At 38.5% G+C, this 56,657-nt stretch overlaps 1 long non-coding RNA gene across 2 annotated transcripts; it reads right to left on the reverse strand.

The window, feature by feature from the left end:
* Positions 1 to 22,745: 22,745 nt before the first annotated feature.
* On the reverse strand, positions 22,746 to 46,480 carry LOC116216339. 2 transcript variants are annotated; one of them, XR_004158918.1, is made up of 8 exons: positions 45,784 to 46,480; positions 45,485 to 45,643; positions 40,792 to 40,859; positions 36,900 to 36,978; positions 35,564 to 35,789; positions 35,071 to 35,146; positions 27,957 to 28,052; positions 22,746 to 27,340 (listed from the first exon to the last, which is right to left on the reverse strand). It is a non-coding gene; the product is annotated as an uncharacterized LOC116216339 (long non-coding RNA). The 2 variants fall into 2 exon arrangements; XR_004158919.1 differs by lacking the exon at positions 45,485 to 45,643 and having other exon boundaries at positions 45,784 to 46,478.
* Positions 46,481 to 56,657: the final 10,177 nt, after the last annotated feature.

The raw sequence follows: 56,657 nt of genomic DNA on the forward strand, positions 1-56,657 counted from the left end.
TAATCAGGACAGTGGGAGATAAACTGCAAAGAAAAAATCTCTGCCAGCAGCAATTTCTTACATACAAACTTCAGAGATCGAAAACATATGTTTTAGAGAAGTAAGGAAGAAAAGCAGCAGAAAAAGAAGCAGAGATTTTCCAAAAAGAAGGCATTTAGACTGCCTTCCAAGCAATGGAAATTCCTATTTTAGAAATTGTACTACAGGCTAGTAATGTAAAACATTGTTGGCTATGGCACATGGAAAAAAAATAAAAAGAGGAGAAAAAAAAGCTTTTGTAATTCTATCCCTCTTGCCAGAGGAATGACGTGAAGTCAGTCAAGCACATCATGGGGAAATGCTTATTTTTCACAGATACAGCATAAGAACATTCAGCTAATATCTATCATGCATAACTATATCTTGTGCCAGTGCTGCAGAGGTGTACCATTATTTGGTAAAACACAAACTTGCAAGACTTCTATCAGTGACAACACTGCAAGCCACAGTTGGCATCCCTACAGTCAGCATGTAGGGAGCCTGGCAAACTGAGGACTGAAGTTCATGGCATAGTTCTCCTAAAATAACATTGTTATTTTGTGTAGCATATGCTGTAACTCCATGACAACCCAACCAGAGAAGCTGATGGCTGAATAATGACAATGATGCTAAGTTATCTCCTGATAACCTCACTCGCCCTGTTTCTGGACAAAGTGTCATGTTAGTCAGCTGCTGATGGCATGTTGCCACCAGCCTCCACCAGACAGAGGGAGAGAGGTTTTGGAGGAACTGCTGACAAATAAGGCCAAGTGCCTGGACTAAGTGGTTACCTCAAGGGCAAATTTGGCCTCTGGCTATATTTAACCCACTTTCTCGAGGATGCTCTGCTGTTTTTGTAAAGGCGGGCCAGTGATACTTGTAACACACGGACACAGTATTCAGTGCAAATATATCCTCTGTGGCTCCTGGAATATACCATGTGGTCATGGAGAAAGAATTCCATACTATTAACAACTGAAATGATGGCAGTGAGGTATCACTAGCAAAGGAAAAAGAAATTATTACAAATGCATGGCACAGAGAAATTCAAGGTGTACCTGAACAAACTCCCCAGTTCACTTAAAAGTCTGATCTACAAATATTTGGCACAGTTATTGCAAGAGAAAAGAACAAATCTGTAATTGCATTCCCTTGTTACAGACCAGTTTGTGGCAAGTACTTCCAAATTCATGTCAGAAAAGTCTGAAGAGTGCCAATGATTATCATTTCATTGGCCATGAAACCAGTGTCAGTTCAACTGAGTTTTGACAGGCAACTCTGGACATAACAATTGGTGTCTGGGTATATCTTGAAATAGCCATATAAATAAAACAACATCCAACTGTAAACATTTCTCTGCGTAGGAAAGAGTCAGAGTAGTGAGAATGAGCCATCACTACTATTTGCACATATTGTTGTATAATGTTAATATTTTATTTTATAATCCATTACAGAGCCATAGATAAGAGATGGACTTCAGCTTTTAAGTGAGTAAGTACGAATGAAAAAGGGTGTAAATCCTTTACTTGTTACAAGGGCAAGATGTTTAGATGTGTTTGGGTACCCTTGGAAGCAGAGAAAATATTGCATGGATAGAAAAAAACAACAAGGGACAAAACCAGGGAAAAGCTTACAATATCACCGTACTTAGCCAGATGTCTGCTAATTTATAGTCATCTGGCCATGTTACATCTCTGGACTGAGCTGTGGGAAGGTCAAGAGAAGATATCAATAAGAACAAATATCTTCAACTTGTCAGCTGAGCATTTGTCTTCTAACCTGGGGAATTTTGCTGCTCAGTCCTGTAGGTAGTAGCAGACTGGAGCATTTGACTTATGACTTGTACTTAAGCACTCCAAAATAGGGGTTAAGTAGAAGTCAAATATCTAAACTTTGCACTCCCAGCACTGCTTAACTCCTACTGATCTGTGAGCTGCACCATGATGTGCTTTGGAGGTACTCAGTTTGTGTCTGTCTATAAATTCAGGCCTCAGACTGCACTGACACAATCATCTGATCTGAGTGGCCAGCTTTAGCCTTTGTGCCAAATATGATAATAAAGGCAAATAGGAGCTATTAAAATATTCTAAATTTGCAAGCAGTTTCAGGAAGGGAACTCCTTGTTTAAGTACAGTAAAAAGCTCTTCTGGAATAAACGCATCCATATAGGCCCCCTGGAATTATCATTAGGAGAAATTAGCTGCTCACTTTGGACCTACTGACAATGAAGGAATGACAGTTGTGTTGCAAATAACAAAGAGCTCCTTTGGGAGCAGTATAACTCTTCAGTCAGATGGTGATAAATATGGGTAGATTCTGGACAAAGCTAGAGGGTTGCCAGGAATAGTGACTTGCTGAGAAGATTTATGTACTTCTGTCTCTGTTTCCAGTGTGCAAGTTTAAAGTGACTTCAAGGCAATTTTAGACTAGGAAGATTCACAGAGCTGACAAGAGAAGAAGACAGAGATGGTAAAAGAACTTAGTAAAATTTGGAAAAAAATGCTGAGAATCACTTGCTAAATGAACATGTTAGTTACAAATTTCTTGACTGTGTATCCCTTTTCTTCCTCACCCAATGGCACTCTGATGACATGAATATTTCTTACAGCTTCCTCATTCAACATTCCTGTTATTAAGCAGTTAAAAAGGTACTTTTGTCTGTTGCCTTTTTTTTGTCTCTTCCATTTGTTTTGAAGATGTACATTCTGAAGAGATGGCAGCTGTGATACTGCATGGATTGTCCTTTTCTAGTTGCCATTTGGGAATACAGTCAGCTGACATCTACTTGTAAGGGTTATTTATACTGCTTGAGCATTAAAAACATCTGCATTTTTAATGAGATGCATAGGATCTAGGGGATAAACTAAGGTGGTGTTCCCTTCCAACAGATGCCATCCATTCTTGCCTGTAGGCCACTTCATATTGTTTCTGGGCAGTTCGTGTTGCCAGGGAGAAAATATAGAAGAACAGCTTACCATTGCTGTTCCCTTAGGATAAATCCAGATTAAAGAGTGTAGGAGACCAGCTTACATAAATCTATTTGGCACAACAAAGAAAGGGAACTTCTGGCTACTTTTGGATACTGATGTCCCTCAGTTTGCTCTAATTCATGACACGGAGGGAGGACTATCTCGACCATGCACAGTGGAGAAGTCAGAACCTGTTGGTACAGATGTGGCCTGGCACATATTCATTCTTCTCATCGAATCAATAAATCTCTCACCAGCTTTATTTGCTCAGCTTTGTTCCATGCTGACTTGCTACAATCATAGCACTGTAATTTACTTTTGGAGCAAACACTACACCTTGTTCCTAGAATTTCTGAGGGAGAGAATCACAGAATCACAGAATCGTAGGGGTTGGAAGGGACCTCCAGAAATCATCGAATCCAACCCCCCTGCCAAAGCAGGTTCCCTACACCAGGTCATACAAGTATGTGTCCAGACGAGTCATGAATATCTCCAGAGAAGGAGACTCCACAACCTCCCTGTTCCAGTGCTCCATCACCCTCACCGTAAAGAAGTTCTTACACACATTCATGTGAAACTTCCTGTGCTCCCGTTTCTGGTTGTTTCCCCTTGTCCTGTGTCCACACACTGCAGAAAAGAGTCTGGCCTCGCCACTCTGCCCCCCACACCTTAGATATTTATAGACCTGGATCAGGTCCCCTCTCAGTTGTCTTTTCTCAAGGCTAAACAGACACAGTTCACTTAGCCTTTCTTCATAGGGGAGATGCTCCAGGCCCTTCACCATCTTTGTGGCCCTCCACTGGACTCTTTCCAAGAGATCCCTGTCTTTTTTGTACTGGGGAGCCCAGAACTGGACACAGTACTGCAGATGAGGCCTTACCAGGGTAGAGGGGGAGGATACTCTTCTGGCCACGCTCTTTTTAATGCACCCCAGAATGCCGTTGGATTTTTTGTCCACAAGGGCACACTGCTGGCTCATGGCCAACCTGTCGTCCACGAGGACGCACAGGTCCTCTCTGCAGAGCTCTTCTCCAGCAGGTCACCTCCCAATCTGTACCAGTACATGCAATTATTCCTCCCTAGATACAAAACTCTACACTTGCTTTTGTTAAACCTCATCTAGTTTAACAGAAGACTGTTGTTTTCTATGTGGACAGTCAAGGCTTTCTATGGTATTTTTAGAATATCACAGTAGAAAAAAGTCCACTAGTCTCAGCGACTACAAGCAACCTAAGATTAGTGAGTACAAAAAAACAAAACAAAACAAAACAAAACAAAACAAAACAAAAAAAACAAAAAAAACACCTGACACTTTACAACAACAACTATATATAGCTTTGCAGGAGATAAGGCTAAATCAGCCTGTTACGTGAAGGCATAAAGTCATCAGCAATGAGATCTAGGAAGAAATGCCTCATGTGTAGCAATACCTAATTGGGTAAGGAACAGCACATTTTTGTCTGAAATTCCATTTTATCACCACTTGCTGCTTGTTACTACCCAGGCTGAATACTAGATGGGATTGAGTAATAGCTTCACTCCAGCGGGCCAAATCTATGTTCTGAAACGATGGCTATTTTTAGGAGTGCAAATTAATACAAAGACCCAGTGAATAAAATTCAGACTTCTTGTCTTTACCTCAGGAAACCTTCTCAACTTTTTATTTCTGTGAAGGAATTATCTTATTTTCTGTCTTCTATGTCAAGACTTGATTTTGTCACCTTCTACTTACATGGCACAATTTTGTTGTTTCTTGAACAATGATCAGAACACAATGAGAACTGCATATTACACTGTGATTTCAAAGTGGAGTCTATTTGCCTATTACTGAATTGCAAATTAAAAGAAGTGGTTCTTAGCTCAGAGCTTGCCAAATGTCTTTCATACATGCAGCTCTGTTCTAGTGCTTCTACTGTAGACTGGCTCCATTCATTCTTTGTAGCAGTTGATCCTGGGTCTCTTTATGTCCTACAGAGAACTTACTGGGTTTTAAGACATAATGATTATCCTTTCTGTGGTGTTTTTTTTCTTTTTTTCAGTTCAAATTCACTGAAATAATGACAGGATCACTTTGCAGCCCATCCAACTGGTCTTTTTCTGTCCCCAGACTGAGGACACACATTGAACGCTGTGGCTTGAGGCTAGAGGCCATGTGGGTTCATTGCAGGAAGCAATGCATATCAAAGGACTATGTAAGGCAGTGGGAGCCAACTCTAGAATATCCATAAAATCCTTGAAGAGTAGTGTTTTGAGTGACTTGTCACTCAAACTGTACTGGGAAATCACATCCAAGAAAGCTAGCTGCAGTAATCCTCACCAAAGCAAGGTAACACTTAAGCAATATAAACACCTGTATGTGTGGCACTCAGCTGGCCTTCTTCCATTTATCAATATATCTCTCACAGACACTGGTGTGAAGGTCATCAAAAGCTAAAAGCAAAGGCTTGTAACAGGAAGCTCTCCAGGCTTACAATCACAATGAACTATCAGAGAAAAAACTCTGTAATATCTGCTTCCCTTTCAGGTATACCTCTGTCTGGAGGACCAAGTTCCAGTCAGTGCCAAACTGCTTCTGCAACAGTTTTGGACTGGCATTCAAAAATTAAATTGAGAGTAGTTCTTGCTACTTCTGCAGTTGCCTTCCTCTTTTTCCTCCCTGCCTACTTGGTCTTTACCTCAGTTTCTTTTAACATCAGTAGAGAGGGAGTCAAATGTAAGCTCAGTTAGGTACATGAGTCCTCGCAGCCTGACAGTAAAGCATCCATCCCAGCTAACATACAGCTGAGGAAGATGTGCTGTTCTCTCCTTGGTGATTTCTGTTTTGTTTTCTGTTAGTTACTCTGAAGACTTTTCAAATGAGTCTGGGGACCAGACACGTAAGGAGCAGAGCGTCGCACATCAAGTTTCCTTTGTCTCTGATCCTGCCACTGAGATCCAACACAGCCATATACTCGTACTGATTTATGAGTATATCAACAGCAAATATTCACACCACCCCTTTGGACCTCCTCCACTTCCCCAGTTATCCCCACAGAGACACTGGGTATATTAATTCCAGCTGGGCAGACAAGTTCAGAGCCCTTCTGGAAGAAAAGTGATGAAACAGAAGGAAGAGAGATACTTTTTTGGCGCTGCTTTTTTTTTTGCTGCAGGAAATGAAGAGACAGCAGTCCAGACAGCAGAGATGACAGGTCATGGAGCGGGCGCTTCCTATGAGACAGGAAGCCGTGCTGGCCCTCATATGGAGCCCTGGCTGTCTGCAAACCTCCGTTTCCCCTTTTGCACTTGGATTGTTGATCTTTACACCATGATGGCTCCAAAGATATGCTGTAACCAGCCAGGCAACCTGCTGTGGGAGAGACTGCTCAGACAGATCGGCCTCTAGTGTTGGGTGCTGCCATCCAGTAGTAGCCCAGCAGGGTTATGAAGAGGCTGGTGGTGCCAACTGGAGGAGCTGGGGTCTTGGGTAGCAGAGATGCACAGCTGAATTGGTGTGGGTTGTGAATGATGGACCTACAATAGCTTTACAAGGAAAGAAGAATAGCAGACAGACAGACAGACTACTTAAATCTCTCTTTATTTTTACAGTTTCATGCCTTAAAAGCCTAGGAATATTATAAATGTGATTTGTTAAAGTTTATATGAGGAGAATGTAACATTTTTTTAAAATGAAATCAATTTTGAAAGAAATTACAACTCTGTCTTCCAGCATTATACATTTGCAATATAAACTTTTAAAATTGCTCTTATTGTAGTTGCTCTTCATATTTCACAAGTGTTCAAGCTCCACGTGTGGACTGTAGTGGTCAGCCATGTCCAAGCGCAATGAGCTTAAGACTCTTCCAAGTATTCATGAATTATGGTCTAAGGACGGTGTGTGTGAGAATGTATTAATAGATCAGAGGGGAAATTCTGGGCTCCTGGAAATAAATGTTTACAAGTATAAACATATACATATATGTTTGTACTCAGGTTTTCAGTTCCTACCAGTTTAGTTGAAAGTACCAGAGGGTCAGCCCTGACTCCAATCTGGGAATTCCAGCACTGAAACAGACTGCCTTTCCTGCTCTGTGTTGGCCAGCAATGGCCCCTTGACACCTTTGCATTGCTCCAGAACATTCTAACTTTTGAGACTTCTACAGTAGGCAGGACACTGTATCTACCAGCCCTTTAGAGCCTGAACTACTGCTGGTACAATCACCAGGGAGGGGTCTCTGTCAGGGTTTTTATTCTCATGAAAGTGCAAGATGGCAATTTGGCCTCGTATACCACAAGTAATTTTGATTTCAGTGATGCTGTCATCTGCACTATCATGATTTATGCTATCTGTATAAATATATTAACTAATGCCTTTAATATTCAGAGGTAATTTTCTTCAGCACAATTATTCAGCTTTCTTGAACTCAGGAACAAGATGTGACATAGCATTTTCAAGTTTAGGTTTTTGAATGGTCTCCGAGACAAAACATGCTAACATCTTAAATAACTGAAAGTATGAAGATAAAACATGCAAGCAGTTATAGTAACATAAAAAGCAAGCTATGTAAAGATCCCAACTTATTCTGTCCTTCTGAAAAATTAAGTGTAATATGGCAAAAAGGAGAGACCAGTGAAGATCAGAAAGCCTTTAGGTTTTCAAATTGTTCCAAAAGTTAAGTAGTGGTGGAGCAGATAGAAGTCTGCTTTGCATTTGTGGTTTGTGCTGGAAAGTATGTAACTGTCAGAAGAGGAAATGTGACTTAGTGAAATGCTGAGATACTTATACACTGTTAAGAACCAGCTACTAAATCGAACAGACATTGTTTTCAGGATTATGGGAAGAAGATGAAAACAGCATAAAAGTTATGTGGTGAAATTACTGGAAACTGGTTAACTGCAGAAGTTGTGGAAGGTGATTCCTCATATATGAGTAACCACATATTCTTTCATTTACTAAACTGTGTGCTTTCAAATGGATGAATCTTTTAAAGTACCTTGCCTTTATTTCATTTAAGCTGAGAGTACTGTAACTGCTTTTCTTATATTATATTTCATGTAAGTTCAACCATTCTGGACTACTACATTACACAGTGAACATACATAGAGATTGCTTAAAATATTTTTTAAATCGATCTAAATTTGTTTCAAGATTGAATTAGCTCACTTAAAAAATAAAATAAAGCAGAGAATAGAGTTTTAGGAATTATTAAGGAGTGGTTCCTGCCAAAAAGATTATATTTTTAAGATGTTAATAAGATTTCAAATTGTAAAGAATTCTAGTAATTTCTGAATTATCAGAATTTTTTAAGATCTTTGTTCCTTAATTAAGCAAAGCAAAGCAAAACAGAACAAAACACAACACTAAGTTCTTGTATTTGGAAAAGACCACAGAAGTACACAACCTTGATTCCATTTTGCACATAAGCACTCTGTTTCCATAGCAGTTTTGCCTTTTGTAGTGTTGTAAAATAGCCAGGGAAGTCCAAATGAATTATTTCATCTTCTACAGAACAGGAAACATACTGGAAAAATTCCTGTGACAAATGCAAGCTGTTCTCTGCTGCCCAGTCCCTGCTCTTACTGTTGCACATAGCAGGAGGGTTACCAGTGAGAAAGTAAAGCTTTATAAGTCTGACTCGACCTTAAAATGATCGTGCTGAGTAGTACATGCTACTCTGCCTATTCTCTTTTGTAACCATGTGTACCCGAGCCAAGTATGTTTAAAGCGATCCCCTGAATTCACAAGTGCTTTGTGTTGCTGGACTGCCACAGAGCTGTAGGAGTAGATGGATGAATTTGATTCCAGTCTGTTGGATTCAAAGGAAAGTTGGACAGAGTCCATCCACATGATGTTGCGTTTTAAGTGGAGTATCTGCTTCAATAAGCAATGTTTGCTGCATAGGTTGAATTTCAGCTCAGGTGTCCCAGCTGAAGCATGATCTGAATTCAGCCCAGTCTGGGAGAAAAGGGCTTGAGCACAGAGGCTGGGTTTTAGGTCAAAAAAATAGTTTCTGCATGAGATGAGAACTCTACATTTCATCACAACAGTGATGGTTCTCATCCAAAGGAAGACTCCAGACGAATTCAGTAGCTTTGGAATAGGCTAATGATCATAATTTATGCTTCTCCAATCTCCCCTTCATTTTCTTTCAAGTGTTAGATATCCATTTTCCTGTAGATAGCCACACCTTTCCTACCTGTTATTTTTTGTTTGCATTTGACAAATACTTTAGAACCGTTTGCAGACAGGAGAAGAGTCAGACAGAGAGAGTGACCGGAGTTATTAGTCAGCTTTGGGATGTTTTTCAAGTCCTACTGAGAAAAAAATCCAATTCATGTTTGTTGTTCCATAATTCTGACCTATGGTCATCAAGTTAAGTATTTGCTTTATACTCCTGAACAAAAGGAGTCTTACGAATCTTTGCTAAGTACATTTGTTAGTCACTGTTTGGTGAGTGCTCTGAATACAATAAATGCTAGCTTCTATTTGCTTGTATTAAGAGAGCAGAATATTTTATTTCCAAAGAAGTTAAACATGTTGACTAAACTGATGTTCAGATGTTAGTGTTAAATCGTTCCATGTTTGTCTTTCTTACTTCTCCTCACCAGATAGAATCTCTCACCTTGGACAAACCTAAAAGTTTTCCACAGCCTTTTTAGTCTGTAAATGTGCATTTTCCATGCCTGACAGCTTTCCTTTTGTTATAAAAATTAATCAAAAGAAAACCAAAGAAAATAAGCAGCATCTTATTAAAATATTGCTGCTATTGTGCTCTATATCAATCAATTGTAGGAAGAATTTATGAAATATTAAACGAAATGTCAAAAAGTTGGTTCAGAGAAAGCATACACATACAAAATTCAAAAAAATCTATCTCACTGCACAAATCAATTATTTCCTATAGTTTAAGGAAGTGACCATTCTGAAATCAATTTTTACTTTGCGCTCTTTGAATGAGCACATTGACACTATCTTACAGAGACATCTGAGAATATATTCAGCTTTATCTAAGGATAAGGAAAACTGTCAAATGAGGAAATGGGCAGATTTAAAATTCAGCAGCATGTTATATTTCCTTTTTTGACTACCCTGTCACCATATTTGGAGCTGGTCACACAACAAATCCTACATGTGGAAACATTTGTTGCTATCACTTACACTGTCCACATGCAGATCCACCATGATGGCTCTTTCACTGTGTTTCAGGGTTTGGTTTGTTTCAGTGAATTTTTTCTTGTACTGCCCTGTACTTTAATGCAGTTTTGTTTTGATGCACTATTCTGCCCGCACTTTCGAGTGGAGAATTCTGATCATGGAGGACCCTGACCATGCAGGACCATCCCTCATACTTCATACGATCTGGAAATTTTGCCATATTCTTTTCATTCATTAGACTTGGTGTTTTGCTGAGAGAATATTTTGCTACTTCTATTTTCCTCAGTTTTTGGAGACTATATTTTGCTGAGTAAGTGAGGAAACAAAGGTCTGAGACTCTTCTCATCCCTTCTTATTTATAATGTTTGAAGTGATGGTCAAAGTTCATGAGATCTGTGGGTAGTCTATTGTGGAGTGTAGGGAAGATGGGAAGGACAGGAGAGAAAAGCTTTCAGATTCAGATATTTCTTGTTTGCTCCAGGCTAACAACTGTTTCCAACAGAGAAATAGTGAAACTCAGCATACGTAAGATGGAGCGTGTTCTTAGTTTCTTTGATTCCTCCTAACCGAAGAGATCTTAATCATATGATAAGGAGAAAAAGCCTGCTGTTTTGAAGGGGAGATGCTCCCTATTTATGATGAAAAAAGTAGAACTTGACAAAATGAAGGCTTTTATTTCAGTTCCTGAAACAACTGTTTCTTTGTGGTGGCTGAAGAGATTTGTTGCCAGAAAAATGTTTTCCTTTATACATTTAAAAAAATCTTCCAGCAAATAGGTAACCTGATGCTTGAATAACAAACAAATAAATAAACAAACAGATTTGGCTTCCATTAAAGCAGATTTTCTTCTGACTACACTAAAATTTGAGTAAGAAAATTACTCCTATTTGCACAGCTCTTGAAAAAAGGAAGGAAATCAAAGTACTTTTCTAACATAACAAATTGGTTTTTTAGGGAAAGAGCAATCCTGATATGAGTTTTCCTTTTAAGATGATTTCCTCAAACATTTGAGAGAAATTAGCACTTTGAATACCTTCAGTTCTTTTCTTGTATCACACATATGTACATTTTGGTTACTTGGAAATAAAATGGTGACAATAGGAAGTAAGTGGTAAATATGTAAAATATTTGTGGCTGTTTAATGGATATCACAGTCTCTAACAACATTCTTGTTTAAGTACCACTCAGAGTGAATGCACAGAAGTATTCCTTTCATAGGATGAGCTGCAGTCATTCATCAACAGTTCTTTAATGAGGAGGGAATAAAGCTTTTCCGAGTGTTGCTGCTATTTCATTTGTAAACTTTTTTTTTTTTTTTGTCCCCAATCAAATGAAAATACATTTCAAACTCTAAGTCTGTTTTCTTGTTATTCCCACTAGCAGGCATAGTGATGAATAATTCAGCAGATTGAGTAGCCTACGCCAAGCATATAACCCCAAATCCCCAGTCTTACAAAACTCAATTTCAAGTTTCTCACCTTAAGCAATACATTTAATAAATTATGTATTTTCCCCCTCTAGTACGCATTTTCCAATGGATTGCAAATAGCCAAGACACTATCCCTTGATACTATTCATTTTCATATTAAAGGAAGAAAAAAAGCTGAATATGGTATAAATATTCCCTAACCAGAAGTCTTACTGTTTTGTTTTGGTGGTTTTTTTTTTCCACTGAATCTAACCCTGGGAAAATGTAGCTATATAGGAAAATTATTCTGAGTTCCTGTAATCTGTACCAGTTACTATTACAAGAAGAAAAGAGAGGTAAACATTCAATTAAATGTATAATCATCTCTTTGTGTGATTTGCCAAAGATATAATTTATTCTAAATTTACTGGGAAAAGTACAGAAGAAGTAATAATCAGAACAGCCTGGTAATTAGGTATGTATCCTCTGGCACGTGGCCTGGCTTATTTCAGACCAGAAGTGGATCTGAGCTGCACATTTTTGATGCAGATCTTGACTGATTATGAACTCTTCAAGTCAGGGTGTTTGGCTTAGAGTCCTGGCAGAGCCCAGCTGCAGCCTGCATCCCGCTCATATTCCTGCATCTGTTGACACTCAATGAGATTTTGGATTGAATTTCAGGCTCTCTCTCTCATGCACATCACCAAAAGCAATTAAGAAGTTAGGCAATTTAAGACATTGTGAAGCTTCAGGGTTTGTTAAAATTACTTCTTATTCTCCACAGGAGAGATGGAGAAAAAATAAAAAACTTCGATGACTTCTTCTGACCTCTTATCTTTTGCCTCTGAAAGCAGAGAAAGAAGAAACATACAAGTACCTGTATTAGTAATAGGCACGCGTCCTTGCAGCGAGATCAGTTCATTTCCATTAGAGTTACAAGTGGAAGTGGAGCAGTGATCTAAAATACAGGGCCTTTCATCAAAGATCTTTCCTTATTCTTCACTGAGATTTCTGATTAAGTTCCTTGCCAAATTAACCTTGAAGGTATAACAAGGCCTTCTAGATCCCATCTTTTGACTGCAAAAATGCTTTTCATTTTTAAATGTTCTATGGCAGGAGTTAAGGACAATGTTTTGACATCATTAAATAAGCAATATTATTATTCTTTATAATCTTTGCATAAGGCAAGGGCCTGATCACTGTTCTTTGTAGCCACATATACAGAATGATTGGAAATGTTAATATCCATCTTCACATTTCTGTAGTCACCCTAAAAGAGGGAGATTCTCTCACTTATTCTGAGCACTATTTACCTATTGGACAGAGCAAGACTATTTTGCTGAGGCAAAATACTATCCTGCATGTGCTCACTTCCCTATCCTATATATGAGAAATGACCCTCACTGGTCCCCCTCATTTTGTAAAATGAGTAGGACCAGTTGCACAGGAGAACCTCTTGAAGATGCCAGAGCTCACAGCCTTGCAAAGTGGAAACAAGGGTTTTTAATCTGTGTGTTAATGGAATATGACTGGAAAGGTACTTTTGGCACTGGGCTTAAAGAAAACTAGAAACATAGAAACAATAGAAGCAATTAGAAGGTATGTAATGGGGAAAAATTCTTCAGTAAGACCAAGAGCAAATCTTGCATTATATCTATCTTCTATTTGACAGATCTGACATTTCAGAAGTTTGTGCAAAAACTTTATTTTTCCTTGAAAGGCATTTTTATATTTGACAGGACTTTCAGTTTCTTGCACGGTGCTAAAAAACTGCAGCTTAATCCCATCTGAAGAAAATAAAAAGAAAATTCTCCTTTGCCCTTTGAAAAAATTTCAGATACGTTTTAGAAATAGGAATAGGAATAGCAATAGGAATAAGTGGCCATTTATCTTTCTCTGGTAAGACCCATTTGAGTTGACTAAGCTGATTCAGTCCCATGGAGAGTAATGAAATATGAAAAATAAATATAAAAAAAAGTATCTTATAAATATAAACAATATATATATATACATAAATATATATATATAATTCAAATCTTTCCATCCAACACATACAATCATTATAATTAGGAAATATATAATTTGGCAGCTTGTTCAGTAATAGCCTAAACTAGTTTTGTAGTATCATAAGCCCACCCTTGCTGTCTTGAGAAATGTTTCTTAAGAGCAAATAAACTGCAAAATGAAAGGCTTACATACGAGCACTTCACTGGGAGAAGAAACTCTATGACTGAAATAGCAAAGGTTTTCATGTCCTCAGGGTAGTTGGTATTAGAAGAACATGAACATGAGAAGAAATCCATTGAAAAAATGGATCAGAAAAACATAGTGCAGAAGTCATAAAAGCTTTTCCATGTTGTTGGAAAAGCTGTAGTTTTCTGTTCCATGAGCTGGAACCTCTCTATTCTCATACTCTGACAACTGCTTAAGTTCAAACAACCACTGAAGCAAGCCCAGCCTCAGCCAGAAGAGCTGGCTGGTACCCAGTAAACATTATAATTTGAGTCTCTCACTTCCACAGCTTGAGGGGAGAAAGGAAACATGGGAGAAGGCAGAGGGCTGGTGAGAAAGAGGATGAGAAGACCTTTACCTCTGTAAGTGCCACAAAGTGTGAAAAGTGGCCTAGAAGATACAGGGTCTTCTTCCAGAAAAGTTTTGTTTTTAATTCATAAGTTGGAAGAAATAACTAAAAAGGCTGAGAAGGATAAGGACCAGTAGGAGGAACTCAGGAGGTATGAAATGGGAAGATTTTGTCAAGCTACACGAGAAATGTACACAACACGTGTGGGGATGGGGCACGTGTAGGGATGGGTTATAGGTACTGTGAAGGGGAAAAGCACTCCCTGGGCCAAGTGCTGGCAGTGTGAATGAGCATGTTGATAGGCAATTGAAGAGGTGCCAGCACTTATTTTCCCTGTTAAGATGACTGTGACATCGTCTGTTGTGCACTGATTTTGCTTTCTAATTTTTTTGTTTCTGTTTGTTTTCTCTTTATGCATGCCAAGTGTATAGTGACATTTTTCACGGTGCTGCTTTATATTGCTCTCCAGGTTGGAGAAGGGCCTGGTGCAGAGCTTGAGTGCAGCCAGGTCTTACCCAAAGGGGCAGGAGGCCCACTGGCTCCAGACTTCTCAGCCCAGCGGAGCCACCGGGCACAACAAAAGCATAGTAAATCCAGGTTCCACAGTGTCATGAGAAGGGTAACCCAGGTATTTCATGAGCTGCTTGAAATATTTGGAGATTGAATAGAATGACTGAATAAAAACCAAACTGCAAGACCAGCGGGTTCACTGAAGGTTGCTACTTTTACTCATTCCACTAACTCAGTGGGTGAAAAAAAGACTGGAAATTGTAGTCATTTTTCAAAATGACTACAAGTAACTCATCTGGCTGTACCAAGAACAGGAAATTGCACTGGAACCATTTCTGCAAAGGCGAGCTGTATGAAACATAACTTATCAGTATGGTCTTTCTAATTAAACAATGAAGTAATAGCTGAAAGCAACCAAAATACAGAGAGAACATCAGCGTCTTCTTTCTCAGCTTAGCATACAACTAAATTTGATTTCACATGGAAGGAATTGTCTTCTACACTAAGTCTGCTTCTACACAGTGATCTGCAGCAATCATGTTCTGAAACCTCACCTTAATGTACTGTCAAGCCTGACTAAGCTGGGAACAGCCAAAAACTGGGGGCAATGGAGAAAGATGTCTCTAATGTGTAACATTCTGCTTTGTTAGATGTAAAAATACAAAATTCACAACCACAAAAGAACAAAATACAAAATCTGCTTTGTACCTTCTGGAGGAGAAGAAAGGCATATTCTCAGTTCTCTTTCTCCTCACTGAGAATGTACAAGAAGAATGGGCTATGTTTCCCCTGTCCTGCTTCCTTCACTTTCTCCAGCACTAACCCACTAACATTCCTGTTCCAGCCTTCCTGGATCAGGAATCACTTGAGATAAAAGGTTTATCTGGTGGTACTAATTTGTGTGGGTATGTCATTTTGCTATAGATAGGATCTGTCTGTTTTTCTCTACAGATTATTATTGCAATGGATAACTTAAAGCCAGTAAATACTAAGAATATGACTAAAGAAGGGATTTATGTTGCATTCAAATACATACTATTAAAGGATGTTATTGGGTAAATATTAAAGTAAAACCGAGAACTCCTTCTCATTTCCTGTCAAATTCCAAAAGTATCTAACTCATTGTCACTCTCTTTATTCTAGTTTTCCAAGGAAATAAGTTCGTAAGATTGCACTATCTGCCTTCTCATGATGGCTTTTGAATCCTTGGACCAGTTCACATCATATTTGTAAGATGGTTGAAGTTGCAAAGATAATTCTGCTCATATAGGTTTCATAAAAAGTTATAGATGGTATGACTATCAAGCCTAAGTGAAAGTCAGAAGCAGTGGACCTAAATAGCCAGAACATCAGCAGCAGTTTGCTGGTTATCAGCAGGTTATGGTTATGTATACCCAGCAGGTATGGGAGTCCCACTTGCAACTTGAAATTCTAGGAAACTCTAGGAAATTGCCTTGAATTCTGTTTTGAAGTATCCTCATCTCTGTACAGTCTAGTGAGTCTAGGAATCTAACATTGAACTCTGCACTGCAAGGCAGCATCAAAAAATTATGCACTGCAACACATGAAAGACATGTCTATATGACTCTGGTCTGAACAAATGTAACTTCTTTCATCTGCTGGAGGAAACCCTCAGTTGTAAAGCTGGAGTAACTAAGAGATGACGAGAAGGTAGTGCCTTATCTGTTCAAGGTTGTTATAGTCTTACTCTTTTCATAATAGAGTTTAGACAGTCTCTTAATTTTAGCTCAAAATATAATCCTGTTTCTTGATTGATGGCATGTATCTTCATATTCAGAGTCAGAGCTCTTGAACACTGGCTTTGAAATTTTTACCAGTCTCTTTTGGAAGAAAAAGAGACAATTTTATTGTTAAGAAACATTGCTTTATTAATAATTGCACACATAGTGCTATATATGTATGTGTTTTTTTATATAAATGTACAAATACGCATAAAATACAGTATATATCTGTGCATATATTTAGCATACAAACAGACAGCTTTAGATATAAACTTACTTTTGTTTGTTGTTTTTTGTTTGCTTGTTTTTAATTAGGTAAATCTATTAATCACATACTTCCAGACTTTGCATGATGTTGTGATATTAAGGTTGGAGACAGCTTCAAAAATGTGCAAAGTGAATTATGAATTTTCCCAGACAGATTAGGTACGTACTTAAGTTCTATAAACCTATTCTTAACCCTCTTTTTCAAATCTCCTTTTCTAGAATCTCCATTAAAGCACGAAGAACAATAGTTTGATTATAACTGCTGTAAAACAAAGAGCTGAGTGAAGTCTTGGAGTGCTGTTGCTCTGGGCAAGTTCTGGAGCAGAGAACAATTTAATGCAGAAGCTTATGGCCAAATTTTGACTGGGAGATAGAAAGATGCCTAAATACATTCAGTTAAAGGCCACAAAGCTGACTGTATATGACATGATTAACAAAAAAGATGCATCCTCACTCTGACATGCTGTGTGCTCTGAGAGAACTGAAACCTGTAAGGGAGACATGCATGGAAAAGCAGAGGTTTATGTTTAGGTTTGTCAGTGGCAAGAGTGACTTTTCCATATCATCTCCTTTAGGGCAAAACTCTGAAGATATAATTTTCTAAGGCCCTCTGTAAGAGTAAGTGTGGCCATGCTGATATTAACATTTTGGCTTGGAGCAGAAGTGTATTGCTACACAGATCTCCTGGTTGCTCCTTTCTTGTACTTGGATTAGGTTTGCAATGTCTTAAACTAGGAACAAGGGGAAGCTCTGATTTATTGATCTCTTCCTATTGCACAAAATTACCTACCAATATAGATACAATCTGTGAGGCCCTAGAAAGGCACTCCTGCACACACTGATGTTACATGGATCTAGTCACCATAGCCACACTAGACATGAATGAAACTTTGCAAAAGGTGTGGGTAACTTTGTGATAACTTCTGTTTGAAAACAACTGCAACCTGTCAAGCATGACAATATATTTGTGATTTTCATACTCTATTGCTGTTCCTATACTTCTGAATTCTCTGACCTTGTAAGCTATGTCTGCACATTTGGAGATATACAAACATGCTATAGATGCATGGCTAGTCTGCTTAGGAGTCTGATAAACTAGCCTGTGTGAACTCTGTACTACCTTGACTGCTTTTTGGTTGTTTTGTAGGATAAAGAACCTTAATGCAAAGCTCATTCCAGAGACTTGTGATTAGTCCACTGTCTCTGTTGTCAGCACGGTCCCATTGGAATGCTCTCAGGTTTTGGTCCTAAACAGAGCAGAACTGATACTCTGAGGAAACGATTAAAAAATGAAAGCAGACATGATATTGCAGCAATACTTGGAGATTTCATTATCTGTGCAATTAAGTGGTAGAAATATTTACCACAGGGGGAAAAAAAAATTGCATGTTCTGTAGCTCCACATCCAGTGCCATATACCTGAATTTAGGATGTACTTTCCTAAAGGACTTTCATGGATAAGTGGTGCAAAGCTCTCCACACCTTCAAATCAGATTTATCATCTGTATGCACTATATAAATACCACATAGAAATTTGGACACAACTGTCTTGTGATCATTTGATCCAGCCATGCCTATGATCTGGAATAGTACAAACAAATGAAGACAAAAAATTAGTTGTGGTCACACCACAGTTTGAGCACAGGCTAGTAACAATAACTCCACTGAATTGTTCTGGATTCAGAGCAACAACATTATACAGCTTACCTTACATTCTCATGAATACCTTATATTTTGATGATCTGTTTATGCTAATATTCATGGTATTTTGTTTTCATAATATTTGTAGTCAGTTGCTTGGCTATATGATCTTGGGGATTGTCTATACAGTTGACGAGGAGATACAGTTCTTGGTTTATTCTAAGAATCTGAGCCACTCTTCAGTGTCACTCCATCTCTGGGTACATCTTTTCCAGAGACTCCAATGAAAGCGTAGAGTAGTAGTGACTGCTAAGAAGCACAATCTATCTTTTTGTTAGAGGAGTTTCCAAAGGATCCAGACCATTCTATGAAAAATGTAAACATTTCAAATTTTCTTTTTGGTCCCACTTGGGCAAAACAACACTTCGGAGTGGCCCACAAAAATATCAGAAAAGCCTTATAAAACTCATGTGCCAGTAAGTGCCATTTTAATTCCTGCTATCTACAGAAATCCATCAGGTGCTTTGCATGTATATTTATGGCTTTTTAGAGAAAGAATCAAATGGTTATTTACATTCATGTGAAATGTTTTCATTTTCCTGAATCATCACGTTCTAACAGAATAGTTTTCTAACAGAAAATTCTCAACAATTTTTACTCTTTGTTCCCAAACACTCCTTATCAGTGTTTATTGAACATTCTTGTTCTATACACCTTTGGAAATCCTATTATTTTTCTTGGTCTGGTGCTTGGTTATGATTTAGGATGTTTTTTCTAGCTCACACAGCTTACCAATTTAAACACTGTGAAAAATATGTTGTTTGAACCAGTCTGAATCTCTGGATTTCTAATCCTGTTGGTTGAGTACTGCACTTTCTTTCTCTAAGCCTTTCTCACACATTATTTAGAAGGAAGGCAATAGTGCTCCTTTTTAAGCAATTAGAAATTTATCACATTTTATCAATTTTTACTGTCAGTTAATTATCTGTTGATGTTGCACAAGCGAGAAAAGGGCTGGTTCTGTTAATATTCTCCAAAGTTATGCTGAGCAGTTAACTCAACAAGACACAAGAAAAACTACTACTTCTGTTCTGTGGTCTTGGTCCAATATTTGCTGTCAAGTATTTTCCAATACAAAGTCTCTGTTATTAGGTTGGAAAACAGACTTTGCTGTTGCTTTTTTTTCTTTCCCCTTTTCTACCCCACCCTGCACTATAATTTTAAATGAACTGAAGGATGGCTTGCCAGACAAAGGTCAAGTGAAGAAGATTTGAATACTACAAGCTGATTTTTTTTTTGTGTTTGGGAGGATCCTAAAGTGGTTGTTGAACTGTCTATGCAAGTATGGCCTTCTGCCCAGCAGTGACTAAAAGAACTAAAATTTACACTGCTATAATAACAGATTGTGGCATTCAGTGCATTTCTTTCTACCCTCTGCCTTTTTTTCCTTGCAAGTGAAAAATTTCAAATAAGTTTTTAGCTCTGACACGGTGTGTTGTTGTTCCCCCACACAACCTCATGCACAGAAGAAAGGGCATAGAATTGCTGGAAAGTACTGAGGAGGTGGTGGAACACAGCACAGCTTTCCACTGCTCATCCCCAGCTCTTGCAAGGCCAAGCCTTCCTTGTGTCATTCTGCACCAGCTGTATGGGACCAAAGAGAGCCATCAAGAAGCTTCCAGTGTTGTGTTGTCAACACTGAGTTTCCTCAGCTCCAGCAGGAATTCTGAAGAGAAGAACTGGAGTCTTTGTGGTGTCAGCAAGGAAGCACAACAGGTTTTCTCAGTGCGTCACTTCTGGGCAGAAAGCCAGCCAGGCAGAACCTGGGAGGAAAGGCCTGTCTCAGGCCTCACAGAAATCACTCCCTGCCTGACTAGAGGGCACATAAGATGCACCTTTCCAAAACTTTCTTGTATGAATGAATCTAAAAGGAAACTAGTTCAAGATCCCCTACCTCTTCCACATCTTTATGCCCCTTTGTTCCTTGCTTGCCTGCAGCTACCATTTATGATGCACTCTCATGTATATTGCATTTGAGAGCAGAGATATTTAAAGAATGGGGCCAACAGAGCTGTATGGAAAAACTTTGCCAAAAAGTGCACTCGGGGACAGTGGAAACTATTAATGAAATTTTGTGAAATTGGATCTAAATCAGTAAATGGTTTCAAGCAAACAGGCAGTTTGCATTTGAATTCTTCATATGAAGCTAAAGGCTTGAGTTACCAAAATAATAAAATAAAATAAAATAAAATAAAATAATAATAATAATAATAAACATATTCAGTTACATTTTCTAAGAATTACCACTTCTCAATCTGAAACAACTGATTTTACTGGGTAAAGTATCTCCTAAAAGAAATATTTCATAATCAACTGATTGCATTGTTTCAACTTAGCAGCAAATGAGGTTAGTCAGATATTTAATTAAAACAAAGAAATACAAAAAACAAACATGAGAACAAAATCTGTTGTGAGCAGCCAAAAAAACTTGGAATTTTTTTAACTTAATCTTTCTACCTCCAGAAATTCAAGCTTACATGCCTGCTGTGCAGAACACTTCTCCTAATCCTCACTGACGTTTATTGTGATCATTCTCTGACTTGAAGCTAAGCAGAAGTACATATTTTGTAAATACTGGGAATCAAGAAAAAGACCTAGGACCATCGCAGTTGAAGATAGGCCATAAACAAAGAAGAGGCATCATGATTTCATGAATGAAGCCAACCTAAGGCAGTCATGAAGATTTAATAAGGCAGATGAAGATGACAGCTGTAAAAGCATCCACTCATCATGAGCTACACTGCTACTGCCACAGTGTAGCATTCTGTACAATGTCCACACCATCTGCTACTGTTGCAGATTCTTCACCTTCTTTGGTACAAGGTACCAAATGAAGCTCTTCATTTCTTCCAGCGCAGTATGCAAATAGAACTCCATGGATTATTCTAATTTATGACGATAGCAAACTTGCCAAGAAGAACAGGAACTGAGATCTTTATCATTGACATAGATGATGGGTTCTAGTGCACCCTCAGCAACTCTGCTGATGACACCAAGTTGAGTAGTGCAGTTGATACAATAGCAGGAAGGGATGACACCCACAGGGACCTGGACAGGCTTGGAAAGGCGTTCCATGTGAACCAAGTGAGGTTCAACAAGGCCAAGTGCAAGGTGTTGCACATGTGTCAAGGAAATCCCAGATATGTGTGCAGACTGGGAGAAAAACTCCTTGAGAGAAGACTTGAAAGGACTTGAGGTCCTGCTGAGCAAAAAAACTGGACATGAGCCAGTATTGCACACTTGCAGCTTGGAAGACTAACAGTATCCTGGGCTGCATCAAAAGAACAGTGGCCAGCTGGGAGAGAGAACTGATTGTCCCTTGTTCTCTGCCCTTGTGAGGCACCTTCTGCAGTACTGCACCGAGGCATGAGGCCCCCACCACAAAAAAGATTCAGAGCATTTGGAGCAGATAAACAAACTGGTCACGAAAGGCCACAAAGATTATTAGAGAGCTGGAGCACCTCCTATAAAAAAAGGTTGATAGAGCTGGGTTTGTTTAGCTTGGAGAAGTCCCTGGGGAGACCTCATCATAGCTTCCAGGGCTTGAAGGGAGCTTACAAAAGGAGGAAGACCAACATTTTACATGAGCAGATAGAACAAGGGAGAGTGGTTTAAAACTAAAAGAGAATAGATTTCGATTAGATATTAGAGGGGAATTTTTTACTCAGAGGGTAGTGAGGTGTTGGCACAAGCTGCCCAGAGAAGCTGTGGATTCCCCATCCCTGGAGGTGCTCAAGGCTAGGGTGGATGGGTTCCTGGGCAGCCTGGTCTAGAATCCATGGCAGGGGATTGGAACAAGATGATCTTTAAGGTCCCTTCCAATCCAAACCGTTATATGATTCTGTGATGGATCCATTGCCCCTTTACTGACAATTCCTTACCCAAGTCTTGGCCAGATTTTGTTAATTCAGGACAATCTGATTCAGCTATTAGGAGGAAAATAAGATTTCCTAGTATATGTTTGTGAGAAGACAGAAAAGAAAATAGTATATTAAAATGTCAGACATTTGCAAGGCAAACATCCAGAGGAAAATAAACAAATTTTTATGGCTTTTCCAAAAAAAGCAGTCTTAACACAGTCCTCAAGTTTATACTGTACATTAAAAAAATCTCCACTGCAAGCAAGCAAGAGTTGAGAATATTTTTTTGCCTACAGAAAAAGGAAAAGCATTGCACTCTGTACCTGCATGGAAATGTGGACGCATGTACACTTTCGTTATGGAAAACTGCTTACCTAATTGTCATGACCATTTTCATCATGAAAGCATTGTGTTGTTTTCCATTCAACAGAATCAAGTCAAACTGACTCTATATTAACAGCTTAAAGACCAGCAGAAACAATGAAGAGAATCACCCTTACGTAATTCTCAGCTGATGCTTGAGTTTGAAGTCTTGCCCAGCATTTCCATGCCAACTTTAGTAAAACAAGTTTTTTCAGGAGACTATACTTGCGTTCACTTTCCAGACGTAGAGCTGGGACAGGTGAAAACAACTTGGGAAGTGGGACAAGGAAGAGGCATTAGAATCTTTACTGATCTTTGTTGGATTAAGCATAGTTTTATTATTATCCTATTTTTTCCATGGTTTAAATAAAGGGCAAAAGATACACCACTTTTAATTCAGTTACTGTTAAGATGAGAATAATAATTATTTAAACAATATTGAGTGGAACTGCTTTCACTGGAACTGCTTTCACAAATACTCTGCACTCTCTATCTTTGAGCTTTCACAACACTTCAAAGTGTTTGCTGGCATGGATTAACCAGTTGAAATGTATCCATAACCTCTTCCGTAAGAGTAGGCAGATTTATCTTATCCAATATACAAGCATCTTCACTAAAGATTTGCAGCTCAGCTTTGTTTGTTAAATACAATTATGTCTATATTCCTAAGCAGTACCAAGCATTCTGTGGAAGAGTGGGTTTTGAGCAGTGTTCTATGTAGTAAAGAGGAAAAAATCCAGAGGAAAAAAAATCTGCAACCATGTGCAGATTGACTGCCACTAGAACTAATTTGATTAATGGCAGAGCTAGAAGAAGATTTCTGATCAGGAAAGAAAAACTTCTCAGCTTAAGGTGAACCATTTACTTTTTTTTTTATTTTACTTTCCCACTAACAATCTGTAACACATCTAAACTCTTACTTGGATTCAATAGTCACTATTTAGATTGCTGTTAATGTATCTAATGCACTTTTGCAAACCTGGACATCCACTGCACTTGTTGCTGCACGAACCCAATTAAAATATAATGCATTTACCAGCAGAGTACAAAGAAAAGTAGGAAAAAAGGACAAGAGAGTGGAGTTTGCTGACCATGCCAATGCCAGTGATTGACCTGAGATGTGGCATGCAACAGAACATCTCTGTTCCCCCATCATGGCCACTCTGCTTCCTGTAGCAGAAAACTGAAACTCTTGCGAGCTCTGTACACTCTTGATATTTTCAGCAAAAGGTTGTATTTCACTAGGAACATTGAAATGAAGTAGTCATCTAATTCCTTTATTTTAAAGAGGAGAAAATATTCTTCGCACAGCATTCACAAGCTGTGAAATGTCTCTGTTAAACAAGAACAGAAGGTACGACATGCAAAACACTTAAACATGTATGTCCCTATTACTAATTAATTATTAAAGGATTGCAGTAAGAGTAAATTTTCACTCATTGTTGATGATTCATAAAAGGACACCTACAGTAAACAATTATTCTCCTGTTTGGAAATAATGCAAATCTAAAGAAACAGATTAAAAATTAGAACATCAGTGTAAATATCTAGCTGTTGTTGTCAGACTGTTGTTACACTGAAGGTTGTTCACCTGTAGTATTGCATTAATTGTGATTCAGATTAAGTTCTACTACTGGGTTGCCCCTCTCCCTCCACAGAATGTCTTCTCAAGGTCATTCATTCCCATCTTAACCCCAAAGATCCGCAAGATACTTCTTGTGTCTTATAGCTTGGATATAAATTTAGTATGGATAATATTTTGAAAAACGTTACTGCCGCATGGTTCGTGAGTACTTTGGGAGGCAATGTAGCAGACAGGCAAGGAGGCAGGGTGTTTGCAGTGCACAGATGGTCCAAAGTAGAAAAACTTGGCTCAGCAAGGAATTTCAGAAGGATCAGCTGAACCTGGTATGTAGAGTTCTGCAGAACTGGTACGGAGAAGTGACTTTTGCTCCAGGCCAGCACTCTATCCTATTCCCTTGTGCAAACGGTGTATTAGGAGATAGAGTGAACATGTGAACATTTGTAGGGCAGTAGTTCATCGCTACTTTCCCCTGTGAAGAATATACCCTTATCACAGACAAAGCATGCATTATGAGCCCCTCCTCAATTCTGTCCCTTGCTTAGGAATGCTTCAAGGTGTCAGCAGCCATAAGCTCAGATGGAGATTTTCAGCAGAAGAGAATCTGGTCACATTTTTTTTTTTTTTTTCTGTCTGAGAACCAACATTTTAATCCCAATTTTAAGACTGAAGAGACTATTATAAAAATATATCTTGCTTACTAAGTAAAAGGGGCTTTACAATGAGCAGGAAAATAATTTATTAGTTTAATTCCATGGAAAAGCAAAGGCATAGACAAGAAGACAAAGAGTACTTACCATATTTTTTTTTCCTACTTAGAGCAATGGAAATTATTCTGCCTAAGTTTGCTTTGACTTTTGTAAGTACATGTGTCTCTATACATATATTCCTATATATGATATCTTACATGATAGCAGATTCTTCATGTAAGACCTGCTTCATAGACAAGAATATCCAAAAATACGCCTATCATTCATTAACTGTTTTTCTCCTTACATACAAAACCATACAGCTTGCTTACTCCAAGTATTCAGAGATTTCAACTTTAATATTAACAAAAGTAGTTTTAAAAATCCAGTATGTTCTCCTTCGTCTAGTTCGTATTTCACTTCACATACAAGTAGATAGGCTCATGGATAACCAATTGAAACAGGCTAGATAGCACTTGAATAATGCCAGTAGTCATTTTCCAATTTTCCACTTTGATAAATATCAACTCTAGGTCCTTTTGGGAAAAAAAAAAAAAGATTTATTTATTTCAGTATCTACCACAATTTAATTTCACTGTGATTTATGCCCATTATCGTCTTTTTTCGGTGGAAGCAATCATTACTCCGGCAATTGAAATTAGAACTAAAACCAATGGAAAATGTGAGTAAGGTGAAATTTTAAATCTTTACAAATTCATTTGAAAAAAAAAAAAGTTTTTTATAGATTTCCAGTGGAATCTATGAGAGTCGTCAATAAAAAATTCTTATAAACATACTGTATTTTGTATTTTCTATTTATTTGATGGCTTTGATTTTTAAATCAAAATGGCTAATTATCTCAGGTATGGATATTTCTGTGCCTCCTATGACCAACCAAAATAACACATCCAATAAAATATCAGAAAATTATTTATCTGAAATATATGATGGTGTATTTATTTGTGAAACCTGTTTACTTTGGAGGAATTGTTGTGGGAATTAATCTTCTTCTATTCATTAAATCTGAGCGTAACTAAAAGCAGTGTCCATATATCATGTGGAAGTCTGTCTATTGTTTGGAAATATGAAGTATATGTGATTATTGTGCTTTTACTACGAGTAAGATTAACAAGTCCTTTCACCATGCTGACAGAGGCTAGACTATTAACACATTTGTAAGAAATTAAAATGTATCATAGCTACCATAGGGGCTGTAACATGCAGCCCCTTTTTACCACGTGTCTCAAATTTTCTTACATCCTAAATGAGGAGCCCCAAAGTTTACTTGCCCTAGAACTACAGAGCAGAATATTTGTTAATATACTTGCTGATGTCATGATGAAACTCAGACTATAATCTGCTAAGAACAGAGGTTGCCAGGTCAATCTTCTGATAAGTATAGCTGATTTGCTTCGATAGAGCAATGGAAAATATGCAAATTCACAGGGTTACTAATTATCTTGGGAAAACTTAAAGAAACTGGTCTGAACTATCCTATAATTAAAACCATCCAGATAATGTAAATAATTGTCTTATAAACATTACACATAGGAAAATTTCTGCTGCTATCTATTCTGTGACCTGTCTTTGTATTTGCCAAAATCTTCAATACATTTTAAGCTCATTAAGGTTTAGCTCCTGCCAAGGACTTTCTGTCCCAAGGCACCCTGCCCTCACAGGTAGCATTCACATTCCTGGCTGAAGTCTAGAACTATAACAGTGTTAACTATTCACAGCTGAGGTGGCACCACACCACGTGTCTGTGCTCCCTGGCATCGCTAATACTGGGGGTGGGGCCTGCACTGAGTTTTCAGAAGTACTCAGAACTTTGAGTGAAAACATTGAGACCTGGAAATGTAATAATGGAGTGGAGTAGTGGCTTGAGATGCATAAATACAAAAATCAAGGGTACTATATGTAATTTAATATCAGCTCCTTGTTACTTTGTTTTGTAAAGCTTGTGCATATTTTCTTAGCTCATTTTTTATCCAAGCACCTTTCCAAAAATGCGGTGAATCAGAAGAACCTTAGCTCCAATTAGACTTCTAACGAACTGTATGTTTGTAAAGCATTGTAAATAAGTACTTTCATCACTTAAAATGACAGAGTTCTTTGTACAGTGGGCTCAATGATGCTGGGTAAATTACGTTTAGTAAACATTTCCTATGGACATGCTTTGAATACATGTTCTAGACATCTGTAACTGGGCATCCAACCATGAAATTTCAGGTTTCTTCTGACTTTCCCAGCACTCTCTCTCGCAGTATGAGAATAGACTCACTAGTGTCTGTAGAGGCTCTCAGATCTCCTGGTGATGACTTGCAGAGGAAAGCTCGTGAGCTAATAAATAATACTAACGTTGGAAGGAGATTTGGCCTGTGCAGAACAAAAGCTGCTAGATAGATTGAATATAGTGTATCTGCTCATCAAAGGAGTGTCGCATATTTCGGTCTCTTGAGTGAAGCCAGGTCCAGTGTAATCTATAGATTTAATCCAAAAGTCTTTGCCAGGATAGCTGAAATAAAAGACAGAAAACAGCAATGCTGAAATTTGTTGGTTCTGGAACATTTGAGTTTGCAGCCCTAAGGATGTTGTTAGCACAGATTCTGTAGGCCTGCATGCATTTAATGTGTTTTATAGTTGGGTCTGGTCACAAGAGAGTAGTGAATCAAAATTCCAATTACGTGAGCATTCAACCAGATCTATATTCAAAAATCAACCAGAATTTTTAAAACAGCTAGATTGAAAGACATCACATTATGTGGATCTTCAGATTTTGGTTGTGAACTTGAATGCAGATGAACTGCAGAGCTCCATTTTTCCTGACATATGGAGTGAATGCAGTTTCAGGAAATTATTGGTTGATGGTCAAGAAGGTCAGTCATTTATTACCACAGAAAAGGTGAAGGAGAAGCAAGCATACTGATTTCAGCATGCAGGGTGCTGAGGCATTGCATTCTCCAAGACTACTAAGTAGTTTGACTAGTTAGACTTCTAGAAAAAAGAAGGTTGGGTAAGATCAGTTTCAAATGTTTTTGGCTGGGAGATGTTCTTTTGCTGGGGCTTAATAGGTAAAATGAATTGCTGCAAGTATTCCCTTTGATAATACCAAAATATTTGTCAGAACTCACCACAGTTGCAAAATGGGGCAGAAGAGCAGCACAAGGATTTTTTTTCTGTCAACAATTCATATTGATGTTTCTTCCACCTCAGGAATAGTTTACAGTCTGTAGTCAACATAAGATAAAGTAGCATCTTATCACAACCCCAGATGGAACAAAGTCCCACATTCTTCACCAAAAGAACATCATTGCCTGACTCTAAAGGGACCTTAGACTAACTGATTAAAGAATTGATAGTTTATAAGAGCTGAATTTAATTTTGGCTGTGAGACGTTTCTATAGACCTTCAGCAGGGTCTTTAATAGCACTAGCATGAGGATATACGGTGAACCCTAAAATACCCTTCTGGGGGACTGATTTGAAAGTGTCTCTGCAGGCTTAGGTTGTTCTGGTATCACTTATGAGAACATAGCCTCAGAGGTGGACGTTAGAAGTCCAGCTCCATTTCTTTTGTTATCTATAACTTTTTATGCGTTGAATATTAAGCTTTTGTCTCTCTTTATATATTACTCTTACAGTACTCTTATTTTATTATATATTACTCTTATTTTATATAATACCCTTTTGTCTCTCTGTCTCTCCCTCAGAAATTTTCATTTATAAATACTTTTCTTGAACATAACATCTCTAGAGCAATATTTATACATTTTCTCTTCAAAATGGTAAAAGCTAAGGGGATTTGTTTGCAGAATTTATGAACCAGAAGTCGGACTAGTACTGAGTCAAACAACTGAACACAGCAACCAAAGCAACTTACAGTGCCAGATGGTGCAGGAACCTGTATCCCTGCAGTCTTTCTTAAAATAAATGGGGGACTCTGAGGTCCTTTCATTTCCACCTTTAGGTCTGCATTTGGCTAAAATCAGAAACAGTAGAAGGAAAGCAGGAGAAACGGTTGCAATTTAGGCTACCAGAAGTGTATATAAAGGACTTCTCTTAGCATTAGATACTTTTCCAGTCCAAAGCACAGAGGAAAAGTGTAAATACCTCAGAAGAAACTCAGTTTCTGTTCCTCTCTCTCTCCCGCTGGTTGCAAAATGTTGTGGAAGTCTGCCTGAGGCTCTGTAATATTCACACAGTCATTATCTATCTAAATCTAGGGCAGCTGAAGTTTCAATCACAGGTTCATCAGAGTTATTTTAGCAATAGAAAATGAAAGATTTTGAGATTTGATTGCATCAAAAAAGAGTCCTTTTACATTCTCAGAATGCTGCTAAGCTCATATCAACACTGCAGGTTACTTGCCCTCATGTTGAATTAAACCAGAGAAAGCTGCATGATATGATGATCAAATACTGTCCCTCCCAATCCCTCCTTGTCCTCTCTGCTTCACCTAAAGCTATCCAGCTAATCTGCTCTGCACTTCCCGCCTGTGGAAGTCCTTGAGACAGAAAAAGGCAGACTGGATGCACTGCAGAAATTCTCCTGGATTGCTGGCTATCACTTAGAAAGCTGAACAAAGAGCCTGTTACAACTCATCTAATCTCTTTTCTTTTTTTTTTTTTTTTTTTTTCCTGGTTGAGGGAGGCCACACAAGTCCTGCAGGAAGAGTTAAATCATTCTTAAGCATAAAACAGAATCATTCTTCAAAGCAATTCCTCATGTATCCAGAAAGCTATACTTTTTTTCTCTCAGATTTTCCCAGATGAAAAGGAATCATGATTCTGAATATATGCAATGTAAAGTTTATCCTTTTTCTTCTTCCTTCATTTTCTGTGTCATAAATCTGTCCATCCTATTTTGAAATTATATTCTTTGTCATTTTCTCTGCCATGAAGTTTAGAAATCCAGGAAAAAGATCAAGTCTCCTCAGCATCAGTCATTCTAACACAGAGCAAACTAAAGGTGGGAAGAATAGCTGGTAAAAATCTCTAATGTAACTGCAAATAGAGGCAAACATTAGATACATAGAGGCTAGTATTTCTGATACCAAACAGTGTCTAGGACAGTTGTCTCAGAATACCAACATCTTAGCCATTGCCACGACTTATGCCAAAAACATTTAAGTGGGAATCTGAAGAGCAGTTTATTGTGATTATTTACAGATAATTTCCTAGTCTTAACTCCCTAATGCAAAGATTAACATGAAGAAAAGAATAAAAGTTCTTGTTTCCATAAAAATACAAATCAAAACGGAATGACTTGGGTAGACAATGAGTGACAGAACTATCATGGAGGGAAGATAAGGAGTAAGATGGAATGGGGAGGGGGAAAAATATAAGACGGTAGAAATCTAAGAGGAGAAGCTGATTATTACAGATTGGGGAGTGTGAGAGAAGAAATGAGCAGCAGAAAGACTGTCAGGTGGGTCCAGGTGTTCAGCACAGTCATCAGCTGAAGGGAGCAGGTCACAATGAGTTCAAAGGTTCCAGATCATGGCTGAAATGAAGCTGGCTCTCAAGAAACAATTCAAGATAGCAATAAACGTGAAGGTGATGAATGTGATGCAGGTGTAAAGGAGATCAGATAAGAGGTGAAGAGTGGAAGGCTGGAGAAAAGCCAAGGTTGATGACGAGGAGAAGATAGGTCTGGCCGAGAGAGCAGAATAACTGTGGCATAGGATCTGCATTTGATTTGATGGGAGAGGAAATACTGCAATGGAAAGGGCAAAATAAAATACAGTTAAAACCATAGAGATATGATCCTGAAAGGGAAAAAAGACAGAGGAAGAGGAGAAATGAGAGCAGGAAAGTAAAGAAATTGTGAAAGCTGATGGCAAATGGCGGTCAGACAGGGAAAGAGAGTGTGCTAGAAATCTTTCAGTAGGCACATCTGATAAAGTTGTAAAGAGGTAAATTCAGCAACACTAACTCTTTCTTGGGTTCCTTTTTATAGGTATCTTTATTGAATGACCCACGTAAAATTGCAACATTCTCCATTACTAGTAAAATGTTGGAATTTATTTTGTGTTTATAAAGAAGATATGCGTCTAAGAAAATATATTTTCAAGAAGGAAGTGACATTAATTGCATTTAGCCCTTGCTTTTTGTCTAGAGGCTTAGTATTTGAAAAATTGTGTCTATTGAAAACAACAGACTTTTGTTTGGTGCAGGGATATCATATTGAATGGCGCTTGGAAAATGTTTTCCTTCATAAACACAGCAGAAACTTGCACAATAATTTCTAAGGATTTCATATTTTTAGGAGGGAGTTATTTTTTAGGGGGAATTTTTTTCTTAGGAGGAAGTTTTTCACATGGAGGGTGGTGATGCACTGGAACAGGTTGCCCAAGGAAGTTGTGGATGCCCCATCCCTGGAGGCATTCAAGGCCAGGCTGGATGTGGCTCTGGGCAGCCTGGTCTGCTGGTTGGTGACCTTGCATATAGCAGGGGGGGTTGAAACTCGATGATCATTGTGGTCCTTTTCATCCCAGGCCATTCTATGATTCTATGATATTTGCAAATGAGTCAAACCACTGGCCCTGACTCACCCACTATACTGCTTCAGATTTCTACTGTATAGAATCTACTGCACAAACAGGCATGCACTGGCATAATAGTAGAGTAATGCAGATGAGACACCTATCTTCTAGTTTTGTTTATGGACCATTTTGTATTGTAAAAGTTTTTGCCATTTGGAGCTTTTAAGGAGCATCTAGGAAGAGTAAGTTTATACGTGGCCTCTGCATTTCAAAGCAAGAAAACAAACAAAAAAACCCCAAACTTTTCAGTGGTTAGAAAGAAAACCAACTAAAGAGCAGAAAAAATGGAATGTGCAGATTTAGATTCAAATTTTCCAAAAGTATTTGGGTTTGGCTCATTATAGGAAAAAATGTAGCATAAGAACTGAATGCAAATTATCACCATTAATGAGCATATCCTAGAATCTCAGCCGCTGGCCAGAAATGACATTCTGCAGAAGAATAATAAAATCCTTGGGAGATCTCTAAAGACACTGTTCACTCTTTTCTTTCAAATGACAAATTTAGTCATCAAGAACACTGTCAGCTCAAGCACACCCAAAACTGCTGTGCTACTTGAATCCAGAAAAAGAGGTATGATAGTATGGCAGGACTGCAGCTATTATCAACATCTCACAAACTTCACTAGAGAGGACCACTTTGAGAAGCAATAGACAAACGGCTCTTTCATTTCTACTATTTAGCCTGGCATGCCTTGTCTATGACTGAGAAGGAGGATGACAGTTTTCTGAGATAAACCCTGCCCTTTGACCAGCCGCTCTTTTAGGAAGTAATTTGTTAAAACAAACTCTCTCTGTACATCACAGGACTGGTCTTTCACCACCTTGCTCCATTGCAGATCATTACATAAGCTTCCTGAAATAACATCTGTCATTCAGGTGTGCTAGGATAGAAGAACACTGTTAAGGAGAGGGGTTGTTATGCTATTGTGTTTGTAACTGCTGCTGTGATTTTTTTCTGGCTTATTACTACATCTGAATATATGGTTAATGATGGGCAAAGAGGAATACAGAGCACATCAGTGCCAAACCAAGAACTGAAACCTCAGCCACAGAGCCCACCAAGTTATATGATCTAAAATCACATGATATTAGAGGATAACCATGCTGAATGGTTGTGGGTTTTTTGTTGTTGGTGGTGGTGGTGGTATGAAAAGTGAACTTTTCAGCCTGAAACCTCCTGGCTTTCTCTTAAATGAAAACTGAGCTGAAAACTTCTGAGGAACCCTTTAGGAATAATGAAGCATAAAGCCAACTCTAAAGTCAGCAGAACTAGTTACAACACAGCCATACCCTAAAGAACTCCAATCTAATTTAGAGACAAATTCTGCTCCAAGCCATAATGGTATGAGTGTCGAATAGCAGACATGCAAATTTATTTCACAAAAATTGCAAGCATATACATACTGAAACTATAAGATCCAGACACATTTGTATGATTTTTTAATGTGCCGACTTAATTTAAAAAAAAAAAGAAAAAGAAAAAAGAAAAAAGGACACTCTGAAATAATGCTTTTTTACAAAAACATTGGATTAGATATTAACCATTGATGCTGTCTAGACAAACATTAGAAGGTTGAATGTATCCTTGACACAATACTTGTTAATTCAGTCTACTCAGGACTTACTTATACTCTGAAATTCAGTGTACTAAAGAGATCCAATCCAGTAAATTCTATGCATTATGCACCCCAGCCTAATAGGACTCATTAGTTAGAGTATGTCCTGTGCCAACACTTGGCTGAAACAACTTTTCAGCTTGTTTTCTGCATAGTGAAAGATCTGACATGTCTGGTTATGGATCTGGTGTAAAGGGTACGAGCTTGGATGTGAATGCATCATATCTTCAATGTCTGGATCACATTTCATGCAGCTAAGCCAAATTTTATAGTGTCTCCTTGCTGTCCTTCACTTCTATTCAGCGAGATATGCAAGCCTTGACTGCATAGCTCTCTTTATCCTCTTTGGGAAAATGAAAGGTAGTGGGAAACAACATTTCCAATACTTACAAGCAGATGCTGTGGCTAGCCTCTTTGCAAAGGATTCAGAAAGCAAACAAAGCATCTAGTATCTTTTATTACAACGTACATAATACCAACCTTAAATTTAACTGAAAATGTTCTCAATATATAGGCTGACTTTTTTACTGCTGTCAATGGATTTAAAATTGGATATATTTATATAATATGAGTTATATACTGCCTCTTTCTACATGAAAAACATCACTGCCCGCCATAACCTAATAATATAATTCTGATTTGCAGTAGACATGCTGTAGTTTGTTAACCATGACACCTCTCCAGAACAAGACAGATAGAGCATGGAAAGAAGCACTGAAATGAGGTTATGAGTGAGTAACAAAAGAAATGCCCAGACGTGGAAGATGAACATTCATTAAAGAGTAAGTGAAGCTGTAAGTGGTTGTTTAGAAACCTGAAGGATTGCAGGCTGTCAGTTGTCAGTGCTGAAAACATGTATTGGACGGGACGTGCAGAGTCAGCTAATGCTGTGCCAGCATTCCACAAACAAGCACCAGTAGGTATGCACCTGGAGCACTGATGAAGTCCATTTGTATTCCATGGGCTGCACATTAGATTGATATTCTTTCCCCCATACTTATCACTTAATCTCCATCTGCAGAGGTGCTTCCTTTCCATGTGATCCTGTATTTATATACCTATGATTATAGCAAGCAAAATATCTGTCCTTTGGTCTCTCTCTGTCACTTTAGGGAAAGAGCAGGATTGGGCACTCACCCCTTGCAGAGGGGCTGCTGGGTGCAGCCTCAAATGCATACTTGAAACAGCCTGCATGAACCAGATAGCCTCTTACTTACTGTTCAGCTTAGACCTGAGCTTGTTTTTCCATTTTTATTTACTGAAAGATGCAAGTGGTCATGCTAGCTAGCCGAAATGATAAAGTCTTTACCTCATTCCTTTAGACTTTTTTTCATTTGCTGAGAAACAGCCAGATACTTCTAGCTTTGTCACTGCAGGTAAATTACCGAGGCAGCTCATTTTCTTCCTTCCTTCTTCTCCTTTCCTATCTCCAAAAATGAGAAATGAAATGATACCTATTAAGGTAATGACAGATAAAACAGATCCAATTGCGTTACAGCACTGGCTCAAAACACAGTGCTTTGTGGTTCTCTGCACAGAAATCACCTGTTTCATAATGGTTTGCCTCACGTTGAAAGAGAGGAGGAAGATCTTTAGAACAATGTCTTATAAAACCACAGACTCTATGGCAGAGCTGAGCTGCAAGCTGTCTTCTGAAAGTCATATATAAATGAGTCCCATGACAGTTCACATTACTGTTATAAATACTAAAGGGATAAAAGAGACCTGACCTGGCACCCTGACTGTATTTTCCAAACATTACTTTGCATTCCTACAAGCCAAGTGAAAATCCCCAAGAACTGTTGGAGTTCCAGTGCTATTTCCCTGTGCTCTGCTGCCCATGTCCTCTGTTGGGGATTGCTGGTTTTTCTGAGACCATCTTGCCAGCTTATAAAGCCAAGAAGCACAGCCAGGAAGAGCAAACCCAGGTCTCCTGTACCTGCTACACATCACAGCCAGCCAGACACAGCCCAGGCAAATTCCACAGTGAGGAAAAGGTGTCACATAAGCAGGTGTCATCTCACTTATGTGACAAAGAGTAATTGGGCAGGGCTAAGAGTGCCTGAAATGCCAGGGCTCTTCACCTGCTCTGGGAGAGGTTTGCCTCTTGTTTCAATACAACCTTCTGTACCTGCTTCCAAGTTGTTTGCAGCACAGCATCTAAAAAACAGAATGCAGAGAAATGAGTTAGGACTACAGAAATGAGAGGAAGGAAGCACACGTAATAGTAAAAGTATAGGGCAGGGAGATGAGGTCATTTGTAGTTGTATGTACCTAATATTTCTGACACCCTCTGCCTGTCTGAGTTTCTCACTGGTGGGACTTCCACAGACCTTGGGGGGTATGTTCATCTTGTGAGTTCCTTGGAAAACTCCTTAGGGTGCCACTGTGCAAGGCTGTCCTTGGAATATTCTGAGCATCACCCTACTGTGGTCACATTCAGAGCAGCACAGACCTACATAGTGTACATGACACCACTGCAACCCAGAGAGGAAAACTAGGCCACAGACCGATGTCTGAAGTCCTTCAGCAATCTCTCAACCTCCTTCCTCCCACCACAGTTTTTGGTTTACTTACAGCCCTTTCTCTCAGGCAAACACTGGATCTTTCAATTAATTTCAAGATGTTGCAAAAATCCCAGGTGTCAGGTCTTATCTCATTCTCCTGAGCCTTGTGGACACAAGCTGCAGTGTGGTATTTTCAGTAACTCATGTTTCGCAGCCTCAGTGGAAGAGGTATCAAAGCACGTTATTTTTTTGTGATCTTGTTTATGAACTGTAAGATTCCTTCTCCAGATCTGGCCCTGAAGATAAGAAATGCTGTCAGCGTTAGGTAGGAAAAGATTTTCCCTGTGAATATTTACTGAGAAATAAGTCCCAGGGGATGGGGGAACTACACCTGTCTATGCAGGTGATGGAGCACTGGCACAGATTACCCAGAGAGGCTATGGAATCTCCTTCTTGAAGAACTTCAAAAACTGCGTGGACTTTGTCGTGGGCACCCTGCTCTGCGTGTCCCTGTGTGGGCAGGGATTAAGTCAGAGGGACCCAGAGGGCTCTGCCAACCTCAGCATTCTATGACTGTGTGTGTAATTCAGCACTGTCTGGGTTTTTCTAGGAAACTTCTGCTACCGCAGCAGCGAGACTTCTTGAGAAAATTTTTCTGTGCCACAAGAAGAAAGAGTCCAACAGTTTGTAATTAAAGTCATGTTAAGTATTCAGGCCAAAAGTTCCTGGTTTATGATTAAGAAAATAAGGAGAAAATAATCATTTGTAGGGAGGAGAGGAGAGCAGAAGAGAGGAGAGAAAAAAGAAAAATAGAAAAAGGGAAGAGAGAAAAGGGAAAAGAAAAGAAATAAAAAGAGAAAGAAAAAAAAAGAAAAGAGAAAAAAGAAAAGAATAAGGAAAAAATAATAAAAGGGTTTTTTGTTCTTTACATCTCTTTTTCAGGCAGGATATTCTAGGAGGTACAGTGTACCTGTAGCCCGTGAGTGACAGAATTAAGATAACTTGATTAAACCTTCGTCACAGATGCAAGATGAAGGGGAAGAGGAATAGATAGGATAGAAAGGATATTTTGATAGACATGGGACAAGTGTGTTCTCTGTCTCTGCTCAGGAACTATTTTAGTTTGCCAATGAAGCAAACAAGGTAGTTTATCTCTGAGATGAAAGTTTCTTTTCCTCTTCCTTCAAAATCTAAAGTATGAAACGTTTTGGAAAAGAGAGGAAAACAATATCAATGTGTGCATAGGTGAGACATTCTTTTTTGATAGACAATAATAAAGAGCTGTTGGTTTTAGGAGTCAAAGTACATATGAGCTGGCATATGGAATGTTTCTGAGAATACCTGAGCTGGAAAGAAGTCTATGAGTTTTCACAACAGAGCAGAGAGCATCCAGCTCCCTGCCTTACCTGCAGGTCATCCCCACAGCAGTCTTGCACTTTCCACTGATGGCAGCAATACTCCAAGTGCAATCATTCACCAGGCAGCCTGCCAAAATATATCTTGACTTGGTCATTTTCCACATACAGTTAATTCAGCTGCAACCTCCAATGCACTCAAATACTTTGGTTTAGCTCTTAGGAAGACACTACCTTGTTATTTTAACCACGCATATTTTTTTTTCATTGGTATTTCTCCAGGGACTTCCTGTGCAGACTCTTCTCAGCAGACCTGTTAGTGACCTGGCAGTGGCACCTCTAAGACACCACTGAGGTTTGCTGGCAGGTGATGGTATCTGCAGCAGTTCAAAATGCAACACTGTCATGAGCCATAATCACTGCTTCCCAGCTACTCACTTAACACTCATATCCAAAAGTGCCCCATGTCAGCACAGACACTGTGGGTTCAGAGTGGCTACAAAGAGCACCCAGCTGTTGTCCTCAGGCCACATGAGTGTGGTAAGCAAGCCTCAGCATGAGTCAGGTCAGCACTTCTGCAGGCAGATGTGACTCTGGGAAAAAGAGCAAGCTTCCTCACATCAGGATGCTTCAACACACTGTACTTACGTCCATTTTCTCTAATCCTTTCTCTCTTTTCAGGAAACAGCTGTTTACTTGTTCTACTCGTCAGCTGGTAAGCTGACCATGTCAACGTGTTCGAAATCAGAGGCATCACTAGTTACACTCTGACAGAGACATGCTCTCACTAACCTCCTAATGTATTCTCAGTATAAGGGTCATACGAGACTGCAAACTAAAGAGCCAGTCCAGAATGGCGCTCTCATTTCATATGAATCCACACTCACTTGGCATTTGTTTTCATTCTGTGATTAGAAGTAAACACACAGAAAATTACCATGTCACTTAAATTCTCAGTGTTCACTGAGAAGGAAAGGATTTTTTTCTGTGGTTCTGCAGTTTTTGCTGAGATAATAGTATTTTCCTTCAATAATACTTGAATGTTGCAGGATAGAATCAGGTAAAATTTATGAAACTCAATTTAGCAATTCATTTAGATATATTGACTTAATGAAAAGCAAAAACATATCTAAATAAGGAATCAAAAAATTTTTGAGCATTTCAAAGATGATTTGGAAAATAGGGCCTATTTTTGTCTGACTCTTTAAATGTAGCTGAATTTAACATATTTTTGCAGTGGCATGTTTCTGAAAAAGACAGCCCTGTGGCTGCTTCTAACAATCAGTTTTAGGCTCTCCTTGGCTATTTGTTCCTCAACCTGTGGCTTTCTTGGACTATGTCTGAGTGTGGGGTGGTTTTCAACAGTCTTTTGCAAGACCCCCAGTTAAGCTCTGTAAGGGATCTTCACAGTTCCCTGGTACAATATGCTGTAAAATATGCATTAAGAAAGGGCTCCCAAATTACCTGAGTACTGGTTATTTCAGAGAGACATGTGAGCACTGTCTCATGGCTCAGTGATTCATCCTGCTGCCCTGGACTCACCTGGGAGCAGTTTTCATGCTTTTCCTTTTCCAGCTGTTGGTGATGCTGTTATTTCAAGGAAAGCTGTGGGAGCTCCTGTGGCAATAAACTTGTTGGAACAATTCAGGAACTCTAATTAGTGTGGAATTCATCTGACTTCAGTAATTTTCTTCAGGAAAAGAAAACATACTAGGTCAGCATTCAGCACTAACCTGCACTGATTTCTAAATAGTTTCTGTTCTGGGCCTAAAATGCTGTCTACTAATACAATGACATTGAATAGTGTGGGTCTCTGTCACTCCAGAGATTGTTTTCCTTTCCTTGGGACATTGTAGCTGGCTGCAGAGAAAAAGCTTAGGTAAGATTTTTCTGGGCTAAAGGCTGTGGCAGGAGATGAAAATGGCATGGTTAAAGAGGATCATCTTGCAAAGAGATTATAGGATATTGGCACTGCATGCATTACTGTGTAAACTGAATCTTGTGAAAGGAAGATGCATTTCATAGAAGTTAACGTTAAAAAGAGATTAAGAAATGATTCAGATATGTGGGCTTCCATTCCTTCAGCAGTGGGGTGCCAGATTGATGAGGTGTTTCGTGTATGGCTTTTCACAATGAATCTATTACTGTTTGTGCCTTCTTGCTTGCCAAGTTGTTTAAAAGATAGGATGTAGATGATTGGTCCTCTTTTTCCATGGAGGTAATACTTTTTGGTGTTAAGAAATGGAATATTATTGGAAGAATGTGTGAGATCACCACACTGATGCCAGCAATATCCAAAAGAAGGAAGAGCTGACACTAAGGTTGTGGAAGACATTAGAGAGAAATTTACCCAAGTACAAAAGGGAGCATGTTCACATCTGCTTGATACTTAAACTCTTACAAATGTATTAGTATATTTTGCATTAAAATTTCATTGAATAAAAGCCATAAATGTAGAGATCTCTCTCTTTCAAAATATCTCAACATGATAGTTATACTTCTCTGGCTTGTTCTCTCTATCCAGTCTTGTGAGCTGGCTCATGCCCTGACAGTGCCTAGCCTTGAATGAGAGCCACCTACTTTTCTTGCCATGGATCATCTCTGAGGATGCAGAAGTTGACCCTGTTCCCCTCTGCCTCAAAAGACTTGCACACAGACCTCTACCTCCCAAATTGAGTGCTTTAACCAGTAGTACTTTGCAAAAGTAGCAGTGATGACATTTCCTCAACCAAGCTCTGGTGTTGTGTGTCCGATCTTTCCACCTGCAAACTCCCTGCTTGCTGTGCTGCCACAGACAAAGCTATGAATTGCACTCCTATAGCCAGAATTTTTGAAATTAAATGGTAACCATGCTTGGTATCATTACAGCCATGTCCTTGTAGTTCTGAGAAGTAGAAGAATAACCTTCAGACACAAATTTTTTTGTAAAGCAGGTGTGGAAATGATAACTAAATTTTTCCCTGCTGACCAGTGTATCTCAAACTGTCAGTTCCATTAAGAAAAAATACTGCAAATTCTTGTGCATAATGATAAATGGAAGGCACTTAAAACACATCAAAACTTGAAAAAGAATGGTGAGCCCCCATATCCAAACTAGCTACTCCTGTGCAGCAGTTTCTCACCCAGAATTTGGAAGAAAATAAATTCAAAGGAATGAAACCATCCTTTGTTTCTTTGCATCTTTTATACGGTAAACTTTTTCTGACGTAGATTATCTCTTTGATACTTTGGTACAAAGCAAACAGAACAGAATCTCTAGAGCAGAACTTTAAAAGGTACAGCTTTAACTTCATATAAATGTTTACTACTTCTCAAGATAAATTCTGTGTGTGGGAGCGGCCATTTACTGGACACCAAGTTCCTTATCATCTAGCATCACTAGACAAACTGAAGTACTTTCCTGCAGGGCTCTGTTTTCACCCCCTATTCAATCTTCCTCTCCCTTTGAAATGCTCTACTTTGCACGTTTCTCTTTGCTGAGCTTTCTTAAAATGCTTCTGGCAGAAGCATTTTTACAAGAGAGGAGGATGCCTTGGGCTTCTTCCTGGAAGCTAGGAGACACTCTGTATGGGGAGGCTGACGCCAGCCATGCAAAGTGGGTAGGTCTGCAAATTTTTTTTGACTTTGAATAAACAGTGGAAATCCATTATTTACTGAGCGTATTGTAAACATGTGTTGCAGAGATGTCTTCTTATTGTATCCCTGTAAAAAGTAGGGCAAACCCCACGCAGGAAGAAGGAAGGGCCAAAACATATAGCAGAATGAGACTTCTTTGAATTCATTTTAAAGCCACCAACAAATGCCTGGCGTATTAACTTATACAAGAAACAAATAAAAAACATTCAGGATATCTAATAACATCAAAATGAGTGGGAGATTTGATAATGACATTCCGGAATCAACTCTGATTTTTTATTTTTTTTTTCCTTAGAAAAAAACTTACTTAGTTTAGATTGTAAAACAAGTGTTATTTTGCTAGTTGATTGCTTGAGGAATATCCACGATACGTAGCTGTGGAAAAAGCAAAAATACTGTGTTAACTCTAAAAAGAAAGGAAATATTGCAATAACTTTAAGAACCTTGTCAAAGCTTGCATCCATGGTGCTACTGGCTGGCTGCATTTCCTAAGGAAAACTCTTCAATGCAACATGACAGAGATTGCTGGAAAATCTTTCCTACATATTTTTTTAACAAAGTGTAATAGTAAGGCCATAACAACAATTAAAGTGAAAAGTACTAATCACTGGTTGAAAGAACTGATTACTCAAGTCAAGAATTCAGCCTCAGCAAGATGTAGTTCATCCCAGTTGTGACACCAAGCCTCCAAGCAAATGTTTGCAGTCATTTTTTTGACAGAAAACTGAATTTGAAAAAAAAAAGCAACAGAAAATATTTTTGAAAATACTGTATTTCTCCAAGAAAAGCAGATTTTCAATAAAGAAAAAACCCACAACTTCTTCTGTGGAAAATAGCCAGAATTAGAGCTAAGGTTTGGTTTTCTATCATTATAAATTCTATTTTCTTGCAATTATCAGATGCAGCAATCTGTTTTAACACACTTGTCTATCTTCAAACCTTTACCCCATTTTATATTTGTAGCAAATATCTTTGCAGACAAGGTAGTGTGTATCTCCTCTGCCATAAACTTCTCTTGTTTGCTCACACTGATGTTCCCTCACTCTTAAGGCTGGCATGAACCAAAAGAAACTTTTCATGGACTATAGAAACTTTTCATGGGCTTTAGACATTAGACACCTTGGTGTATTTGGAGTGGCTGATCACAGATCTCGGCAGAAGATGGAAAAATCTGAATATGGCCCTGTAGAATTCAATCCTAAACTAGTGCTTTCACTGTGACAGCGTAATATTACAGTTGAAACTACTGATGAAAAGCTTACCACTCCCAGTGCTCAAGAGAAACAAATTGCAGAATGCAGAATAAATGAACTGTTGTACTCAAATCTCACATATCAGGAGAAAGGTTGTAGGAAGCAGTGGAAGGTTAGCTTTCAAGAAGAGTATATTGCAAACTACTCAGCTTTACCTTGGAAAAAATGCTTATAATACCTTCTATATCAGTTGGTAGATAACAGATAGTGTAGAATCACTGGCTAAAGTTTTTGTTTTAAAGAATTGCATATAAAGATACTGAGCCAGGGGTTTTCCCTGTTCTAACTGCCTAAAATGCAATTCAGAAGAGAAAAAACATCTTGAAATATATAACACCATAATCAAATCTCTCTATCATTAATACTAATAAAATAGCCCTTCTTCTAATGATTTCTGTACGATAGCATTATACTTCTGTAAATATTTTCCGTGAAAATACAATGATGCAAATTATGTTTCTTTCTTTCCTAACATTGAACATAGGAACTTACAGTTTTTCATTCAAAATAGATGAAAATTTATTCAATTTTAACATTTTTGTCTTTGGTGGTGGAGGCAACCCTTGGAATCACAAATATAATTTTTCTGCTTCCCTATCTTTCTTTTTCACGAGAAGACTGGAGGGTAAACTTGAGAGGAAAAAACTGAAAAGCTCCATGTTACTTTCATTTTGATCTGTACTTAATAGAATTGTGTCATGGTTTTATGATTTTTTGTTAGTGGTATTCCATATCATAACATCACGTTGTGCACTGGGAATCAAAGAGTTAATGCTTCAGTTTTGTGGATTACCGATATTTCCAGGTACATGGTTTTCAGAAGAGCAGAGGAACTACAAATCCCCAAAGACTTCACTGTTCTGTTTTTATTTTCTGTTTAGAAGGAAAGATAAACTGCTTGGGAGTCATGAGATTGTCCCTTCTTTTACTTTCCATGCCTGCAGTGTGTGCTCCTGAGCTGTCTCACATTCAGCACTGGTGTAAGGCCTTTGTTTTTGGACACTCTCTCTCTCATTTACTTGATTTATTAGCTTCAATTCCAATTATATTGTGTTATCTCACATTCTGCTATATTTAGTAAATTAGTTTTCTCCCTTAGCTTGTTGTTTTTAGGCTCATCTCCCTACCTTTTCCCTATCCCTCTTCCCTTATCTTGGGGCAGAAGTCTGTGGGTCCCTCCACTTCATTAGTCATGGAATTAGGCCAAACTGAAACCTGAACCATTTTTTTTTTGTTTAAAGATCACCACTTAGAAACTTCATTGAATACCTCTGTATAAGATTCAGTTTTACGTACAATTTTTTTATCCTCACTCTTTCATCCAATTAGGGGTAGATCTCTGTGATATCCACCAGGATATCACAAAAAGGCTTGACTTCAAGAGAAAAAATGATATGGTTAAAGAGCACAGATTTTCTACGAACGTAAGCTGTACCACATCTTACACAGAATTCCTCTGTACAACAGTCCAAATGTGGGAACAACGGGAGAATTTGAGATTTATTTGCCCAACTTCTATTTTGTTATTTCTCCTTCCTTTTTGTTTTTGTTTTGGTTTTTTTTAGTAAAGATCATCCTTATATATTGAGCAGAGAGGCTGGATTTACAAAGTAGTTTATTACCACATATATGACCATATGCTGTACAGAGAACTTGCTCTCTCCATTAATCTTTGGAGTAATACTTTTACTGTAGGACCCAATCCTTCTGGGAGTAGTTGGCAAAGAGCAGACTAGCAAAAGGGACTTTCTAGTGACTTTCCTAACAGACAAAGCAATAATTCTGATTGTACAAACTGAAAAAACTGGTCAAATCATGAACTCAGAATCTGGAGATGGTTTGTTCATTTAGTTCCTTCCTATAACAATGCAAGATTGTTCTCAACACAGTGTTTAATGCAATGTGTGCTGACTTTAAACAAACTAACCTTACAGTTTTCCATCTATTTAGCTGTGCATTTCTATTCACAGTTTGACAGGCTGCAGGGAATTATTGCTGTTATTCAATCTATAATTCACTTGTCAAGTTAATTGTCACAACTCATACTGCACTCTAGAAATGCTAACTCTTCTCAGCTATCTCATCAACTTTAGGACAACATCATTCATGCCTATAGCATTCCTGTTAGCCAGGATATCTGCATTTATTGATTCCAGGCAAACCAAGTCGATGTCATCAAATATGAAGAAAGAGACAAAAAGATATAGAGAATTAATAAAAAGAATTCAACCTAACTAAATATTCTTAAACATGTTAAAATGTTGCCTCTACTGCCTAGTGTAGCATTTACATGTCTGTTGGCTCAGTTCTGGTTATAGTCAGACAGATGTTGACTGACCTACAGCTTTATAGGTATCAGAGAAAAGGTCCAACTTTTATCCATGGCAATATCAGCTCTTGCTTTCATTTGCAGATTTGCAGCTGGTGACCCTTGTTCTGTGTCTAATCCCAAAGGTCCAATTTCCCTAAGCATTTATTTTTAAAATATTGACTTTAAGGGAAGGGACAAAAAAAAAAAAAGGAATAAGTCCTGAACAGCCATAGGAAAGGAAATGGTTTAGAGAATGACATCGCTGGCAGCAGATTTGGAGCACTGGACTTGAAATGCTTGTTAATAGAAACACCAGTACAGATCTCTGGCTGTGACCAAAAAGATAACATGCTTTGGCATGGACAGTAACTCTGCCATCCAAAAGAGTCGAAGCATAATGGTGGTAGAGTGTGAAGTAAAGAGCAGAGAAAGGCACATCTTATGACTTCCCCAGTTCTGAAGAACAAATTCTTTGAAGGTGAAGTCACCCCAAACTCCAGCAATAGCTTGGCAGCCATGATTACAGACTGAACAGTGAAGAGTGGACTTCAACTTACTCATCAGGCTTCTAAAAGAGGAGAAGTTGTTTCCCATTTTGGCAAATGAGAAAGGCGAAACACAGAAAATTCACTGAGCAATGCATTTATTCCTCATTTATTTCCTCAGAGTATTTTCTAAAAGTACAAAAAATAGCCAGACAGTGTTCATATTAATGATGAGGTGTTTAAGGTCCTGTGGCAAATCATATCTAATTGGCTTAATGAAAAGAAAACAGGACAAGTTCTAACTTTTACAAAAATATGTTTTTTTCACCATTGTAGCAGGAACCACTAACATGCTAATTCTACATAAATTATGTAAGCGTCCTTCAAATATTAATATCAATGTATAATATCCCAAACTTTATGTAAAAACCAAGGAAAGTGATGGTCTCTTTTCATTCTATAAATGTACATTTCTCATCTTAAAATACAAACCACTGCTGATGATCATTTTAGCTTAGTTTTATCCCATGCAACCTAGTGACCATGGCTTTGAAGGGAGTCAAGCACTGGTACTTAGCCACATTAAGCATAGCAGTCATGAAAAGGGAATCAGTGTAAAACCAACTAACAGGAAATATTTGATTCACGCTAAGGTTGTTAGGGAAGAAAAGGATGATCTCAGGTCTGCAATGAAGGAAGGAATGGTGAACTCTACTTTGAATGTTTTGATATAGCTCCCTCAGTAAAAACAGGAAGCAAGGCCTAAAGTATAAAAACTCTGAGAGTGGAGAAGAAATTGGAGTTTGTCTGTGTTCAAGTAAAAGAAATTGATTGCATGGACTCCTATAGCAACCATAAATCTAAGCTACTCTGTGGCTTATAAATGCTAGTGATTAGCAGAGAGGAAACTGAGGTAACAAGGGGGGCAAAAGAACGAACTGCTGAACTCACTGTTGTAACATGAAGCTCTGTTCTCAGGTTGCAAATGTTTTGATTAGATTTGTGAAAAGCTTGATCATACTGTCATTGAGTTCAAGGAAACTTTGACACAGAGTTTATCTGGCAGGTGCACCGCAGAATCAAACAGGACAAAATCTTCTTCACTTGGAGCTGAAAATTTGGATGACAAGTTCATATTTAATACTGAAAACCAGTTTATCAAAACAAAAATCAGTCTGAATGTGAAATCTAATAAGGGAGATATAAGAAATCTATATCTCAAGAAGACAGAGAGCAATGGAATTGCTTACCTGTATGATCTTGCACAAAGCTCAGAGCTGATGGAAGATGTCATTCTTCTGATTTTCATTATTGCCTAAGTGCAGACATTTTTCACGACCTGCAGCTGACTTCCATCCTAGCTGCTTGGCTTTGATCCTTAATGTCAGATTCATAATAGCATTATTAATAACATTAATTGATTGTCTTATAGAAATACTTTTTAATCAAGTGCAAGTATCATTGCAAAGCATATGGCAAGTAGCCTGCAGCAAACTAGTCTAACACTGACACAACTCCTCCTAACTCTAAATGCTTTAACTTTGCCAATGCTTTTGGTTTTATCCTGTACTTTAGCACATCATTTGCATTGCACGTATTTAGGCCAGGATTAACTTCTGTTGGAATACTTTCTCTGAAATTAAATCCCACTGCTTTCATTCTGGGAGTGAAAATCCTTTCCAGAAATTCTTTCCAGCCTCTCAGTCTTCTTTATAAGTATCCCATGGCTGAAAGGACTTCATAATGCAGATCTCATGCATTTGCACTCAGCTGTCCAAATACACGGATGACCTGGACAGTTACAATCACTCAGTGCTTTAGTCTGTCTTGCTTTAGCTTTTTGGAAACAACTCTTCATTTTCTCCAGTGTAAGCTCAAATCAGCAGCTCATTATCACTGAGCAGTACCTCTAGGAAATTCACCAGCAATTGTTAAAATTAAGGGAATGAGGCAAGTAAGTAAGCATATGTTGACAGGTGCACATAATCCAACAGTTTATTGCTACCATGCTGGAACGTAACTGCCTGGAAGAAGGAGGAAAAAGCAGATTTTTTTTCATTAAGTTGTTCCAGTCTTAGAATTTCCCAAGGGTCCAAGTTGCTTTAGAACAGATATATTTCTGTTTGGATATGGAGCCTGTCTGCAAATGACTCAGAATGTGTTTCAAAATTTGAAATCTTCAAAGATTTCTTCATCTTTTGACTGCAAAATATAAACAATGATTCAAAGATAATCTATTGAAAAAATATGTCATTTTGCAGTAGACCTCGCAAACTGATCATTCATTTCACTAAATATTCCAAAAGCAGACACGGATGAAATGAGAAATACCACACTAAGATTAACAGAACAATTGAAACCGAACTTGCTCAGAAATTAAATTTTGTACAGGAGAAACAAGAAAAAAAAGAATGCAAAAAGTTTTTAATGACCTTATCAAGTCAAAATGCCAACATGGGTAAGTAATTTAGATTTCAAAAATAATGTAGGTCATACTTTCCACCTCGCTTTGTACCCTTTGCTGTGTTGTTACTATATCATCTGTTGCCCAGAGCTTCATGAACTGGAAAGACATGCTATCATAATATAACTTTGCTATCTACTGTTAATTGCAGTCACATTTTTCCCCATGTGTGGTTGCTTTTCTGTGGTTGGTAAAAGATACTCCTGCACACAGAGTTTAAAACTACACACAAGTTTCTGCCAAAAAGCACTATATAAGGCCAAGCTATTCATAATATTTGTGTTATTAGAAGTGTGATGTCAGTTTTTCCAGTCAGATGGTGCCTGATAAAATGTCCATCCAAGCTGATGGAAAGATTCCCATTAATTCAGTGGATACTGAATCAGCTCAAAACTCACAACGAAAGGAATAAAAGGAAGGACACAGCATGCCAAGTCTTCAGTGAGAGGATTTTACTCTCAGTGCTTCATAGAGTTAGAGATATCAAGGGCTTTCTGGTGTTGCTGTTTTTTCCTTAGCTGTCAAGGATCTAATATATATGATGAGGGACCATTTTGCAGTGGTGCCCTGTCTGCCAGGTGTATATAACCATTGTGCAGGGGAAAGGCATGTCACTCAGGCCCTGAGATATTGCACTCCTGTTGCCATAGCTTAGCTTCAGGAGGAAGGTGAGGAGATAAAACTTCCTGAACTTCTTGAAATCTTCTGGCTAAAACACCTCCTCAGGTTGTAGGAAAAGGGAGTTTCAGCTATAGCCCAAGGCCTTGCATTTCCTTGGCAGGAAAACAGAAAAGGTGAACTGAGAAAATACCATGACTAATTTAGAAGGACGTGGAGTTTTTGGACACAGTTCACCAGCTCTTTCCTATATCAGGCCTTGGAGCATGTGTAAGAGCCTGAAGATTTGTTCCTAAGGATACATCAGGCTAGAGAGAAAACTAATAAAAACAGGTACCTACAACAGTACAAGATGACCAATGGCTAGTTATGTGCTAGGTTTGAAAATCTGGGTTTTGGTAGATAGAGTCTCATCCTAGATGTCACCTTCTTCTAAATGCAGTGTTCTTCTAAATGCAGTGTTCTTGTAAGAGTTGTCCAAACTAATAAGACTGTCCCTGTAGTTTGGTGTTACTGATCAAAATTCTGAATGATTCTCAAAAAGCAGACTGTAGATAAATCCTATACGATGTGAACTTAGTGTGTTCAAGAACATCTCCAGCCCCTAAAAAGCTTCAAGTTTACCCTTGGTGATCCATTTGTTTGTTAGATAGTTTCTCTCTTAAGAGCTCACAGATGTGTTTGCATGAAATTGGGTATCTTGGGCTACCAGGAGACTATATTTAATGATAGAAGAGGTCTTTCTCTCTCAAACTTCATATTAAACATTTATATATTCACAAATGTTATTTCCATCTACGTAGGTAAACTCTGTGTACCTATTTCCAGTGATGGTGATCACTCAGTCAGGAACTTTCCCAAAACCTTTACTTCCATGTATTGCTCACAGGTTGCTACAGCCAGGAAAATGACTGAATAAAAAAAGTTACCTTTTTTTTTTTTTTTCTCTTATCAGATTAACCATATTAGTAGTTAGTTTGTGATGCTACGAATGGGAAAAATGAAAAGATGTGAAAAAGAGCTACATTACCATAGCTAAGTAGGCTTGAGACATTGATGTCTCTCACTTCATCTTACAAAAAATACAAAACTTTCTGAAAAGATTCCTAAGTAGAGTCTTTCTTGTGAAAGCTGCTGTGAACATTGTCCAAGATGCACTTGAAAATGCAATCTGAGTATGGTAATGCCTGCCACATTCCCAGGAACAATGACAAAGTTTTAAGATGACAAATTTGCATACAAGTATGTGAGGGCAGAATCTGGTTCGAAATATCTTGATCACAGGAGACATTAAAGAGAAAGCATCAACAAAACCTCAGTTGTCCATTGTGAATTTGTGTACCTGTAGCCTCACCCTTTCACCTGTCACCAAAAGTTATTTGATATGGAAATAAGGCTGGAATTCCAGGGTGCCATTGTCATAGTTATTCACTTTGACTTAAATAGCTATCATAATGATAGACATCACCTAAACACCACGTATCTGGTACTGATGGATTGCTTCATTAATCTGTATCTGCCTGGTACTACTGGCTTGACCCTATACAGTGTGAATGCTGTGTCACTGAAAGTGAATTTGAAGTAATTACCTGTTCACCATCACTATTATTTATAAAACTCATAAATTCAGTTACTTCTTAAAACATACATTTTTTAATTGGTTAAAAAAATCTTTCAGTTTTAAAAGAAAGTGCTCAGAATCAGATCCTCACTTACTATGATCTCCTTTCAGACTTCTGGGGTGATAAGTTACTTGGTGTAACATATAAAATACTTCAGTATCATGTGAAGGTTTTGCCAATGGACCAACACAAAGTTGATTCAGTGGAAATGGAAAGCATACCCTGTGCATCTAAGAAAAAAGAAAAGTTCCTTTAAAAACACCCATGAGCATTTAATACAATTAGAATTGTTCTTGTAATTGCATCAGTGCTTTGGTCTCACAACAACAAAAAATCTCCCCACGATTTCAATCATTATAGTGAAGTTTGCAATTCTTGCAGAGCTGAGTGGTTTAAAACCAGCATATGTAAGAAAGCAAGTTAGTTCACAGGTGTTACCTGGATATTCCAAATTCTCCTGGCTGACATACATGCAGTTCCTGTCCAAGTTTCAGAGAATAAATCAGCAATTACTATCCCAAAGCAAAATCAGGACACAACACAGCACACGTTGTTCTTCTTTAGTTTCCTCAGTTCCCTGTACAGTCCCAGCCTGTCTCAGCTCTTCCTCTTCCTGATTCACACAGCTCTTCTGAGTTTCTGAGTCCCAAACAAAGGATGCTCAGTGCAAATAAAAAATTGGAGATAATTAAATCTTCTAAATACTTGGTATGGGTGGGGTTTTCCCCACTAGCTGGTACGAGTAAAAAACAGATAAGGCATGTTGCCTAAATCAAATGTCCCTAGCAGCCAGTTTGGAAATGTATGCCAGTCAGCAGAAATCCTTGGATTAAAGTACCAGAATACAATAAAAGTAGTTAGAAGGTGGATGAGTAAAGAGAAACTTTTGCCAGTAGTCACTGGTTTTTTACTCAGATCATGTATCCCAGATCTATTTTCTCTGTTGCAACAGCTCCAAGAAATGCTTTAAGTGTCATCTAAGTGGCATGTGTTTGCTAAGAGGACCCAGAAGGGAAGGGGCTGAAAGAAGGGGGGAGAAATACGAAAGGAGAAATATGTGGAAGGCCCAAATACTTATTTTGATATACACATATGTAAACACAGATAGCATGAACTACCTGACCTCTAGAATTGCTCACAATTGCTAGATGCTAAATCCCTCTGGAAGCTCTGGAGTACAGTGTTGGTTTTGTTTTGCATAATTAAAGGAAGTTTGCATTCTCATGTGTTCATCTGAGATGGTGTCACAAACCACGGAAACTCTAGGAGCAAATTATACAAAATGGAGGTGTGACACAGCTTCCTGACTGGGTCATTTTGTGCTTATAAGCTGCAGCAAGTCTCTTAACGTTACACATTTAGTTAAGTGCTGCGTGTGAGGAACCACCTCAGGCTGGAATGTCATCCCCAGTGATAACTTGCTTAATCAGCCAATTTAAATCATCCCATGTGTCTAAACCCAAACTTCCTCAAGATCCTTCCATCATTCTGAAGGAAGTACAGACCCAGGAAGTGACAATATTACCAACACAGAACCAGCTTATGATTTTGGCAGTCTCATAGGTTACTTATACCACACATTGAAAATAATAGCAAAGGTACACTGGTGAAGAGATTCAAGCCATATGTATTTTTTATTCTTTATTTAAAATAGGACCATTATGTCTTCATGTTACTTGCTGTTTTCATCTAAATAACTAGCTTGCTGAAGTTGATTATGTTGTCATTTTTCCTCCCTGAGGCTGAGTTAGAACAAATTAAAGCAGCTAGTGAAGTCATCACAGAATGTAACCCACTGAGTGGTAAACAACTGAAGAGCCTCTATTTGTCTGGGTCCTAAAGCCCAGGAACTTTCCCTCTGGGAACTGCGCTGAAAACAAGCTCTTAACAAGATGATGTTGAATTTGCTCACTGGATTTTCTAATTTGTCTATGTTACAACTGCATAATCTGATACTATAGAAGCTGATATACACAGTCTAATTTCCTATTTAATGGTCAAGTTAGATAGCCCTGTAGATCTTGTTGTATTGCAGTAATTGTATTAGAGCCTCATTATGGGCGTTTTTCAGACTTCCTTGCTGGGTCTAATAGATGAGAGTGGGAGGTCTGGGGGGGGCATCAAGATGAGATGTCCCATCTCCAGTGGGACATTCAGATGGGGGAACTCAGCTTCAAGTGTGACAGATCAAGAATTTTTTTTTAAATCGAAAAATATAGTTTTAAAATATGTATTCAAACTGAAAAATGGTGAGTATTTGTAATATATTATTTTCAGTTAGGCTTGTGCCCTCTTAGAAGAGGTTTCTCCATTCAGCATTTAGACGCCACAAAATTCATAGCAGAGCCAATAGCAAATCTCATACTGGCTTTGATGAGACCACAGCCGTGCAAACATGCTAATTAGTAGCCACAATCAAAAGATGAAAAAATAAATATGTGCATAAAAACAACTGCTGCTTGCTTGGAGTTACCCTAATCACTTCTCTGGCAACTATCAGTTGTAACCTGTACTTGAACACTTCTGGGTCTCTCTGGCCCACAGTGATGGAAAAGCAATTTTTTTTCTCCAGGATTGAGTGATTCCCCAGAAAAACAACCTGTGGCTTCACCCTCCTGCACTGCTGCTGCAGGCTGAACAGTCACCGGAACAGCTGGAAGGCAGGAAGTGGGGAAGCTTAAACACTCCAGGAGCAATTCAGCTGCTTACAGAAGTGTCTGAGGTCACTGTTGGCCACTGCACTTGCCTTCTCACTACTGCTCCAAAGGAATCTGTTGGACATGAGTCATATGTCCTACACCAACATGTTTATGTCCTTGATACTCTCAGGTTTGGGCACCTTCATTGCTCTGCTTTATGTCATGGTATGTAGTTCTCTGCAGATAATATCATCCTTCTTGTTGACCTTTGTCCCGTATCTGGACTCTTTCATAAATAAATCTAGCCAGTCCCAAGGATCAAAATCCTGATCCTTGTACCCTGCCATTTTCACTGCCTTTCAGAGGCTACCAGGTAGGTCCCCAAGACTGAGAAGATTCTCCTCATCCTTACCACAAAACCCTTATGACCAGTTTGGGATTTGTAGCATCTTCTTTGTATTTACTCATATATTTACTCAGTAGAAAAGGAACAGCTGTTCCTGTTTTTTGATGATGCACCTGACATATGTTTGGAGAACTGAAATGATAAATAAACTAATCTTGTCAATTATGTGAAAAGTTTGCTTGCTTAAAATGTAGTATGGGAAGGCAGCAGTTTTGCACAGGAATATTTCTTTCTGATGAAAGCCATCCATTTTGTAGGAAGGAAAATGCAAACAAATTGGTCACTGCAAACTGAAGAAAAAAATCTGAATTCAATTCACAATGTCAATTTATTATTTAAAGAACATGTTGTTACGGCATTCCAGCGGTCCAGACAAAACAGTTTTCTGTTTCTCTTCTAGCTCCTCTATTTCCCAATTATCTCTATTTGTCTAAAACCCAAATTCCTAAAACAAGACACAACTGTGTAGGCAGAGCAGGGAGTCATTCTGGATTTTATTCACATTCCTCCTTAACTCTGTCTGAAGTTGATGGGAATTTAACAAGTAATCTCAACAGGAACAAGATCACATCCTTTCGGTGGAAATGTCATGACCTTCTTCCATAAACTTGCTCATGTAGGATTTGTTTTCTTTCAGACTGTGTATGTATGTGAGAGCTATTCCAAGAAAGAGACAGAGCAGGAGGGCTTTCTTCTTTTCAAGAAATGACCATCTAATGGGTCTCTGTAAACTGATGTGGGATAGAGTTCCACATAAATTTAGACACTAGTAGCCTCTGGAGTCTGATTGCTGACAGTGCTCTTATGTCAACATGGCAATGATGTTGAAGCAAAAGAACAGAATTTAAAAAGGACATGCTGACAGTAGAAGCCAGAAGACAACCAGGACCTTAAAGAATCCCTGGCTTGGAGACTGAATAAATCCAGGTGAATGAAAGACAACAGAAGAGGAGGATTTATTATGGATGCCCATGTGTATAATTCTTCATGATCTCATGTATTACAGGATGTATATGTAATACCTGAATGGTGACTCACAAACATCTCTCTTCACTTCTGACCTTTAATCTACTGTCCAGTCTCATGCATTTGATTGTCACTCCAATATGTTGCTATAATTCTCCAATACTTCAGATAAAAAAGAAACCCACTATTTTTCTTCCACAACAGATGTTTTTCTTCTCCAGTTCTATTTCTAGTTGCTTTGCTTGTTGTCTTGCAGCTTCAAGCAGGCTGCTTGCTTAGGATCTTTGTCCTCTGAGTGTTTTACTGTGCAATTTCCTCATAGTGGGTACTACCTCCATTTTTTCACGCACAAAGTCTCTTTCCTATTGTTGTACAGATAGTTCTTTAAAACCTTTTTCTCCTCCTCATGCAACACTTGCATTTTGCAAAGGATATGCTACTCCTTCTGTGTACCTGTCAGACTTTGATTTCAAATGCCTTCAGGCAACTTCATGTGCAAGAGTACAATTGCAAAGTTGAAGTACAGTTGCAAAGTTGCATAGTACCAGTTCTATTTTTCTGTGCAACAAAATATATTTGCTACTGAAATATGAGATTTTTTTTTTTTTCTCTATGACTCACTATTTTGTATCTTGCTGCTTTCTTGGAGATTCCACAAGTTAAGAGACAAGAAATTTTCCCTTGAGTCAGGTTCTTACGTATAAGCTTTAGGAGAAAAATAACATTTTTCTTTAAGGTACGGAAGTGTTTGGTTCAATACCTCATTAAGTGGAATGGGCAAATGTATAATATGTGCTGTTCTGTGAACAATGCTGCATTAGTCACAGGAGACTTCAGTAGTTACTTAGGGCAACACATTTCCTTGGACTTCTTTAACACTAGCCCCTCCCTACACATTTTCCAACTATTTCCTGTTCCTTTTCAGGGTGATTGACCCTTCGTATATTTTAGGTATTCTCATTAAGTGCATTATTGACCCGATATCTTCTAAAATGTTAGAACAAAAGACTTCCCTAGAGATTTCTAACTGTTCTGGAATGAAGCATGTATCACTAAGTGAATCTGCACTCTCAGCTTGGCGCCTGTGCATCATGTAAAGTCCTGCTGACAGTTGTCAGAGTGAGATATCAACAGAAAGCTCCAAATCAAGATGCTTGAAGTCTCTTTTTCATTTTAACTGAGATTAATAACTGTTCACAGTTGCCACTTCTAGAAAACTGTTCTGAATCCTGGCACGTTCAGTTCTCTATTCCTCCATGTGTAGAGGCTCCATTTGCTGTCTGACATTGTCCACTACACAGTAGGCACCTCCTTGCACTCTCCCAGGGCAAGTTTTGGGCCAAGTGAGAGAATACTCCAGGACTACTAAAAATAAATATAGCACTTACTTCTGGGAAAGAGGAAAAATATTTCGATGATCTTTTGTTAGCTTGAGGCCCATGCTAATAACCTTTCATCCAAATACTGAGGATTTTGTCAGTTGAAGACTGATTATCTGCATGTGGTAATAGGAAGAAGAGTTTCCCTAATCGCAGATGCAGAGCAATTGCTGTTAAAGTGAATATAGAAGATATAAAGCCACTCAAAGATGTGGCTTTATTCACCTTTCCATCACCAAGTTTGATGTTGCTCTCCCTCCTGCCCTGTTTTGATCTCTTTTTACAGCTGTAATATCAGCAAAGACAATGATATTTTCAAATATCTAGTACATCTGGAGTACTATCAAAAAATTTTAATTCTGGTAGTAGCTAAATGAAAATAAATCAAGAGTTAATCTATGTACTGTACCTTCCACATCCCATTCTCCTGTCCTGGCCACACCTACTGTGACCAAAGTGTAAATAGCAATAATAATAATTATAGCAGCAATAACAATGTCATCTGGCTGTCTCTATGTCCACAGAGAAGTTTACTGTACACAGTTACAAATCTTCTTTCCTCAAAGACCATTCTTGTCTTTGTAGTGTTGAGAATATGTGAGAATGTGAGAATATCCTTCCTGGCATGATCTGTTCTTGATGCCTATCCAAAGCTATCTCCTCTATAAGGAAGAGATTGTGCATGTGTACATTTGCACCTTTGCTGAGATCAGGAGTGTATTTTTGACATGGATCCCCCAGCCACCTCCATATGCTGCGTGCTGTCACTTTGTGTGAACCAGGTTCCTGAAGATGCACTCTGGTGGCTGGCTAATGGTCTCTCACAACCAAATTGGGAGCAATGTATAGAGAGAACCTGGTATGTTTACAGTGTAAATATTGGGTCCTCCTTTGACAGCCACGTGTGTCTAAAAAAAGATGGAGTGATTTGCCCTCTGGGAGCTCCCATTCTCCTCAGCTGACTATGCAGACAAAGTTGCCTAGCTCAGACACAAATGATTTCATTGACAGGCATATAAAGCCAAACAAGACAAATCCCACCCTAGCCATCTAACTCTGTAGATAGTTCAAGATGCTCTTTGTTCTTTGCAGCACAGTCACCATAACAGACAGGCTTAATATATCTTTCTGTTTTCCTTTTTGCTTTCACAGCACAGAACATACTGCTGACAACACCTTAAATAATGACAGGTACACGGCTGTTATCATGGGGACGTGGCTGAACTCCCCTTGGCTCTCAGAGAGCTCAGTGGTTGATTTGTCATAGTCTCACCTCGCAGGAAAAATCACCTCTCAGAAAGGTGGGGAATGGCTGCTTGTATAGCTGGCAAGACTCTTATTTACAGAAGTTGATTATTTTTTACACTAGGACATGACAGTGGATAATGCCTATACTGGAAACAGCTGGCATTGCTCATATGTTGCCAGCCTCGACCTTTGGCCTGTTTGCTTTTGTTATACAAACCTGTGGACTTAAAACTTTCCTATCAGCAGTGAGCCAAAGTGTCATAAAGTACCTCGCCACAAAAAATTATGCACGACAATCCAGACTCTGAGTGGTTAAAAGAAGTTCATCAGAGTGCAGGTGTGGCCTCTCAGTAATGCACGTAAGGTTGTCAGTCCCAGCAGGGCTCTGCAGGCTCTCCAAGGCAGTCCTCCAGCCAAGGTTGGCTGCTGCAGGGCCCATTGGGCACATTAATGCCTGTTCTCTATTTTGCCCCTGCAACAGCTTATCCCTGCCCACCCCGCAAGATTTTCACTGCTCTGACTCCGCTGTACTATGCTGTTTTTGATTGTTTTCTGTTACTGATATGCATGTCCAGGAGCACTGCTGTTGGAAAGAACAGCTAAGGCCAGGAACATTGTTAGGGAGTTTTTTTTAGCATATCCCTCAGGTCACATGAACTTTCAGTCTACCTGTGACTGTAATTGTACTGATATTGTAATTTCTCTTCTCTGTTATTTCCTACAACATTACTTTTATTTATTCTGTGCTTATCATTTACATTCATCACATTCTATATAGAAGA

This window comes from Meleagris gallopavo, chromosome 2, assembly GCF_000146605.3.
Source record: "Meleagris gallopavo isolate NT-WF06-2002-E0010 breed Aviagen turkey brand Nicholas breeding stock chromosome 2, Turkey_5.1, whole genome shotgun sequence".
NCBI classification, from domain to species: domain Eukaryota; kingdom Metazoa; phylum Chordata; class Aves; order Galliformes; family Phasianidae; genus Meleagris; species Meleagris gallopavo.